This window comes from Haliotis asinina, chromosome 3 (genome assembly GCF_037392515.1).
Source record: "Haliotis asinina isolate JCU_RB_2024 chromosome 3, JCU_Hal_asi_v2, whole genome shotgun sequence".
Taxonomy (NCBI): domain Eukaryota; kingdom Metazoa; phylum Mollusca; class Gastropoda; order Lepetellida; family Haliotidae; genus Haliotis; species Haliotis asinina.
Window position 1 is genome coordinate 35,494,554 of NC_090282.1, and position 67,740 is coordinate 35,562,293.

A 67,740-nucleotide genomic window follows, 5' to 3' on the forward strand; every position below is an offset into this window, starting at 1 on the left:
GAGCGGGATGCGGCAGGTAGAACGCAAGGAGAAAATTGAAGAAATTGGGCCAAAGGGAAAAGATGGGAACAACGTAAGAAGAGAATTGAAGGAAGGAGTGCAGAGGGACGAGACAGGTAGAACGTAAGGAGAGAAATAATGGAAGGCGGTCACAGGTATGGGTATACCGTGCATACTGTTATTTGCTTGGCAGCCTAAATGAATACGAAGCTCATTTACACCACGACCCGATTATTTGGTTTGCCAAAGTCATCTGTGATATCATATATAATCTTGTTGGATGTCAACATTGTCGTTTTTTTTTTCGTTGGCTAAATCTGCTGAATCACTTCAGTGCTGGAAATGAAAAAAACGTGGCAATGGATACCGATAGGTGGTTGTCCACTTTGTCCTGTGTGTAAAACTGATACTATTTGACGAAATCAGTACGGGTATTGAATCATGCAGACTAAATATTTTCTTCACAACTTTTTTTATGTAAATTATATGTTTTTAAAGTAACTTGACTAAGATGGGAACTTTGTTTATGCTCCCCTAAAATTGACAGCGTGATGCATCCTTCCACGTTGGGTGGGGTATCACTAAGGTTGTAGGTAAAGGATTTGGTCGACGGGTTGAAAAACAATAATAGTAACAACAGACTCCCAGTATTTTAATAGTCAGTAGTAGAAAATACACCATGTATACCGACTATTACAGAAGGACAGCAGATTTAATATTTGAAGATACACGTCATATGCAGCTTTTATGTTACTAGTAGTCATATTCACCAGAAACTTGATTCGCAGACACGCCTTCACATCGTGAATATTGCAAACAAATATGGGTGAATATTTTCCTTATCACACTACTCCATAATCAAACACGATAATTTGGACAAAACCTCTAAGCGGATGAACAAACAATCTCTCAGCCATTTGATGACGCTGCAGTACACGTACTTCCTTGTGCGCAGTGAAAGAAGGACAATGTTAGTCATGACGATATGATGTGATTTAGTATACATGTATATGCCTCTAAACCGGACGCTACCACCCAGTAGAGAGCCAACGTCCAATCAGTCATGGTGACACTTTTACTTTGGTTACTACCATTCATCTTGCCGGGTCGTCAAAGGTAAAAATTTTCAACCAGTTTCTTTCATATAAAGATACTCATGAAAGGTGAAAGGTTTGCTGCTAAGTGAGGAGATGTTGTAACTATGGTGTCGGTGGGTGTGACTATGTGACTTGTCAAGTCGCACAATGTAACGATTGACTATCAGATAATAAGTTTTGACATTGTAACGATTGTCTTACAAATAATGTCACGCAAGGTAAGGATTGTCTGACAGATAATAAGGTCACTCACCGCCAGATCACAGATTACAATTATTGTCTGAGTTTTAACAAGGTCACACATTGTAACTTTTTTCTGACATACTATCAGGTCACACATTGTAACCATTTTTCTGACAGATAAAACTGTCATCCATTGATCTTACACTGCATCTGGCTTACATTGTATTGACTGCCTGGCAGTTAATCAGGTCACACATTGCAACGACTGTCTAACAGGTAAAAACTTAAAGGTCAAACATTGCAACGACTGTCTGATAAATAATAGGGACTGTAAAACACCGTAACTATTGCCTATATTTGTCAGGTCTCACGAACTATGTGCACGGTTAAGCTTACAATAAGATGACAGTTTCGCCTATATACCTTACTTGTGTCAGCGCGACCAAGTACTCGTTACTCATTCCCTCTTGACTCGTGTCTGTGTATCCGTTTTCCCATCTTAGGCGAGTGAAATTTATGATTGACAGTGTTTGTTTAGTGGTATTTTCGTTGTACGGTTGGTTCAGTGTCCTACAGGTGCAACGGATAATCCCGTCTGGACACAACGGTATAACTGTATCATTGTAGAATATGTGCGAGCCATTTACCTGACATGCTCGGGAATGTGCTTGAGATATGGGTGGGATGTGGTAAGATGTGGTGAGAAAATGTGAATTTTTCTTGCATTCTGCTTCAAGTTTTACAGATTTCGTCTCAATTAACGATCCCTTGCACTTCAAACACACTCCAGGCCTCACCCCGCTTTCTCAATATATACATGAGACAGGACAACTGAAATGAATAAATTAGACTATGGCGAACGAGATCACATGGATGATGTTTTCACCAACATTCCATCAAAAACACAAATAGTCTTTACGTATTGTACGTATGACAGCAAGTTATCCCGGCCTTTTGTGTGACGATCAAAAACTGCTTTAACCACTCGGGCGCCCTGCTGACCCTTCACCTTCACTGACACTACGTATCTGACTCTAAATAATCCGACATGATTATCGTTTTTTTAATGGTATGTTTTACAATATTTTTGCATCTTGTTTTCCAGGACACTTTGGCGATATACCGTACCATATACATTCTGATTTCTGTCTGCCCTCAATGACCAGCTGCGATGGACAATGGATGATCGGATACTGGAGCTCCTGAAACAACGGTTGAAGTTGTGTCAATGTGAAACTAATTCCTGGTGTCCCCGAGTCCTCATATTGCTCAAATAAGACTTCAGTAAGGACTCATTGCGTCAGTGGTCTCAATAGAAATTGTGAGCAGGATGAACACTTCCACACTTTCGCCGACTGACAATGAAACTGATCCCCCGAGAAACATGAACAGAACCCTGGAGGACGTCAATGACGCTATGGCCATGACGTTGCTCCCAGTCATGCTGTACATAGGAGTGTTAATGATTGTTGGTTTCGTCGGCAACGTCATGGTAGTCTACGTCTTCATCTTCAAATTCAGACGTGGAACGCAAAATTTCCTAATAACCTGTTTAGCCGTGTTTGATCTAATCAGCTGTTTGATGGCAATGCCTACAGAGATTGTGGATGTCCGCTATTTCTACATGTTTGACTCTGAATTTGCATGTAAATTATTAACCTTCGTGACAACCTTCTGTGCAATGTGTTCAGTATTTACATTACTTGGCATCGCAATTGACCGATACATCAAAGTATGCCGCCCGTTAACAAACCAGGTAAAGGTGAAGCATGTAAGGATCTGGATTGTCATTGTTGTGTTTGTTGCACTTGGATTTTCATGGCCTTCTTTGATCATCTATGGAATAAGATCTGCAGATACAGATGAGCCACATATTACAGGCAGGGACTGTTCAACAGCTGACCAGATGATTGGCACACAGTATCCGCTGATATATAACATTGTGTTGGCAGCTGGTCTTCTCATCGCAACAACTGTGCTCTTGGTGCTATATGTGTTCATACTTAAAGCCATAAAGATTCACAGAAGCCATATGAAAGCACGTGCTTCTTTTGCATCTGATACGGTTGTTTCAACGATAGAAATGTCAAACAAAGGTATTTCGGAACCACACTATAGAACTGATGTTAAGAACAGCTTCAAGAATAGCGAGAGACGGAATAAGACGACTGTAATTGCATTCTTGGTGACGATTGTATTTGTGTTGAGCTTCCTTCCGCATCTTGCTCTCATGTGTACCCGAGCCATCATTAAAGACTTCGACCATGACTTAAGAGGATCGTCCCTTGTTGCATTCAACATATTCATTCGTTCCTACTTTGTCAATTCTGTGGCTAATCCTATAATATACGGCGTTCTGAACTATAAGTTCAGAGAAGAGTCTGTGTGGCTGTTTAGAACTGTTCTGTGCTGTAGACGACGGCGTGTTCAAATTACCCAAGAGCCTTCATTTACATCGTTTTCTTGATGGATATGTGCTTTACCTCCGTATGGATTCTAAAATGAGTATTGCGATGTTTTCATATTGGGGAGCGCTATCTAGCATCTCTAACTGAATAGACAGTTCAAATGTGAATGGATTAAAAAATTATTCATTTTCCTGTTGTACCGTTTTCTCGCAATTGTCATAAAAAATTCAAAGTACCGGTGTTCGTAGCTTGTTTCCATATTGTACATTCAGTCAGTATAGCAATGCGTTTGCGTAGAAAAATATATCATAGAGAATTCTGATTTGCATTTATGGCTGGTTATAAATACGGAATGTTACATACACATAAACATACAAACATGCCATATTACATGGCAGCCTAATGTTGAACAACTTGTAGAATGAGCGAGATACCAGAGAAAACCTGCGTACCCTGTTTAGAAAATATCATTTAAGGAATTGAGAGAGTAGCGCAATTAATGTTAAATTGTGATCCTACTGAGTTTATAGAGTTGAGGAAATATACCAATGTCGGTTCAAATTAATAACAAGTAATTTAGCCTAGAAGCCCCAACAGCCCAATGAAGACAATCACGTTATGTGTCTATGACAGTTTGTTTCAGTTTGTACCTTACAAAAGAAACACACGGGAACATGCATTCAACTAACGGTTAACTTATGTCCTGGCTTTCATACAGCTCCAACCTTTGTTATTTACGTTTAACATCAATTGAAGTACAACCGAGCATGTTGTTTCTACGAAAGTCTGAAAGAGGGTTACATTAACCTATAGGAATCTTCAAATATTAAAGGGGCGGTGGGGTAGCCTAGTGGTTAAAGCCTTCGCTCGTCACGCCGGAAACCCGGGTTCGATTCCCCACATGGGTACAATGTGTGAAGCCCATTTTCTGGTGTCCCCCGCCGTGACATTGCTGGAATATTGGTAAAAGCGTCGTAAAACTAAACTCACTCACTCACTCACTCACTCAAAGGCCTCCGTAAACCTTTCAACAAGCTTTATGGTGGATCTGTGGAAGACGTTTTCAATTTTGCGCATTAGTGACGAAATTATGTCTGAATAAAATGTGTTATTATTACATGCTGACCACTTGACGTGCCTTTATGTGTGTTTGTGACTTGTTCTCCCAGTTGGACAGGACTCCTGAACACCTGGTGTCATCATAATTTGATACTGATTCATGAACGCGTGCTCATCACACTGGTGGAAAAGATTCTGCTATAAACAGAAACTCCTTTTGGCAGGGACTTTGTCATACTAGGAAAATGTCTTGTTTCTAAGTTAAAATATTTTTCCGGAAATACTTCTTATCAAATTTTTGACGTAGATGGAAAATATAAAACGTTTAGCATTCCCATCCCCACCCCAATCCCCCACACCCCAAAAGGTCATATCTTTAACATGCTCAAAATAAGGAAAAACATGTTTGTTTTTTCATTTGACTATAGTGAATTCCTAGATTCAGCTTCCTTGTTAACAAAGTATAGTATGGATAGTAACTACGTATACTCCTTGTTGGCAGGAAGGTCTAAGACATTGTACTGCTTTATCACGTGTTAGGAGTGAGTGACGTTTCACACGAGGCAATTTAAAGTCACGTCGACAGTAACTGAGGCCTATGTGACGAACACATGCGGCTCAACCATGTAGAGAATCTCCACATATGATATACCATGACAGTATGAACGTCTTTTAAAGACCGCAGTCAGATATATTTCAGCTGCTTGGTATAGTCATACCCGTACTTTATATGTATCCTCGAACTGTGCTGGAATTATAGATTTACACAGGGCACAGAATGGGCACGACTCCAAGACTCACAAGAACCAATACTGGTGCTACGATACTACCATGAAATTCGAAGCTATTTCATCAATGACTTTGACGTTTACTGTGCTATTAATACTCCTTTTTTCCAGGAAGATGGATATTCGCGGTGCCTGACCTACTGATCAAGACCAAGTCGCCTCAGGCATACAAATGTAGTGACATCGAGGTAGTGGCTGTGGAGAGTTGACATTAAATTGAAAGCCATCACACTGTCGGTCTGTCTGTAGGACATGGGTTCAAGAAATGGCATCTGATAATGTTCCTATGCAACTTAATCAATCATTAGTCTTAGAATGGAGACTCCGTTTTCCTTACCGGTCTCCTAATCCCACACCTGTACTGAATATTGGGGAATTGGGTGTTGAGCAATTGTGTCCCCGTCTAGAGGGTTGGACGGTTGGGTAGAAAAGTGGTTAAAGCGTTCGCTCGCCAAGCGATTCCCAACCTGGGTGCTGTGCGTGAAACCCGTTTCTGGTGCTCTCGATCGCTATATTGCTGGAATATTGCCAAATGCGACGCAAAAGCTAACCCGTTCACAACAGACTTGGTTGAATGACACAACACAACCGCTGTATGAAAGCAGTGAGCATGAATGTGGAGTTGACAAGCTGTGCACTTACAGAACCTAGGATTTCAAACGATGAGAACATGTATTATTACCCTTAAGATAACTTGGAAGAATTTTCCTGGGTTATAGCCCTTGCATATGGAACGGTACTCTAGGTTTCGAAGGTTGTCCATCGATCTATTCCAGCGTCCTACATCTTCCTACTTTTTAAACCGACAAGACTTATGTCCCTCCGAATGTCGACCGATAACGTTCGTCTGCCATCACAGCAAAACGATTTGCGTCCAATTCCGCGGCAGAAATAGAAGACAATAACTCTGTTAACTCTGGGATTTGCTACAATTTGGCACCCAGAAGTCTCAAGGGTAAGATATTAGTTTCACGACCATTTGCCAGGTGAGCAGCTAGTGGGATAACATACCGAGTAGTCATGTTGGTTCCACTCCACTTTATTAGAATCACACGCTCTCAGAGCGGGCACCGTATATAAGCAACCGAAGAGACAGTGACTTGTGACAGCGGTGACTGTAATAATAATAATGTAAGATGTTTATGTTTTGAAAAGCACTAGCATCCAGTAATTAAAACTGACCACACTTTTATGAATTTAGTGATGCCATCTTAATCACCATGACTTATGCTTATGTGTGTAAGGATGTTTTCAAGTAGGTGGCATTTGGTGCGAAACTGGGGTTGATGTGTTTTGCTTACTGTGCTTGGGAAATGAGCATGAATTGGCCTGAAATTGTGTTTTATTGTATTTTAAACGCATGGCTGTTCCCAGGTGTACACTGAATAGCTGTTGAGAACGTGGATGATTTTTTGTTTTTTAGAAAAATATAAGGTTACTATAGAAGTCTATGGGAAAACATTTGGTGTCGTGTTACCTGTAACTAATAATCAGCCACGCCAAAGGGAGACGACTCTTCATTAACGCCAGCAGACTCCTTAAATTAGGCTGCATAAGAAAATTAAATGTTTCTTGGGTACATCTTTTTCAAAAGCGACGAGGACGGTAGGGCTTTTAAAGAACTGTTTGATAGAAAAAGGATTGACGAGGGAGTTACACATTTTTGTTCTCTCAGAAATAGAACAATGAAAGTTTAGCACGTGTTAATGAGTTGTAGATTCAGTCACACTCATTCTTATAGTGGACAAATGGATGATTGGGACGCGGCAAAGTCAAAAAGTATTTTTTAAAAAATGGCAATAAAAGATTGTAAAATAACAAAAATAACTGTAAAAGTGACGCACGGGTGCCCGAGAAACATTTGACCTATATTTTCAGCCTTACGCAAACAAATCACACTGACATTGATGGCTTCATAGAGCTACACGAGTACAACAAAACACAAATGCAAATAAAGAATTTTACAATTTAATAGACAAGTCGAAAATACGGAAGTACAAACATAATGATAAAGCAGAGTGTTTCACAAATACTTGAAACTGTTTCCTTTTCTGAACTTGATGATCACTACTTTAATAATGACAGCGTAACATTTATTCAATCAAAGAGAGTAATATTTCCTGTTTTAATCCTATTTATCACTTAGAAAATGATAATATAATCAAATTATGCTGACCAAATGACGACCAAGTCCAGAGCTGGAAACCGATTCTTACCCCTGTCAAGCTGAAACTATATACATGCAAGTTTTACAAGTTTTTCATGGAAAAAATATACAGGTTATTGAAAGTCTATATCATCCATTTCATTGTCCTCTCTACGGGTTAAATCTACATCGGTTCTAGACGTCATCTTGTCTCTCTCACTCAGCAACATTGATGTGTCCTTCAATGATCATTAAGCAACATTCCCCGGCCATGATCCCGTGTTTATACCCATACTGGAAATAACAGGAACTGACCCGAACTCCTAGCACTACCGAGTTCACCAGCATCCCATGTCATGGATTGTCCGGAGTCGGGTACAGTCTGAGTAGTCCAGATCTTCATGGAACCTGATGAAAGAGTGACGACATACTCCGAAACGTTGTGTTCCTCATAATAATGAAGCTGACGTCCACAAAAAATCTCGTCATGAGTAATCCAGTTAATTGTCTTGTGTACAACTCAGTCCGTCATTGTGTCATTTTCCGACCCCAAATTACACAACTGATCTGAAGAGCTCTGTACAGATGTAGCGACAATGTCTAACTTAATGCCATGCTAGATTTCTTGATGTCCTCGAGTTTAGCAGGCAGGGCCAGTATATCGAGAACACATGGTCACCTGCACTTTCAGAAATTGTTCCAAGGCATTAATTTCGTTTAATGACAATGGGTCCGATGCTGTGTATCGCCACGTGGCTTATCACCTGGTCCTGGATTAGACGCCACACCTGCACAAAACGATAACATCAAAATCAAGTTGGTGTTTTCTTGCTGTTGGAGATCAGTGAAGATCCGGGGTAGAATAGGTCTTCAGCATCATATGCTTCCCACAAACGGCCGGGATCAGGTGATGTGGCTCGCTGACTTGGTTACACATGTCACCGGTTTCCAATTGAGTAGATGCTCATGCTGTTTATCACTGGACTTTCTGGTCCAGACTCGATTGTTTTCAGACCGAGTCCATATAGTTGGAATATTGTTTAGTGCGGCGTAAAACTAAAGTCACTCACGCCGTGGTGCTGGGGGTGCTAATGGTACACAGTATGTTCCAGGTCCACCACTGAACACTGTGGAAAACATCCCACCTTCATACGAAACTGATCCAGACATATTTTCACTGTGCTACAATGTAGTTATAAGTTCATCGTGCTAGAGATTATTCAGGCTGATACATTACACACGAAGCTATTTCAGCAGCTATTTCCACAATACTGCCATCAATGCTGCAACATTTGACTTTCATAAACTTTGATCCTTTTTACAAGAAACTATAGACATTTACACATGGCACTCAACAATGTATATGGTATCTGAGTACATTTTGACCCATGTTTTACATTTTATTCCGCATTGTCAGGAAACGAAAAAGACAAAATGGAAAACAAACAGTTTCTTATACTTCCTGCCCCATTCAGCAAATGGCAAACATTTATGATTTCAGGATACAAAACTGATATAATATCTATGGCGAAACATATTAATAACAAACCTGGACTTGAGAGAAGAAACAATGTTAGAATGCTGGTCTCCTTTTCATCAATATGAAAAGCTTGTACGTGCAATCACCTCAATAAAAAGGAGCTTATTTTGATTTTAATTTGAAGTTATTTTTTCACACGCAAGTCTCATTTCATACCTGAAGGCAGTGTTGCAGAAACCGTAGACTAGAGGGTTCAAAGCGCATTGAATGTAAAACGATTGCAAAACAATGTAATACAACCATGTAACCGATTCTTGGAATGTCGTCATTGTACTTGGAGCGAATAAAGCAATGAACATCAAACAGATAATGGGAAGATAGGCAACAAAAGAGGCCAGACTCACACAGACCATTGTTAAAGTCACTTTTAGAAGGGTTCCTGGATGATCATGGGTATTCCTTGTTGGGGACTGATTCATGGTTGTTTTGGAATGATCGATCGAACCTGAGACTACGCTTGTCGTAGTCATATTATCATCGTCATCTATCCGCGTATCAGTTATGGAAGCATGTTCCGCCGACGCATTGGCGATATTAGCATTTTGACTGTGGGAAAGAGTTTTATTTGTCATCACATCAATATGGTCATATATCTTCCGCCAAATGAGGCAATAGAGCACAACGAGAGTTAGGAACACACCTATATCCAGTACAATCCAACCAGTAAGGCTTATTTTAGAAATAGTGCCAATATGATACACATGAAGATTGGCCAGAGCACACTGGGTAGCGTTGATAATGGTATTGTTCTTACCATTGACTGGGAATATATGTGCTCCAAAAATAATAGTAGCGGGGGATGATAAAACCAGAGCTAGCAAGCAACTGACAACTATAACGACTCTAGCCTTTCGTACAGTCATGCGATTTTCGAAGGGCTGGCATATCTTCTTGTATCTTTCCACGGCAATGGCAAGAAGCATGAACATTGATGTCATGAAACTGAAGTCGTGGAGCATATGAAACGCTTTACATAATTCAAGAAACTCCCCAGAGCTGTACAAGTACCTCATGTTGACAATGGCTATTGGAAGATCAAAAACACAAATGAACAAATCAAAAAACGACGTAGTCAAAATGAAACATCTCAGAGGACTGGGCTTGAATCGTTTCAAGTATACAAAACAAACTGTACAGTTTCCAATGAAACCTGTAACCATTATCAAGGATAGAAATACAATTGTAGGCAGCGCACTGTTCAAATGTGTGTCATTGTAGAGGTAAAGGAGATCTGTATCTGTCTCAGCCATGTCGTTGAGGATGATGTTCCTTTATTTGGACCTGTAAGAGATAGATATACACATGGACAAAGGTATCGTCGCACGTCATAGTTCTCAAATTATCAGTATGTTGTTACTAAAGATACCAACAATGCATACAAAGACAAGTAAACCATTCCTAAACGCCCGACCCGCGAAGGTCCTAGAGTAGAATAGGCCTTCAGCAACACATGCTTGCCATAAAAGGCCACTATAGTCGTCGAAAGAGTCGACTAACGAGATCGGGTGGTCAGGCCCGCTGACTTCTTTGACACATATCATCGGTTCCCAGTTGCGCAAATCGATGCTCACGCTGCTGATCAGTGGACTTTCTCGGTTATTTCCAGACAGCCTCCATATAGCTGGACCGTTGCCGAAAGCGGTGTAAAACTTAACTCACTCAGTCACTCACTCATAAACGCACACTATTTTAGTAGTTAAAATAGTGACTCATTATCAGTTGGCCTTGGTTTCGTCGCTTTAGTGAAAGAATGTTTAGTGAGAGAATAGACATTCACCAACTGTAAATGATATCTCTTACTCTCCTTCTCACTGATGTCGGGCATTGCGTTCATTGCTGAGGCACTGCTTTTCATTTGTGATGGGTTATCTTTCTGGCGTTTACTGGGTCTCATAATGTCCGAAATAAGGTGGAGAAAACACCCTTCATTGGATGATATCTTAAATACTGCTACTGAGCACGTCTGGTGCCCTCAACAACCGATGCCAGTCCTAGGAACCGATCAGTTAGTGGATGAGTTTTACACGGCCTTCAGCAATATTCCATCAGTATCACGGCGGGGATACCAGAAATGAGCTTCATATATTTTGTACCCATGAAGGCACTCGAACCCGGATCTACACAAAACATAAAAACGAAACATACTCACAGGGCACACACTGTGGTTGTTTGTTGGTATGGAGATTGAAAGACCCCCCATAAGAATGACATTTGTTATTTGCTTCATATCTATAAAAAAGTAATCTGATGATACTCATCTGTTTCCTTGCAAGGAGGAAACAGCAAATAACACCACGAACCATTTAATTCTTCCTGCTACATACTCCCCATATAGCAACAAAGCATACATACGCGGGTTGGCTGAAAAGTTCTAAGCCTCACTGTGAAAAAAAGTTACAAAGTCCACGTTTGTAATTTATTTTTTTACATAGTCCTCTTCCAAGTTCACACACTTTTGCCAGCGATGCTGCAAGGCCCGAATCCCGGTCAGGAAGAAATCTTCTTCAGCTACCCTAAAAAATCAGTCACAGCGGACGTCAGTCATAGCGGACGTCATCATTACTTGCAAAATGGCGACCGGCGAGTTCCTTTTTCATTTTGGGGAACAGGTGGAAGTCAGAAGGAGCCAAATCAGGTGAATAAGGAGGATGGTCATTGAGTTCAAAGCCACAATCGCGGATTGTTGACATGGCCACCACCGATTTGTGAACAGGCGCATTGTGTTGGTGGACGAGGACACCTTTAGCGATCATCCCTCGCCGTTTGGCTTTGATTGCTTCTCGCAACTGGTTCAGTAGATCAGCATAGTATCTGCCGTTGATAGTTTGACCTTTTTCAAGATAATCAATGAGCAGAATACCCCTGGAATCCCAAAAGACTGATGCCATCACCTTTCCAGCTGAAGGAACAGACTTGGCTTTCTTCGGAGCTGGTGAATCAGGATGCTTCCACTGTTTTGACTGTAGTTTTGTTTCTGGTTGAAAGTGATGTATCCAGGTTACAAATAGTGCCACAAAATCATCGGGATCTGCTTCAAAACGACGCAAATTGTCAAGGGACGTCTGGAACCTGACACGTTTCTGTTCTGCTGTCAAGAGCTTTGGCACCCATCTTGCAGAAACTTTCGTCATTCCTAATTCGTTGGTGATAATATGCTCACCCCTCTCATGAGAGATGCCCCCTACACTAGCAATATGTCGAGTAGTCAATCGTCGATCATCCGTCAACATATCGAGCACTCGCGTGATGTTTTCTGGAGTGGTTGCTGTTGAAGGCCTTCCTGAGCGTGGGTCTTCATCAAGGCTTTGTCTGCCACGCTTAAATTCTGCAGCCCATTTCTTTACTGTGGAAAATGAAGGAGCATCATCCCCTAGAGTGGAGACCATGTCAGCATGTATCTGTGTTGGGGACATCCCTTTCTTTTGCAAGTACTTGATGACTGCCCTGTATTCAGTTTTGTCCATTTCTGATGATTTCAGAGGGTAGGTTTACCAAAAGAGCTGTAGTTGAGATAAAACTATTAGTACGTTTGTAGTTCTTGTGTCTATGATTCACTAAATGATTGTCCTCATTGGTGGCAAACACCTGTCTCTACCTGGTGGGGAAAAACCACTCAGGCTGAGAACTTTCAGCCAACCCTCGTATATAAATAAATAAATATATAGTGATCTGAATTTTGAAACAGTATCACACGTGTATGTATATATTTTCAAATATATTAATGTATAAATTACCAATGACTGGAGACGTTAATCACCTCGAGCAATTAATGGAACAAGTAAGTATTTCATCAAGCAGAGAGTATGAGGAGTGCCATCGCCTGTTTCATATGCGTTCCTTTTCTAGTATATCAAACAAACAATATATCCTGATCCAATATGGCTCATAAATAGATGCAGTTTTTATGACTTCTTTCTCTGTCATGTAAATAGAAACTATAGTCTGTTTACTCACAAAGCGTTAAATCAAATTATTTTGCTGTTTTTGTGTAACACGTGGCCTTCCTTCCTCATCTGCAAGGGGGAAAAAACAAACATATATCCTGATCCAATATGGCTCATAAATAGATGCAGTTTCTATTAGATGATTTCGAAAGAATGAAGCTTAGTGTGGTGGCGGTATTCCGGGTGTTACTGCACGGACAGGAACATGTATTGTACACGGGAGGATAACGTCTCCTGCTTTGTTTCATGCCAAACTGTTGGTGTACCAGCTCAAATAGGAAAAGTTTGTTTTGCTCCACAAGGAGGGTTAGAAGCAAATTCTGTTCCTCCGTCCAGATAGGTTATCTTGCTTCTTTTGTCGGAGGTTCCATTTTGCCGTCTGTTTAATAGATTTTCCTATCTTTTCGACTGAAGAGTTCGTCTCCGTTGCTAAAATAAGAGTTGGGGCCTTCCGAAACGTCATTCGCGCACCACTAGAGCGGTACATACGATCCCATCATGCTTTATGATTTCTTCTTAGAAAATTCTAAGTTGTAAGAACATTCATAGCTAAGATGTTTTTCTTGCATTGAGTTAAGAGAGAAACTAAGAGTTTTTCCTAAACTTAAGAATTCTCTAAGAACTCAAGTGAAAAACTAAGAAAGTTCTCAGAAACTTTATGAATACCACCCCAGGTATTAATTCACGGGTAGAAACGTGTATTGTACACTTGAAGATGATGTTTCCTGCTTTGTTGCTAACTGCACACAAGAGTGACATATATTCAAGAACATGATATATATCTTGAGGACATGCTTGTATATGTGTGTCAAACATACGTAACCTGGGCCCTAAATAATAAGTCTATAATCATGAAGTAAATGTCATTCTGAAGTAATCGAATATGAAAATGGTATTCGTGTGAAGTTTGTGTTCATATCTATTGTCTAAACGAGCCAAATCCACTCGCGACATGTTTTTCATGTGAAATGAAAATCTTTTCCATTTAGACCCATAAAGAAAAATTCCCTGCTTCGATACTAACAAGTAAAGATGGTTGGAATCTCGGACCTAGATTTTCGAATCTCTTAGCGCTAAGATTGTCGTAAGAAAATGTTAATGAACGGCACACGAGTATCTTAACGCCAAGAGTGCTGCTTAAAATCTAGGCCCTGATTTGAAAAGTAAGACAATGGCAAGAAAAGTCAGTGTGTCTGTATAGACTCATGAAGATCGGGGTAATAACTGGTCATCAGCAACGCATGCTTGTTATAAGACACATACGTCAACGCAGATCGATGTTCATGCTGTTGATCATTCGATTGTCTGGTCCAGACACGATTAAATACATACAACCGCCATATAGCTGGAATATTGCTGATTTTGGCGTTAAACAACAACCAAACAGACTTCGGTCAATAGTTACATTTTCAGGAATACCAAAACATACTAATGTGTATTTCGTATGTCATATGAATAGACAGTATACGTCATTTTACTTACAGAGTGGTCGCTGTATTCTTTCAAATCACAATATGCCTGGTGTGTGGTGTGATGTTACGTGCTGTCTCCCTTCCTTAATTGCAAGGAAATAAACCACGAACACACACAGTCGGAGTCAAAATGGCTCGTAAATAGTTAACATGTCACAATTTATTTCTGGAAACTCAAAATCCATAACACTCTGCACTGTCACCAGTTTCTGAGAAAAGATTTGACAAAATTGAACATACGGCCGTCATGGGTTTATGATAAAGATGATAAAATGAGAAGAAAATCCGAAAAGTTAATATTTATACCACTTCACCTATGGGCGAGAATAACTCGTGTTTGGGAGGTTATGAAGTAATGAACAAGTATGCTCAAAAGTATCATGGCACTGGGTCCATATGAATGCTATTCAATCATTTATATCATTTTATTTTACACTAGATCGATGCTCATGCTGTTGATCATTGCATTACCTTGGTCGCGACTTGATTATTGAAAGACCGCTGCCATATAGCTTGAATTTTGCTGATTGCGGAGTTGAACAACCAACTAACCAACCAGTGTGACTTAATAGCTACCGTTCAGTTAGTTACAGCAGGCACGTAACTCAAGTATCAGCGCTACAGTTCTTTGGAATAAGTGACCAGTAGTTGAAGTCGTTTTGAGCAATAATTCATATAGCACGGAGGGTGCAATAATATATATGGTACATATTTGCTGTATGCATGCAATACGACTCATGTCGATTTAGAAACGCACGATTTCGGTACACACGTCATGTATATAATGCAATAAGCTTCCTTTTACGAACCACCACTTGGTGTATTTCATTCATGTTGTACACTGTATGTGAATAAGCAGCCGTCCTGCAACATATGGGACATATAACATGGTTCAGGGAATGTATGATAGTCTACTTAATATGGTATAAATACATACATTTGTTTATTGTTTCGTTTATTTATTTACTCAGGACAATGATTCAGTCTTCATGTACGAGCTGAAAGATATAAGCGTTTTTACAGAAAATATGATTGAGCATACATGAAAGTACATGTGTACATTCAGTCTGAGCACTAGAAGAAGTCCTGTGCGTGATGTTTTGTTGATGTGGTGTTCTCGGATTACACATACGCAAAGTTCATTTGATAGGAAGTATGTAAAACGAATACGATTATATAGTGGAAATATGCATTTTGCTGCCAATGCTATTTGCAAGATCGTACTGTTCAGTTAATACCCTATCTTTAAGGTAATTTTTGTCGTTCTGATGTAAAATCAGTTGCGACATTTCTTGAACGTTGGTTTTCGTCACATACACGTGGCAGTTTCTCTGCACATAAAATTAACATATCGCTTGCAGCTTCAGCAAAATCAGTGTAAGCACTTTATTGTCACTGCCCCGTCGATTAGTCATCTTAGTAGATTGTCTGGGGCCATAAATGCTAACTTTTACACAAAAATCAGTTTCAACGAATAATCGAAATGCTGACGTTGACGTTTGACTAATCATTTACCTGTAACGCAGAAGTTTATTTTCAGTTTTCAAACTACTGAAAATTATTACAAACAGTTCGATCCAGATAGATTCGTCATGCAGAAACAGTGCAAATTATTGCTATTAGTAACAATGACAGAATGAGCCGATCGATTGACAGTTTGAGTTCAATGCAGTGGATCAATACAAGGATATATGTACACCAGTGAAATAATATGTTGTAAAGTCAGTCTGACAGTTTATAGCAGGAAACATTTACACTATAAAGCTCGTATCTGACTATTGTCGGATGGTGTTTAGTAGTCCCCATGCTTCCTGGTATGGTGATCTATCTTCAGTTGTTGGCGATCTATAGCCCGTGTTTTATATCGTATTGTCCTGTTTAATTAAAATGTTTAGTTTTTCATGCTAGTTTTATGTTCATATCTGTGATATTCTAGTATTATTATTGTCGACAGGTTTTACTCTTCAAGATGTTTTTATTTTTTGTTGTTAAATGAATTGTTTTCGTCACGTTATGGCTGAGATATTGCCGATGTGACGTTAAATATTAACTCACTCACTCACTCCCTCTTAGACCCCCAATCTTCAGCAACCCATGCTTGCTATAAAAGGCAACTATGCTTGTCGTAAGAGGCGACTAACGGGGTCGGGTGGTCAGACTCGCTGACTTGGCTGACACATGTCATTGGTTCCCATTTGCGCAGACCAATGTTCATGCCGTTGGTTATTGGACTGTCTGGTCCAGACTCGATGAAATACAGACCGCTACCACATAGCTCAAATAATGCTGAGTTTCTCACTCACTCTCTCACTCACTCACTCACTCACTCACTCACTCACTCACAAATGGCGTTTATGCTTTCTACACAAGTGTGGTTTACTGTGTACTTATCTTGACTTTCATACATTTAGATGACTGACCTTCTACTTGGTGTGAACGATTTCTCGCATTAAAATTTAATAATTTATATGCATTCTGTCCAGAATTAAAATACTTTTGTGCCTAAAATGCGTAGTACATATGGCCAGAGATCTGTACTCTGTTTAAGGCAGAGTAATCGCGGAATATGTTTGTGCTTTGATCCAAATGCCTGAATTCCTGAACCATTTTCACTGTAAATCACATCTGTGTTTTCCTATCGTGTTTATCGAAAAAGAAAGACTTGATGTGGCTCTTGGTAAGGTGCACTTTATCAACCATATGACCTTTACAGATGATAATAAAGACGGACAGTGGTAGATCCAATTGAAATGGACTTTAAGGGTGACAGGTAAAGACAACTGATCGTAACTAGGTATGGGTCTCCACTACTACCACTGTCACTGGAGCGTCTCGGTAGATTATAGTCATTGGCTTCATTATACAAAACAAAGATAATAGATGTGCCTTCATTATATAACTTACAATCTTGTGATGTTACCAACGTTAAGATCATGATAGAACATGCATGTTAGATGTATTTCGAGTGTAATGTCATGCTAACACATCATGTTGATACCATAGTCAGAAAGCATTTAGTCATTTTTCCTGGAGGAAGTAGTTAAGGACACTCTTGTATGTTGTGTGTTGGTCTGAAATATTCATACAATATATGAATTGTGTTGGATTTAACGTGGATAAGGAAAGATTGAAACGTTTGCTGGCAGATAGGTTTATAGTACTTAACATTGCCTACGCAAAGGAGCTATTTAGTGTTGACAAACTGATTTTGACTTTCATGGATATAGATTACTGATCCATTATCGGGAAAGTAAGTACTTTATTACATATTCATTCCAGAGGTCCGTCTTGAATAATGTATATTGCATTGATTTGTATAATTATACCATACTGTCCTGACATTCATGGATGTAGATTACAAATCCTTTATCGGAAAAGTAAGTACTTTATTACATATTCATTCCAGAGGTCCGTCTTGAATAATGTATATTGCATTGATTTGTATAATTATACCATACTGTCCTGACATTCATGGATGTAGATTACAAATCCTTTATCGGGAAAGTAAGTACTTTATTACATATTCATTCCAGAGGTCCGTCTTGAATAATGTATATTGCATTGATTTGTATAATTATACCATACTGTCCTGACATTCATGGATGTAGATTACAAATCCTTTATCGGAAAAGTAAGTACTTTATTACATATTCATTCCAGAGGTCCGTCTTGAATAATGTATATTGCATTGATTTGTATAATTATACCATACTGTCCTGACATTCATGGGTGTAGATTACAAATCCTTTATCGGAAAAGTAAGTACTTTATTACATATTCATTCCAGAGGTCCGTCTTGAATAATGTATATTGCATTGATTTGTATAATTATACCATACTGTCCTGACATTCATGGATGTAGATTACAAATCCTTTATCGGAAAAGTAAGTACTTTATTACATATTCATTCCAGAGGTCCGTCTTGAATAATGTATATTGCATTGATTTGTATAATTATACCATACTGTCCTGACATTCATGGATGTAGATTACAAATCCTTTATCGGAAAAGTAAGTACTTTATTACATATTCATTCCAGAGGTCCGTCTTGAATAATGTATATTGCATTGATTTGTATAATTATACCATACTGTCCTGACATTCATGGATGTAGATTACAAATCCTTTATCGGGAAAGTAAGTACTTTATTACATATTCATTCCAGAGGTCCGTCTTGAACAATGTATATTGCATTGATTTGTATAATTATACCATGCTGTCCTGACATTCATGGATGTAGATTACAAATCCTTTATCGGGAAAGTAAGTACTTTATTACATATTCATTCCAGAGGTCCGTCTTGAATAATGTATATTGCATTGATTTGTATAATTATACCATACTGTCCTGACATTCATGGATGTAGATTACAAATCCTTTATCGGAAAAGTAAGTACTTTATTACATATTCATTCCAGAGGTCCGTCTTGAACAATGTATATTGCATTGATTTGTATAATTATACCATGCTGTCCTGACATTCATGGATGTAGATTACAAATCCTTTATCGGGAAAGTAAGTACTTTATTACATATTCATTCCAGAGGTCCGTCTTGAATAATGTATATTGCATTGATTTGTATAATTATACCATACTGTCCTGACATTCATGGGTGTAGATTACAAATCCTTTATCGGAAAAGTAAGTACTTTATTACATATTCATTCCAGAGGTCCGTCTTGAACAATGTATATTGCATTGATTTGTATAATTATACCATGCTGTCCTGACATTCATGGATGTAGATTACAAATCCTTTATCGGGAAAGTAAGTACTTTATTACATATTCATTCCAGAGGTCCGTCTTGAATAATGTATATTGCATTGATTTGTATAATTATACCATACTGTCCTGACATTCATGGATGTAGATTACAAATCCTTTATCGGAAAAGTAAGTACTTTATTACATATTCATTCCAGAGGTCCGTCTTGAACAATGTATATTGCATTGATTTGTATAATTATACCATGCTGTCCTGACATTCATGGATGTAGATTACAAATCCTTTATCGGGAAAGTAAGTACTTTATTACATATTCATTCCAGAGGTCCGTCTTGAACAATGTATATTGCATTGATTTGTATAATTATACCATACTGTCCTGACATTCATGGATGTAGATTACAAATCCTTTATCGGAAAAGTAAGTACTTTATTACATATTCATTCCAGAGGTCCGTCTTGAATAATGTATATTGCATTGATTTGTATAATTATACCATACTGTCCTGACATTCATGGATGTAGATTACAAATCCTTTATCGGAAAAGTAAGTACTTTATTACATATTCATTCCAGAGGTCCGTCTTGAATAATGTATATTGCATTGATTTGTATAATTATACCATACTGTCCTGACATTCATGGATGTAGATTACAAATCCTTTATCGGAAAAGTAAGTTCTTTATGATATATTCATTCCAGAGGTCCGTCATGAATAATGTATGTTGCATTGATTTGTATAATTAGGTAATGCTGTCCTGACTTTCTTGCATGTAGATTACTGATCGATGGAGACAAAGTTTACATACAACATTGACAATGCTAGAGAATAATCACTTTCGGCTTTGTAACGCTAAGTAGTCTTACGAGAAGCACCCTCGTAAACCATATCAGTCTTCCAACAGAAAATGATTCATTCAATTTTCGATTGATGTACCGTGTATGATATAGCTTCACATTTCAGTGATATAAACTGACGAGCAAAAGAAAGTACACAGTTGCAGTTGTTGCTGCAATCCCCAATTTCAGTGCAAACAAGTAGAAGTATGGAACAACACTGTATAGAACGCAACCATTATGTTTGATTTGCCAAAATGTAGGAAGAATGTTCGCAAAACTGTGATTACTTTCCCATGCACGAGCACTTTTATGTAAAGAATATATACAACCTGCCTGTCGTGAAGACTGTGGAATCACTAGACAAAAGTCTCACGAGAAAATACCAAGATTTATGTGGGACGAGAACGGGCCACAGGAATGTTATAAATTGATGCGTCCAAGAGCCATATTGAAAGTACATTGGATTGACGAAGACAGAACACGCCAAGAGCATTGCTAACTGTGTGTTTTTCACCTACCCAACCGCATGCTGACGGTGACGTCATCAGCAGGCACATCATTGGGTCATGACGTGAGCCGATTCACAGTGACAAGACGACTTCGTGCAGCTGGCATATGGGCCTACCGACCGCTTCGTGGAATGGCCTTCATCTTCAAGCATCGTAAGAAACGTCTTCAGTGGTCATCACTACATCGCTGTTTATTGTTACAATGGCACTTTCCTAAAACTCGTGTACTGCAGTGTGCTTCAAAATACAAAAACTTTGTTATTTTATCTTATTGGAAGAAACGTAACCTGGGTACTTTCTTTTGTTCGTCAGTTTATATGTGGCACTTCAGAGAATACTAAATGCGTATTATTTCAGGTGCAGGTTGCAACCATACAAAATGTCTAGCAGCTTGCCAGTTGTCTCTACGGACGTGGCCCCATTTGGTGTTGACGAGGCAACAGCGGAAGTTACGTCATCGTTAAACATCAGCGCTGAGGAGAAGAGGCGTTATCTGTCTTATCTTGACGACGTGACGTTTCGCCTGATGATACCTGCCGTGGTGTATCTGGCCATGCTGATGGTTCTGGGTATTTTCGGAAACATTCTGGTGTTGATCGTGTACCTTAAGAAATTCAAACCAAGTCCGACCCGTGTATTTGTGGTGTGTCTGGCTGTGTTTGACCTCATGACCTGCTTCATATCACTTCCAGGAGAGATCCTGGACATGAGGCACATCTATACGTTCGACTACCCAATCGTATGCAAGATGTTGAGATTCAACAATTCGTTCTCCGTGGTGTCATCGGGATTCACGCTTATCGCTGTTGCAATAGACAGATACAGGAAGATATGTCGTCCACTGAACAAACAGATCACCATCAGAGTGGCTCGCATCATGGTTGGGATTGCTGTGTCTGTATCACTAGTCCTCACCATCCCTACAGTCATAGTCTATGGTAGAAAAACGGTCAAAACGGACAATAAGGAAATAAACGGCTTCGAGTGTTCCATTGATGACAGATGGCTTGATACTCTGTTTCCGTTGATGTATATCGGAGTCTTATTCCTCATCTTCTTTTGTTCTCTGGGTATTCTGGTATTTATGTACGTCTTCATCGGCAGGACAGTTTTTAATCACCGGAGGTTCAAATTTCGGCCATCAAGGGATACGAAACATCACACTTCACATTACACCACCGAGACGTCACTTGAAGATGGTACAGAGACGAAATGTTACTCCGGTAATGAGAAGCCGTCAGATAATGGGAAGGGCATGAGATCATCATCCATCGGCTTTGACGATATTTCCAATTCAAATCGTGGTTTCGACGGTTCGTCCGAGACAAGTTGTTCATATCCGAATGATACAACAGTGAAGCCCAAGGCACGTAGTAGAGACAAAATCTTCAATAGAATGACTTCTACACGAAATAAGGCTTCAAAACCACAACACAAAACAGGCCCCAGAGCGTTAAAAACAACATTTATGTTGTTCATCATCACAGTTGTATTCGTTATCAGCTTCTTACCTCATCTGATGCTGATGATAACGCGATTTGTTAAATCCGACTTTGAGGACTCTTTACAAGGCGCCGGGATCATAATTTATAATATATTCCTACGCTCGTACTATATAAACAGTGCAGTTAACTGCATTGTGTACAGTTTCTGCAATGAAAGATTCAGAAACGAAGGGAAGAATTTGGTGGTTTCTTGTTTTCGATAAGACAGATCTATTAGATACAAGATGAAACCATAGAACAAAGACAGAATTTCAACGCTTTCATTAAATTAAATGCTATTAGCTGGAATGTGTGATTCCTTCCATGTGTTATTGTCGATCAAATTGGGATTATAAACAGTAATAAAAGTTTGCTCAGGACGAGTAGATGTGCTGCTGTACACCGGCTACCAAGAGAAATATGACTAATTATGACGTTATCATAATAATATATTGCATGGCAAGTATGTCGCATGTCACGCTGTTACACACAGGCTTTATTGAATACTGCAACCAACCTTTCTGACAGAGACAGAGGCAGATATTGATAGATACTGCATTAACTCGAAACGATGATTTGACTGACAGGCTTTCCTTTCACACATGTTGGTGAGAAACATCGGTTTTATTTATTTTATACACAGATGGTTGTACTACTAATTGTTAACAATGTTTAACTGTAAAGTTTGCAGATGACGCCGCATTCGCTGGATTTATAAGGCACTCGGAGGATGACTATCACTCTGAAATCACAAAATTTCTTGATAGGTGTAAATCAACTTCCTTAAATTAATTGTTAGGAAAACAATAGAGAAAAGTATTGGTTTCCAGAAAAAAAGTGAAAGTGAGCTGCTGCCAGTTACCACTGATAACGAAACCATAGATTGTATTGTTTAATATAAGTATCTTCTCATACAGACAGATTCTAAGTTCACTTGGAACGGCTATAAGCGGCTATAATTTTATTTTATATCGTTATTTTAAGATTAAGTGTAACATGTCATGATTCTGAAGGCCTTTCATTCAAAATACTTTTAGTTTTCAATGTACATTGCTGGTATGGGTGACTGTCTGTTTCAGACCGATTGATTCCCAAATCATTAACACAGCTAGTAAATTTCTGGACTTAAAATACAAGATATCGACGCTGGTGAAATTACAGGGAGCAAATTGAAAAACGTAGGTAAACTTTCAAAAGATGGATCAAGTCATGTCCTATTTCCTGAATTCAGGTTTTTCCTTCTGGCTGACTACTGCAGACGCCGATATCCACAACAAATTGGGCTTGAAATTCTTTCACCCCAGCAAGCATCAGTCTTCTAAACTAATTAGTTTGATGTTTTTTTAGCCATTGTATTTTACTTTTATAATTGATTCAAACTCTTATATTAACATAGTTTTAGTGCTAATGTTCTCAACAAACAAACAAACAAACAAATAAATAAATAAATAAATAAATAATGTCACCACTATATATCCCTGAATCTTAAACATATTAGTAGTATTTAAAGGGGCACTAATACGGAGCAATTTCCGTTGAGTGGTGTAAACTTTCGTTATTGTTTTTCTCCCGTGAGTACCCGGATGATATCCCAGCAGTCCGTAAACGCAATTGATAGTTTAATTATAGACAGATCAACTTAGGTGAAGTCATTTTTACTTCATTACAAATGTATTATGAAAATAAATGAAACACTTTCAACATTAATCATCTGCCAGTGGTAGAAATGGTACAAGAACTATTAGGACGGAAAAATAACGAGGCCAATGTACGTCTCTCTATTTTGTCTCATAACCCTGATTAGTTTATTGTCATATTTGTATGATTCTGAAAAATAATAAAAGAACACACGATCTGCTTGTACTCATAGTAAATTTCTAACATAACAGCAACATTTATACATTGCATAGATTGCCAATGTGGGTCCTATTTCACACACATACGCGATCTAGTGTGTGTTTCCTGTCATACAGATTCTGCTGAATGCTACAACAAATAAATTAAAACAAAATGCAAATAATGAATGTAAAACAGACTAATTTTATAGCAACAATGTCAGGCTACTACCTTGTTCAGGAATGTATCCATCAATATCCACGTAAAAGAAATCGTATTCCATTCATCTGCAGCTGGTAAATAATCCTGCTCTGTGTCGCGTGTCTTACAACTGTCTCATTTGCGAAAAAGTAACACATCGTTTCACGTCTTTCGTTGGTGAAAACCAGATAAACCTCTCATTGGTCTCCCAAGATAGCACACCTGGCAACTAACTGTAAGATGTCCACTATTCTAAGTAATTTAGTTAACCAATAATGAGCAATCAATCTATCAACGCAAGGGTGGTTAATTCTTTGAAGGGAGGATGTTGTTTTTGCACTCACACTTTACGACAGGGTGTAGTCATCTACACACACTGCCCTTTTACAAATCCGCTAGAAGATAAAAGTAATTAATCAATCAGTGTGTTATCGGTTAATCCTTTGATCGGTGTTTGTTTTTGTAGCTCAGCTGATAAACCCTCTTGCATCACTTCCATGCACATATTACATAACATACAATACATTTGCCATTACGGACCTTAATTTATAATGTTGAGTATTTACTCCAGACAGGAGAAATGCCAAATGGGAACCTTTGTTGAGTAACCGAAGTGGTGTTACTACTAATTATACCTGTTATAAATTCATTAATTGACCATCCAGAGAAGTAGGTGAAATAAGGGGTTTTTTTACGTAAGAAAATTTTCAGATTTCTCTACCAAAGGCAAAGTCATCGTTTTTTGTTTACGAATTCAAATAAATCAACTGTGTGTTTTTATTATCATAAATAATAAACCATTGTAGCTACCATAGCTACCAAACTTTACGTGCGATATTTGCTATCATAGCTGAACCAACACTCAAAACTACCTAAATATAAAGCTTTGCAATCTTCCGTACTGAAACAAATGGCTTGCTACGTGCCTATAGACATCATATTTTCATGTAACATGATTAAATATCGAGGTTAAAAACACAGAAGTAGGATCAAATTCGATCAGTACCTATACCATCCAAGCATCCGAAAAGAACTACACTGCTGGGATATTTGGTTATGATCAGACAAGGAATACCATGGATATTTTTAAACAAATGGCATATGATGGGTATCCGGCCTCCTGACTGTTTCCTGAAGAAATTCTGCTAATATGGACAGGAGCCCAGTTCCTTTGTCCATCACGGTCGAAGGAGCGGGCGCTGATCAATTTGCGGTTTGGTTTCGTAATTAGACCGTTGGTGAGAAACATTATTCGCTCCGCATCAGTGCCCCTTTAATCATCATTTATCTTTACCTCATATATTGAGCCTGTTGCATTATTTATATCTTATGTTATTATTTTATTTATATCTTATGTTATTATCATCATCTTAACTTAAGTGAGATAAGTGGTATGAAATGCGTGAGACAGCATCCCAGGTGCGTGATAGGCTACTCCATGGATCAGGTTATTACAGACTGCTTTTCATGAAACGTGCACATTTGTCGTGCTTTGAATAATGAAATGAAGTAGTATAAACAATGGGGGTACGAGACCGGCCCATATAAACCATGGAATAAAAAAACTATCCTTCCTCCATAACGCGACTACTTTTCATCTCCCAAGTACCAAACAGTCTTACTAGTGAGATGAAAACTGTAGGGTTAAGGAACTAGTTTATATTATACAGGAAATCAATTTTTGATTATATCAATTTAAAACACTGACTTCAGCAAAACAGTTTAACATGTATCTTCTATTATGTCATTGGTTTTCATAATAAATGTTTGCTGGGCTTGTTGTATCCCTTGTGTTATACAGTGTTCCCAGAAATTATTGAGAAAATCTTTGTTTTTTTTCTAATGATGCTAAGATTGGAAAAAGGGCTTTCACTATGCACTAAGCATACTAAATAAGGGAAGACAACTCTTGAAGGCTTAGAAGGCAGCTCATTACGTCAAGAGTTATCTCCCTTGTCTGAGCAGACGGCTTCCTGTGTTGACATGGCAGAATTTACAGCAAGAGAGAAATGAAAGCTCGTTCTAGATGATTTTGAAAGGGGTGAGGCTGATGCTAAAGTGTTAGCTTGTAGACATGGTATTCCTCTGTCTACAGTATACAGAACTTTGAAGATTATCCAAACAGGAACCGGGATAGAGCACAAAGCAGGGGCAGGTCGGCCTAGGAAATTCAGTGTTGTGGATCGCCGAAGACTTGGGCAGATTGTGAGTAGGGGCAAATTGAAAAGTGTTGAGAACATCAGAAATGAAATGATTAGCAGAGAAAGTCCTCAGGTATGCAATGGAACAGTTAGGCAGGAATTACAGAGACTTAATTGGGTGAAAAAACGTGGAATTCCCTCGCCGTTGGTGTCGTAAACTGGTGTCGGGCTCCTGAAAATCAAGATTGGGACAACGTTTTCTTTTCGGATGAAAGTTCTGTTTGGCTTTTCCCTAATTGTGTGAAAATGTGGACCAAAGATACTGTCAAACCTATCAACCAGCGACCAAAACATAGCCTGAAGTTTCACATGTGGGGTGGCATATCGGCTCGCGGAGTGACGCCATTGTGCGTTTTCACGGGAAACTTGACAAAAGAAAGATACGCTGACATACTAAATGGTCACCTTCTTTCGATAGCACAAACATTGTATGAAGATGATTGGATTTTCCAGCATGATAATGACCCAAAACACACTGCGCGCTACACAAAACAGTGGTTGTCGGGCGAAAATGTTCAAGTTTTAGACTGGCCCAGTTACAGCCCAGACCTAAACCCAACTGAGAATGTGTGGGGAGTCATGAAGGGCAGAATAAACCAAAAGGGACTGAGAAATATTGAAGATATGAAGGCCGAGGTGGTCCAATATTGGGATACCCTGTCACACGATTACCTACAAACTTTGATGGGTAGTGTGCCTAGGCGTATTCAGGCATGCATTGCTGAGCGAGGAGGTCTAACAAAGTACTAAAACAAGTCTGAGACTGTAAAAGGATGATGTTTTAACATGTTTATGTAAGTAAAACGCCAGAAGTTAATAAACGTAATGAGTTACATGACGCAACATGATTCTCAATAATTTCTGGGAATACTATATATATTTTTCTTGTCCTCGAACTTTCTTTTATTAATGTTTAATTGAATCTCTTCTTTCATTTTGTTGCATTTTGTTAGTTCACTTGGGATCAAACGAAACTCTTTTTCTGAGATTTTATTGTCACTGAGTGCGGTGGAAATACGATCTATCATGTTTAACTTTGCTTCAGCAAGAATTCTAATTTCATTGTGTTTCTTTGCTTTATGATTCAATTTGCGGGTTATAAATTTAAACACTGACCAAGCTATTCCTGCCCCTTTAGTTGCTAATTCAAGTCCAGTTGTCAACAACCCAACTCCTACTGCTCCTAATCCCATGCTAGTTGCCATTCGGGTGGTATTAGCACCATCTATGCTCTATTGTATTTTTTACGTAGTGATGCCCGAATATCACGCTCTTGTTCTAGCTGATGTTTTATTTCACATATCTGTTGAAACCCCTCCACACCCCCTTTACATTTCCTTCTCCATCTATAGCTGGATATAGCCCCATTGTCTGTGTCTATAATATATTTTATAAATTATTTTTTAATTATCTATCTTTTAATTTTTGATTGATATATTTAAGGTTTATAAGGTTTAGATTATTGTACAGATAAATGGGTGAGACATTAATAGGTATGTTTTCATCTACAATACGAATCCCATAAGGGCTTATTGACGGTTCATAGCCTTGTTTTATTACGATTCGACAAAGTTTATTCTCGTGCCTTTTCAACCAAATTATTCTAAGGCCATCTTAAAGTATTCTTGAACTGGACATCTCTGTGAGATATATGTCTATAATTAGTGTGGTGTGTGGTTTCATACCATAATTTGAATCTAAAAAAATCACGTCAGTAATGGTATATTCTGAGAATGACTAAACTGGCATTCAAGTTGACTCGAGCTAACATATTACCACTGTGACCTGGTATTCATAATACTTGTATAGTATTATCTTTTAAGGGATTAAAGGATGTGAGAAGGATCCCAGAGTTAGTAATTTTGGAAATGAAATGATTTTGATTAAAAAAAGATGTAAGGGTTGGTTAGGTTTATCTTAATTAGCCATTCAAGCTCTGTAAAATCTGCTAGTGGCATTCATTCGTATGTATATATGTCGTCTTTAAAGTATAGGAGGTGTCTTCATCAGCAGGTAAATTGAATTGCTTTGTGTCTCCCAGATCACTGAGTGTTACATTGGAATGATTTCTTACCATTGTTTATATAACTGTAAGAAAATAGTTTCCAACTGTTTTTCTGTTAATGTCTCAGGCATGAAATTCAGACCCATAAATTTTTTGTGCTCGGATAAAAAAATCTTGATTAAAGATAGAGTGTCTTCCAAGGTAACTGTGACACCTTGCAGACTTGTGCGTGGTTCACCCCCCACCTGCACGTAAACAGAGCAAACATGATCCTGTGGTTTATTTTATCCCAATTGAGTATGATTCCCTTAATGATCTCAGTCTCATTAAACGTTGGTTGACCTAGATAGACTTGGACGACGAGCGTGGAATTCTCTGGGAGACTTTCCAGGATAGCAGACACACCCTTGAATTCAGTCACCAACTGCAATACTGCGCTTTGCTCCCGGAGTTAACATGATAGCATGTGGGCATGTGTATTTAATTAGAGATAAAAAGGAAAACAATGGAGGAAGATTAATTCATGCTATTACATTTAAGTTGCAAACCGAAGCCGAGCTGTCATGCACATATTCGTCATAGCTGCACAAGTTAGAATTCACTTCACTGAGTCAATTCGAGGAAGAAAGTCGAGGAGGAAGTTAAAACATTTGCAAGGTGTTATATGAACATTGATTCCCGACTCCAAACCTTGATGGACAATGTTGTAAACATCATGAAGGACATTGCCTACACAGACCACGTGTCTGAACTTCTTAAACTGTCTTAAACTGTTCACGGGTAATGAAGTGTAATAGATACTACAATTGTTGATATGATAAATCCTAATGCTGTAAGAATTCTGGCAAAAGTGATACCTTGCTTGTGCAACAAATATTCAGATCCTGTTGGCCAATGTGGTGTCCTCATTAAGTATTCTATCAATTGTTTCTCGTATTCGGCTGATCTGGGAACGAAGCTCTTCACGGTCTGATGAAGCGGATTCCAAACGGGTCTGCCATTCATCTTCTAAACTGTGCTCTGTGATATGACTTTTATTATCATCATCTTCTGTTTCTTTTAGCTTAGTTTGTTCATTAGCGATGCGTTCATCTAGTTCATTATTTTTGCCCATATTATTAACAAGCTCACCAAGGCATATTTTTCAAGGCTTCATCAAGGCCGTGGAGTTCCCTTATCAGAAATTTAAATCCTGGTAATGACTTGTCCCAATAACTACTGAACAGTTTTTTTGATGCTGTCAGATGCTTCTGTAGCATAATGTGTTATGTCACCACTACTACTGATCTGATCTGGTAGCTTGCAGATCTTGAGCGACCTTCGGAGGAATCTTAGGTTTTCCAACATCATAATCCTGCATGTTTAGTTTATCGCGAATAAAACCGTGATAATACCATGGTACCATGACGACTGGATAGAGTTGTCCAGGCAAGTGCTTTTTTAGTGTGCCTGTTAATGATGTCAACCTCCGGGTTATCCTTAAGATGTAGAATGCCCTTATCATCTATGGTAAACTTCAAATAGTCTCGACCCTGAGGTTTGACGTAGTTTTTATCTATCACTTTTTAAGCCATCGTAATAATCATCTACTGTTGTTTTCAAAAGTTGGTTACTCAATGATAAACTAGTAAACAAAGTATCTTCATCGTAATCAACATCAAGAGAGGCGGTAGCTCCAAAATCAACCATCTGGATATCATCCAGATTTTTGAAATTATATTATATTAATATAAATATATAATAGTGTCATATGGTAGAAAACTAAATCCTTTTTGAAGATTAAGAGAACCACTAGGTGTCAAAGCCCTTTGTCAGTCGGTTACTATTACAAACAATCTCAGTCAAATAGACCAGAACCAAGTTCAGTTGGTTACATTCCCAAACTTGGGTGAGAATGACGTCATAGTACCAGGTACGGTACGATTGGTGTTTAACATCACTTTGACCTCAGACAACGACAAACGTGAGCTCGTGAATAATGTGGTCTGTGCTATAGTCAAGAAGACCACCATAAAATTAGCAGTAACAAGATGCTTAGCATAGATGACAGCAATGTGTATTACTGTTACACAGACCTATGGAAAAGTGAGGGAGAACACGGCGTGTACCAGGGAATTAGCAAATCGAATAGGTTACGTTGATGCCAAACTAGGCATAAATTAGTGATTGAAAAAGCAATTGCTAATGCATATGGGAATAGGTTTTGTATCCCACTAGACTTTGAGTTGCTAACTGGGCATGCACACTTTTACCAAGCCGCATTTGGTGACAGGCTGGAATACGAAGTCACATTCAATGATTACAGCAAAGTCGTGCGTATGTCAAACAGTGAGGAGTGCCGTCAGGGGATTGACAAGTTCGAAATGGTGACTAGTCTGGATCTTGCTCATCAGACTCGAAATCAGTACTCTGGAGAAATGAAGGGCATGTGGGCAGATGGGTTTTCATACTGGGTTTGTTGGAGGGGTACTATAAATACGTATTTGACAAAATCATTATCTTATGTCCTACTATAGACATGAATAAGACTTACAAGGATAGATCTTGGGTGATGATGGACCAAGACGTGCACAAAGTTGACCCGAGTAAACATCTACAGGAGTATTTAAATTTTTTTCACAACCAATTTAAAGGAAAGACAAATTTGCTCATCCTAGATGACTGCGGCGCTAATAGAGAGATAACAAAAAGAGAGACATGCTGTCGTTTTTAGCATTTTCAGGTTGACACACAAATTACAGGATCTGGTTGCTGACACAAAAATTCAACTCAGTGTTGATAGATTTGAGGGAGCAGACGCGATGGGTGGCATTATTTCACTGCAAGGACAGGGATTCGTTCGAGGAGTGTTTGAGCGAGAACGATGTGATGAGTAAACAAGACAGGGAATGGGTGAAGAAACAGCTCGCTGAAACTAAGCATGCCAAGCTCATCTTGAAAACTGACCAACCAATGGATTACCAAGTAATAGTTTAGTAAATTATAACAATAGTTTAGTAAATTTTAGTAATGTTTTTATAAATTTTAGCAGTGTTTTAGTATTTTTTTTGTAAATTATAGTCTAAATGTCGGTTTTGAAGTTCTAGTCGTGTGTAACCTAACCTTTATATTTATGTATTTAGTGTGTGTTGGATATCATTTTTTAAAAATTAAAGCTAGATTACTATATTATAAAATGGAGTGTGATGAATTACTAGAATAGATGTTAGTTTCAGATGAACAAAAGAACAACAAACAGTGAGACAGACTGGTAACACTCGTTGTGGGTACAATATCTGGGAGATATCATAACAGCTGATAACATTCAGAAATTGTCAGATGAGGATATAAATAATTATACGGTAGGTATGAGACACAACTTGGGGCTGAGATGACAAAAGTTATAGCTTCTACTATTACCCAGATTTACACTGGCATAGCATCGCACTTTTTACCAATCCCACTGGAACGTCGACTCTATTTGTGGGAGGGCTTAGAGAAGGACCCGTTTATCGATAATGCTGTACCAGTTGTGCTTTATATCATAAATATGGTATGTATCTAGCCCCAGTCACAAAATCATCACAGCAAAGCATTGTAAATTTGATAAAAGAATTAATAATAATAATATAAGATGGATGCTGCCCGGGAAGAGATAACAAAGATTTCAGAAGAGGAAACACCGAAACAGGAGTCAGTGATGCATTTCACCAAGGAGAACCAAAAAAGAGTTGATGCTGGCAGAGAAAATGCCTTAACCAGGCACAATAAAAATAATTACACATTGTGGGTGACCATAGGTGGCATAGCAACCACTGCTGTTGTTTCATTACATATGTTATTTAAACCAAAACAACCCCAACTACAGCCACCGCCAACACCACCAGAGGAGATCGACCATCATATTATGTTATAATTACATATTTACATTATATATTTTCAGTAATATATATTATGTCTAAAAAACATCCATTAACAATGCATACCAATAGCAATAGGATATGCTCGGTTGACTAAAATTATTATAAAACAACCGACTATAAAACTCAACTTCAACCTGCAAGATATTTTTATACTTACTATGAACATTGGTATGGCGATGGCCACCAAGGACGTTCTGGTAAAGCAAGGTATTATACATGAAACTATTTTAAAGTAATATATATAATATGGCCACGATAGCAATGATGGTTGGTGGGGCTCTTGTGAATGCCTTAGCATTTTCTGTGAGTAATTTTCTATTTTCTCACTTAAGAGAGTCAAAGTGACTGAGGTAGAAGCGGAACAAAAACGACACAATATAACTCTAGAAAAACTGCAGGCCGCACAGGCTGAATATGCTAAGAGACATATGAAGAGACTAGATTTTATCAATAATCAACTCCAACGTGAAAATCATTTTGTTAGAACTTTCAAGGACGTCGACGAAGCTATGAACGTTGACAGGTAAACAACTAGAACCATTAGGAAATGCACCAATGATTTCTCAGTATTACAGAAAGATCGTGAGTTGGTCTTCGTGGCACTGGGTTTAGCAGTGAGAGTATTAATTGTTAAACAGTTAGACTAATTACATAAAAAATTATATGAAAAATGAGGTCAGCACCATGTACTTGTAAATGGGTACTTATGGGGAAAACTGACATTTGTGGTAACGGAAGCAACATTGATGGTTATTGTTGCTTTCACTGTAAAGCTTAAACTAAACGTGTTCAGTGTGTAGTATAGGAGTTAAAGGTCATTACCGATTATGTAAAACCCATGGAGTGGATAAAATACAATTTAAACTTATTTATGAGAAGAAAAAAGACTACATCTGCGAAGTTAAACGTTTGTTAAGGATAAAGGTATAAATATATATTTTTTATCCCTGTGGTATGATTTGTAATTTCTCACGAACGAATCCTCTATGGCCCATTTTCCAAGAAGTATAAATTAGGTTCCCCGTCTTTCATATCCACTCAATCGATATTGTACCTTTTCATAGAAGATATAGGATCTGTTGCACGTATATGGGTGTCTCCCTCGTATTCACCTGGTTGATGTAAATATCTAACAAGTCGTGATCTGGAATTTTATTGCTTTTTTGTGAGGGGGTGATGCTGCCTCTGACACAACAGATTTCATATGAATTGCCTCGCCTGGTCTCTTATCAAGTAGTCTTGTTACTTCGTCATTCATGAAGTCAACCACCCGAAGAAGTCGTACTATGCACTCAGTGTTTCTGTTATTAGGATCCTCTAAATCGCGTGAATATTGGTGTGAAAACAACCATTTGGCTATGGAGAGATTGAATCTCTCGACTATAGCTTGACTTCATGTTCTCCAGCCGCATCCTGCCTTACCTTGGTATTGTGTTTGGCTAGCAGTTGTGACATGGCACCCATGAATTCCCGGCCTGGATCAACTTGCAGCTCCGAGGGCCATGTCAGCGGACTGTTAATTTTTTCAGTAGCATCTAGCCCTTGCCAATATCCCCCTGGACTGTAGTAAATTTTCTCCATTATATATATGTAACTTAAATACTTTTATGAACGAAAGCATAGGTATTATCACCGTCTGAAGCTATCCATCATTTTGTATCCATTCGTGATAGAGACGTTGTATTTATAGTCAACCCATATATCGTATGCCCATCGCTATAAAGTGTGTTCATCTGGTGTTTGAACGTTTTCTTCTCGAATCGGGCCTGTTTGTAGAGGGTATGTTTAATATGTCGTTTCACCACATTCTTTTTCACACATTTAGCCCTTCTTATTTCAGCGTCATCGGCTTTTTTGATAGAATATATCTTAGGTCTCAACTCAACGTATTCCTTGATTGGTGTGCCAGCACATTCATCCTTCATCATATCTAACACCTTTTTCTTGACTTGGCTATGCATGGGGTGGTCTTTTGGGTAATCGCTGGTATCATACAGGTGTATATTCTTTTTCATATCCTCAGTTTGAATATCCATCAGCAGTGAATCCGTATCAGACCTGTTGCCGTACTGTTTCTTGAGTTCGTTGTAGGTGTTTGGATAGGTCTAGAATACTCATACGGACATAATTAAGTTTAATGTGACTCTTTTTCATATGTATTGCTGCCAAATCATCATCGAATATAGTACTCCTATTGTACGTCGGACTTGCTATCAGTTTCCTGAGCTTGTCTCACTCACTCAACCGGACTAGCTTCACGTTAATGCGTTTTCATAAATTCTCCATCATTTTACCAACTACAGAGTCATTCATTAGTTTGTACAGGTTTCTCAAAGTCGTTAGTGATCAGCTTTCACAGGTCCATGTTCATCCTGATGTATGGCTCTATCCAGGATCTTTGATCGAACTTCAGTATTCTATATACTTTAGTACTTTACTTATTTAATTTAGTTTTGTTCATCAAATTCAGTACCAATGTTTGAACGTTTGACAGCGGTCCATTCAGCAAGTTATGTTGGCACTCAGACATCCAGTCTTGGTTAACCCTCTACCATTTGGGGGCCAGGGAGTAGCTGTTGTGTGATGTGTGCAATTCCTCCAGGAAGTCCACTTCAAGCATATAACCCTTGTTCAAAATCTGTAGGGATACTCAGGTAAACCTGCTGGTTAGGCACCCATTTGAATCCCACTGTGGGTAGATATTGGCTCATGGGCCATCAAGGTAGATGGTTTGTAGTTTTTTTAGGGTTGTAGCCTTTCACATACTTGTTCTTAGCTTTGGCATAACATTTTGATGCCATAGAAATACCACCGCATAACCCTTTCTCTGTGAACAGATGCATATTGTAATGTGTGAATAATTCTAATTCCACACTGGTTTTCTTCAGTAGGACATCTCACCAGAGCCCAGGGCTTGAAAAATACCATGCTGGGTCCAACACGTATTGCTTCGAAGACGTTTGTCTGAATATTTCGAAAACATCAGCCAGCAATAACACGTCCGTTTTCAAATATAAATTGTGGTAATCACCTACAGCCAGTTTTTCCTATACATTTTTTGCCTGTTGTGTGACAGACACACCAGACAGCTTGCTATAGAAGCGGTCAATATGAGGTAATTGTGTCTCATTAAACTTAGACCAGTCATCCATATATTCACATGGTAGATACCCTTACGTAACAGCAAAGCTCTAGTTTTCTCTTCTGTGTAACAAGTAGTTATAGATAAGTGTTTTGGGTTATGAGCCTTTACCAAAATGTCGAGAGATGACAACAGAAACTGAACATTATGAATCTCAACCTGAAAAGGATATATATCTGTCCATATTGTTTGGGATACAGGATATGTTACCTTTTACCTTTGAAATAGCTTGCATAATCAAGTGTGAATCATATCTGTGAAGATTGTGAAACACCACTGGGATATGAATAAGTTTAGGATTTATTCTTAGTTTCCTCTGCACCTCTGTATTTACCAGTAATGTGACAGTGATCTCTAACTGAATCAGAGGTTGTGGGTTTTTTTATCTTCTCATCATACGCATTGGTGTTTTATTGTACAATTTTTTCTTAATCTTTTTCTCTTCATTTTGTAAACATATCAGAAATTTTTCAGCCTCATCTGGGCCTCTACAAATAACAGGTGTCACAACGAACGACCATGTACCCAAACCCACTCACTCCATGCTCTTGTACTTTTTGTGTGAAACATTTATCCGTGGATTGAGCTACTGTATCGATTGGTTTAATGATAGCTTCGAAGTTGGCATAGATAATGTATGGTATTGGCATTTGATTTTTGTGGTTGATAAATTTCAAGATATTATTTTTATCTCCTACACCTAGGCAATCATCCCTGTGCGAACTGAGCAGATCAGACCTTGAAAATCCGTGAAGACACCTTTCACAAAAGTGTTTCTTTTCCCTGTGTTTTGATTGATTGTACAACGGTCGGCTCAAGTTCTTTATCTATGTGTAGTGATATTTTTCACCTTGTTGTACCATAAATATATTGATAATTTTACGACCATCCTTATACAATAAAGGGCTTATCCTCTGTACTATTATGTTATCTTCATGTCAAAATACATTTATGGCTATGTCTGGATTCTGTTTATATATTTTTTGGATCTGAGAGATTGGGGTAGGTTCATCTATAGCTTCCTAATTGATCCCATCATCTTCTGGATAAATGGGAAGTCTATCAGAATGTTTTTCGATGGGAAATTTAGTGGATTTTATCGCTACCCTCATACAATTGTTACCACGATTTTTAACATTACCCTCATACAAGAATAACCTCGTATTCCACGTTCACGAGACCAGATAACAATTCCAGATTCAGATGAAAGTCCATGGGAGTCTTCATATTTAAATCTATTTCATATCTTTCTCAAGCATTCAAAAAAGAAGTTGCAAAACATTTAGAGATGAAATTTTACATTTTCCACACAATCAAAAAGATAAGGAAATACCACGGAATGGATTCAAAGTTTATACTACCCAAATTTTGTCACAAATTCAAACAACTGTTAAAAATGTGAAAAATGGTACCCCTTTAGATAATCCTATTCTCCGAATTAAAATACATGAATTACCATATTCTTCTCAATTTGTTGATTGGGTGAAATTATAGGATAAAAGTAAACCAATAATGATAAATGGAAAAATATCTGGTTGTCATCCATTAATGGAGAATGGGAGAGAACCTGATCAGAATAATATTCATTGACCACGTTAGAGACTGAAAATATTCAGGGGTTGTTGATGTAAGTTCTTTATGTCTTAGTCGTATTGGTATTTCACTTGGTGTTAAATTACAAACTGCGATCATAGAAAAAGGTAAAGGTGAGTTGATAAATGATGAAAAAGTAGAGGATAAAGAACTGTTTTGATATGATTACAAATTGATTCCCTATCTTACATAAACTATTTCTGTAACCCAGCAGTCTTCATCTCACTACAAAAACTGTTGGGTACGTTTTATGAGGGAGATGAAAAGTAGTCGTATTATGGAGTTTATAAATTAATATGACTGAAGGAAGGATAATTTTTTATTTCATGGGTTATAATGGGGTGGTCCGTACCAGCACTGTTTATACTACTAAAGAACCTAAAAGGTGTCCTTGCAATTTTAAAACTATGTCTTTCTGTGTAAGAAACAGCTTTTGCACTCGTACCTGTCATATTCCATGTATCTTTCAACTCGTTTCGAACGTATCTAACTCCCTTTTGTCAGTTAAACTGTTGTAAAATACAATATGCAGGGAGACTCTAACAGGGGGAGTGGTCACTGCTCGTAAAGCCCCTTAATATACGCCTCAGTCCATCACATGACCAGTGTAGCCAGATATGGTGCAAACTTAGTTTATAAAATTGGTTTATTTTCAACAGCTGATTATATTTGCTGACTGTTGTAACAACTGAAAACCTACATGTAGAAGATATGTTACCTATTCTGTCAATTCATTCTAGCCAAATAATTGTCGTTAGTGTCAGTTTTAGTACAGTAGATTTGTAGTAAAGTTTTAAGTCGGCATGTTATCGCTCACTGGCTTCAATTCTCGGTACACAACGAAGAAAGACTCAATTCTATCATTAAAACTTCTTTCACACATTCGTTTAATTTAATTTTCAGAAAGGAACTATACTTCTAGTTGAAACGTGTTGATCTGATCTGATCCGCCATTGATGCTTGAGTGTTATATGTTTAAAACTGACAAAACGGGAAAAGTGTGTACAAAGCTTTATGATAGTTTAAAACTTTCTGTTTTTGAGGGTTATGTGAAAGTGTTAGTTAACATTCTTTCAATATCCATGCCATTCCCCATATGCAGAAAGGGGTATCTGAATTAATTACTAATGTTTAAGAAATGTCTCAAAGTAGATTCTTAAAAATGTGTTCCAGCCATAGTTGTGCATTCTTTAACATGTTTGGGGAGGTATGGCCGTGGTGTGTCTTTCATTCCCATATGTATGTCTTTCTTTTGTTCTTTTTCTTTATTTCTTACATCCAATCACATATAATTCTTGCTATAATTCATTGATTCTTTGTGAAATTCTGATTGATAAAATATATTGTCTGAAGTACTGTTAAACGCAGTCGAGATTGTGCTGGGAACGAACCAAACCACTGTGGTACAAATGGTACTAAGACAGTGAGAGACTGACCTGTCCCAGTTGTACATTATCTCTGATCTATGGTATGTAACCGTTACTCACGTAGCAATCTCTGAATGTCAGAGATAACCATAAAGATTTCATTTACCTATAATTATAGATATAGGATACAGGACACACATTTTCAAATTAAAGAAAACATCTTATGTTGGACTTCAATGAAACTCTTGTTGTCACATGTGACCATTTGAATAAATCGCGAAACGTTTTCTTTTGTTTCATTGACCCATGTTGACCCATTTGATATCAAAGGACACAATGATGGTATCCGTAGATTACAAATACTTAGGCTACAGCAGAAACTAAATGGTGGCCGGGTGTATGGACAAAAAGTCTCCAGTTAATTTGGCAGATTATCCATGGAACAATTTGGTGTATGTTCTAGATAACTGGTATTGAGGTTAAGTGCATACATACTTACTTGCATTAATTACTAAAGACTGAAACAGATGTACGTTTACATACAATAATATTATTGTAGGTTTACACATCTTTTTGCTTTCATTACTCTTTTTTGTAGACTGCATCTTTCTATTAACATGATATCGATACTTATGTTTTAAGTCGGCAAGTGATTTTGCTCATTGAAAGGCGTGTTTGAAAGACCATGTGTTAAAACGTGTAGACTCCAGTTAGGGGCTAATAAAGAGCCTATACTGATCCATGTGCGAGTCGTACAAGTCGACTTAAATCCCTATGTGTTCTTATGCAGCGTAGGGTCTGACCCGGCCAACACACTCGTCATTCACCATAAGCTTTGGGGTATAAGATTCAACTACATGTACAGGTGTGACTGACAAAGTACACAGCCACATGGGCCAGGTAAATGCAGATATGATGACTAAATACACAAAGCATGATCTACTTACATGTATGAACGCTTCTTTACACAAATACATATACATGAAAGACTTCCTGGTTGATACAAAACGTGCCACTCAACACTGGAAATTAGCAATAAAAGCATTGCGCGCTAAGGATCAAACTTTAAAAAGGAAAGAGCAGTCAGTGAGTACCATTCTAGGACAGGTAAGTACCATTCTAGGACTCGACGTCTTGCATCTATTATATATGACTCAAACCTAAAAATATGTTTATTTATATGGGTATATTTAGTTATATCACTCTATAAATTCTTAATTGCATTCCGCAATTAATTTCAAAAGTATAATTGATATTTCCTGCCCAATGCCCACTGTCTAAGCATGACCTTGTATGCAGTGATGCAGTGTAAGTTACACAGGTCTATTACAGTTTGTCATGGTGAATCTGGGGGATTAAAATAGACGGTCATAGATTACGGAGGGGTTTTGTTCGGGGAAGAGAATTGTCTTACTTAAATCAAGGGATGATACCTATGATGTTACCTTTGATTGAAGATGGAAGTTCTGTATCAAGAACAGTGCCCCTCCGTTACACTAAACAACAAAGTTTTTAAGAAATTGTTTTTCAGCTTTCAATCACTATATAATCATTACTGTAGATGCCGTTCAAGTTATGGATACCGACTCAACGATGAAACAAGACGACAACAGCACCAGGTATCTCCAACAGTATGACGACATGTACGTTCTGAAATATTATCCGGCCATCGCGTTTGTAGCTGTGTGCATGTTGGTTGGTGTGGTCGGTAACTTGCTAGTCTGCTATGTGTATCTGTGCAAGTTTAAACCAAGCACAACAAGGTGTTTCATTGTAACACTAGCAGTCCTGGACATTCTGAACTGCTCTCTGAGCATGTCTCTTAAGATCGTACACATGAGATATCATGCGACGTTTGGGTTGTCTAACCTCTGTAGGCTGTCCACAATCACTGTCACGCTCTTCTCGTTGGCATCTGCAGGAATTCTTGTACCAGTCGCAGTTGACAGATATTTAAAAATATGCAAACCATTCGTCAGACAGATGACAATTTTCCATGCGAAGGTAAGCTGTTGGGCGGCGTGTACAGGTGCGTTGGTTCTAACAATACCCCCTGCCATCATCCATGGCCCTACCCATCACCCCTTACCTGAAGTAAACGCCACATTTTGCTACCTGACAGACGGAGAAGGGGGAACACTTCCTCATGTAATATACTCTACAGTTCAGACGCTTTTGTTTGTATGGACAGCAGGGACACTTTTTATCATGTACACATGCATATGGTGTAGGCTGTACAAACAGAAGAGAGCCCTTCTTCAAAGGACAATAGCATGTACTTTGAACAGTTCAAAGGATAACAGCACAGGCAGATATCCAAGGTCGACTGATGGAACCGTTGCTATTTCATCTAACGTCAACGGCACGACTATGAATGAGACTTCATCGATATCCCAACCAGACAAACACAGCTATGATCCAGAAAAAGATCCCTGTAGGCTGAACGGTGAACGTGCACAACGTGTCCCTACTAGCTCATCTGGCAGTGGTGTACCAATTGGTTGTGTGAATGGAACTATGACTTCATACCAACAAAATGCAGTAAAGAAGATGACACTGATGTTATTCCTCATTAGTCTTATATTCTTCCTCAGCTTCCTTCCTTATTTAATCATTACGGTGTATCTTTCAATTAATATGAGCTTTGCTGAAAGAGTGACTGTTATTCCAAGCACATGTGTTATAATCTTTGAGAGATCCTACTTTATCCAGAGTGCATTCAATCCCTTTATATACAGCTTCTGTAGCGTGAACTTCCGCCGGAAATTGAAAAAAATTTGTAGATAAAAACAATGCAGAGGAAACGAAATTAGTGTGTCGCTAAATATATACTTGGTGCCCATTGAGAGGAAAGAAGATAGTGTGCCAATAAACACCGGGTGCCCTGTAAGGGAAATGAAGAAAGTGTGCCAATAAACACTATGTGTCCTGCAAGGCAAATAGGTGTGTCGATAAACACCGAGTGTCCTGTGAGGAAATGAAGAAAGTGTGTCGATAAACACTATGCATCCTACAAAGGAAATAAAATAAGTGTGCGATAAACACCGCTTGTCAAGTGGGGCAGCATGATGTAGACACCAGGTGTCCAGTGAAAAAATGAAGAAAGTGCGTAGATAGTGAGGGAAGGACTGTTAAAGCTGTGATGTTTATTGTATGAGAGAGAGTTGGGCAAATGTCGTTGTGTCGAAACCGAAGGCACCTGTGTAAATATTTCCAGTTAGTCGAAGTTCCACACTACCGCAAAGCGATGAATAAACACTGACCAAGCTATTTATGTATAGACAACCATTAATTCGACATATCAGAGTAGTCTCGATGGTGTTTGACTGTAACTTTTATTCTGACTAATAGTCTAAGGTTAGGACCTGAACACTTTATTAGAGTCGATTTGACATCTCTGAATTGTTCATTCAGGATATTTCTTGGAAGCATTCTTGTTTTCATAAAAAATATAGAGAGATCCATGCTCTAATCTGGCCCCCACCGGGAGTCTGCTTCTAAATGATTTTACATGCCATTATATATATAACGAGATGCTAAGTTTTCTATGTGGTCAGATCATGCCAGTTGCTATTTATGTGCGTTAGTATTACTAATCCCTAAATACTAAATGCATCAGATTGATTACATGTATTTACGACCTTATGCGGAGTACAAAACTAAATCGTGATAAGAATGTCACTACCTCTCACCAGGAAAGATGGACGGCCCCGTGGTCCCTCATCAGTTTCATGGTTTTTTTGATTATCCGTGAAGAGAGAATTCACGTCATGGTCACTGTTACATCGTCTCCATTGCTGTGTTTACATGAGCGACAAATTTTCGCATTTGATGCCTTGTAGTACAGTCTGTACGAATACTTTAACATAATAGTATTGTCATACCTTCAGATTACGGTAACATCATACGTCGGTTTGTGCTGACAATAAACTGAACAAAAGTTGCTCCTGCTTAGAGCAACGTTTGACGTTATAACGGAAAGGTGACGTTACTCTGCGGAAACGTGCACCCCAAGTTAGCCAAAGGCCTCGGTCGTTTGAAGGAGTTTTCGTTACGATGTTTGTGCAATTTGTTTTGATAATTTTGTAACTATATGGAATATAATTATGATGGGAGTGATTAATATTGAATACACAACTGACCGCTGATAATTACAAACCTGCTAACCTTCATTGGATCTTGTCTTAAATACTGCTACTGAGCACGTCTGGTGACCCCAGCAACCGATGCTGGTCCTAAGACGGTGACTCTAGTTTTACTAGCACCATTCCAACGATATCAAGAAGGGGAACACCAGAAATGGACTTAACCATGTGGAGAATCGAACACATGTCACAAGAGAACTCAGTGTCCCTTAAGTCAGATCTAACGAGTGATCAGACTCGGGGACATGGCATGCTAACGAACTATGAACTAGACTTCACACGGAGATAGTGATTTATTGACACATGAACTGTCATCGTATCGCGTGGTGATAATCATTGGATTGTCTGGCCAAGACTCGATTTGTTTACACCAACATCATACCGTTGCATTCAAATACATGCTCTTCATATAGTCACCTTAGTTTAATGGACTCTGACTTGAGCAGAAATTTCTTATGGATGTGGTAGGGTTATGTAATGGAGGTGCAGCAACAGGATTTATCAGGAGAGTTAAAAATGGATAAAAATGAAAGGATTAAACGATAGAACACTTATTGATTAATGTTTGAGACATGACCGAGCATGCTCTTTTAACAATGGTTGCAATGAGCGTCGAAACACCCCTTGCTCAGAAATTGTTTGATCAAGGCTGCTACACTCCAGGCCTCAGTAAAATTAGTCACCTTAGTTTAATGGACTCTGACTTGAGCAGAAATTTCTTATGGATGTGGTAGGGTTATGTAATGGAAGTGCAGCAACAGGATTTATCAGAAGAGTTAAAAAAGGATAAAAATGAAAGGATTAAACGATAGAACACTTATTGATTAATGTTTGAGACATGACCGAGCATGCTCTTTTAACAATGTTTGCAATGAGCGTCGAAACACCCCTTGCTCAGAAATTGTTTGATCAAGGCTGCTACACTCCAGGCCTCAGTAAAAGTGTCAACACGTTTTATTGTAGACGCGTCGAGGCATCAGTGCATCAGTGACAAAATGTAATGTCAGATGCAATTCCTTATCATGACTATACATTCTTTAGTTATTTTTGGTGCACAATTGACAGGACGTTGTATATGTCATGGCGGGTACCGTCTATAGGACAGGATACACTCAACTTTTCGCGAACACCTGGTACCATTACTATTTCATAGTGGTTCATAAACACATGCTCTGTCATCGTATCGCATGTTGACAGTCGCTGAATTGGGTGGTTGAAACCTGATTTGTGTACTAACAACATCTTGCCGTTGTATTCAAATATATGCTCTGCATATAGTCACACTTGTTTAATCGACTCTGCTTTTAGCAGAGATTTCTTAGAGATGTGGAAAGATTTGTGAAATACGCACAAGGAAATGCAGTATGATGAATTATCAGTTTAAAAAGACAAACAAGTGTTGAAGGATAAAACGACTGCATGATTAGTGATTAATTAATTTTATCTTGCACGGCGGATTTGTGAAAGGAGTTGTTTTGTATTTAGATTTATTAACGTAGATTAAATATACCAGGATTCTGTGGTAGAAGTGCCTGTAAAAAATGTCTGTCTGTTAGTTTAGTCTGTTTTGATTTTGAGTTTTGTATTTTGCCTTTATTCTTTTGTTTTAGCATTAAACAGAATCATTTATTTTCGCCGTGAAGTGTCATGAGATAGACGAAATACCTTAGGTCGCACTTAGGGTGTCTGTACAGTATGATGCACACTGAGAATTTACTAAATGCCTACTAGTAGATATTACTGTCCTGGTATAAAGTCACTGCAAAAGATACTGTGTTTTAAGTTCAAGTGAAAATATTGATGGCAGAATGGCCTCGTTTCCTGTTTACTGGGTTCAGTCTTTTTGCGCAATTTTTTGCGATAATTGTTAGACTGATTAATTTAATTGGATAGATAAATATTAATCAGTATGATTTTATACGTCTAAGCACTTGTATATTGTAACACTGCGTTCGTTCTAACCCTTGCAAACACGTCGTAAAGTGTGCTCTGTCGTACAGCGAGATCTGACAAACGGGAACCTGGAAATCGTGGAAATCTCAAAACGACGCTCTGCCGCTTGAAATATTTGGCGGTCTGGAACGGAAGTGATATTATGTCAGTCTCATAGTGCGATACAGAACTAAACTGAATAAGCGCAAAGAAACCCCTCAAAACAAGCAACATGTGTAACCAGTTAACCAGATGCATTGTTAATCATTTTACGACCTCATCAAACAGGGACAGTCTGTGATTTCTTAGTTTAGGTATGCTGCCGAAACCTTGACATAAAATATATAAATACGGTGTAATTAAAGTGTAACATTAAACTTCATTTGTAAAATACCAGTTTCTAATGAGACAAAGAACTGGAATTCAGTGTAACCAGAGCTGTTTGTGGTGGCTTTTTTCACGTTCACATGAGAAAATTCGAATGGTCTAAATTGTCTGAATAGGTTTCGGAATGCAGGTCCGGATTGGAATTTATCGTAAAGAAACTCGTAACTTGTCGTAAGATGCGACAAACGGGATCGTGTGGTCAGGGCCCCGATCCACAAATCTATTCGTAAGCTTATGGTAACGTTTAGCGTTACGACAGGTCGTAACCTAAGGAAGGCTTCGTGGATCTATACCCAGGCTCGCACTTGGTTTGCACATGAAACGGGTTCTCATTTGTGCAGATTAAAGCTCATTCAGTTGTTCACTAAACTGTCAGAACGCCGCCATATAGCTGGAATATTACACTCATTCAAGTTTCAAAATGTTTACAAATATTATTAATAAATTAATTAGGATCATAGGATCATAGGATCATAGGATCATAATTAGGACAAAACATAATGACGTACGGACACAAAATTATTTTACTGTCCTATTATGTTTTTACCACTGACATATGAAGTCAACTTAAATTGTTTTTTTATGCGTTATTATCTAATAAAGATAATTAATGTTTATTAATGAGCAAAACGGTTTTCATCTTTGTTGATCATTGTATCCTACTCTACCGACTGCGCTTGCGGGCGACACAGCGCAAACCAGTCACAAATTGAGGGAAATCATCCCATTACTCGTGGGAAAGAAACCAATAACAAAGAAACAACCTGCCCGTGGAAATTACTCTGGACCAGTGTTCACCATACTCTACTCTGTTCATATCGGTAGTATGGGCTATCTGTAAGAAACACAAGTGTAATAACTGCCAATTGAACTCACTCGTGAGTGTTCCTGAAAACGTTGTTGTACCATGAAGAATTATTGAAAACATAAATGCGGCAATGTTTATTTCTATAAACTTTGACGACCGATGTAACGTCGATGGTCTGTTCATGGTATTTCAACATCTCTCGGCTGACGATGATCACAAGGACATTCGTGTGGATAACATTCTTTAAGTCGATATCCTATGGTGTAGCCGGTTATGGTGCTTGTCCATTGTATCCTTAAATAAACATAGGAGGTAATATTGCACAAGAGAACACAAACACGCACGCACACACATACAGAAACACATATGCACACACACATTCATACAGATAGGCACTGTTACAATTCACTATCACTATCACAAGCGTAGAGCGCGACCTTAATCACATGCCATTGATGATGACAAGATTAATTTTACAACCTTTGTAAATATTCAGCAATCATTAAGACGCTCACTTGACTACCATAACAGACAGACGAAAACAGAGCGTAAAGTCAAGATGAACAGTTACAACCCACAAAAAAGGTGTAAGGGAGTAAATGTTATAGCAATATAGTGCATGGGAATTCGGGCGTGATATGCTAACGCTTCAACAAGGTTACGTTGACACCGCACCGCATTTGCGAACACTCAGATAGCGTCGCTTCGCAAGCATAGTATATCAGTCGCTTGGCAACAATAACATACAAATGACAATCTCGGAAATAATGAAACATACGACTGAATGAAAACCTTAGCTTGACAATCAATACTGAAACTTCGCACTATGCAAATAAACAAAACAAGCTGTAAATCTGTATAGTCGTATGCTTCATTATTAACCAAAATGAAGTCTTGACTGTCACAAGTAACTGTTGAATAATCTATCATTGTCACAGAGACAAGACAACCGTGAAAAAGAGATTCCGCCAGTGCCTGTCACAGTGCCAGGATATATTTGTCTGTAACAGAACCTGATATCAGAAGATAACTGATATCATGTGGTGATATGGTCAGTCAAGGGAAATATCACTGCAAGCCAAATGAAGTACCTGTATCGAGTGCATCTGCCCCAGCCCCAGAGGCCGCATTTGGTCGTGTATCTCTGCTTGAAGGAGACACGTGGCCCATAGATTCTGTGTATATAAAGACATTTTACCTGTGTGTCAGAAAGGTTGATAGTAGAACAGAATGAGACATATGCATCATTTATATACTCAGAGGCAAAAATTAGTGTGATCAACAGATTCGTTTTACATTAATGAGAAAAGTTTAAATAGTATAATTAATATTCTTCGTAAAGACTTAATCCATAATCCAAACCGGTCTGTAGTTTATATTCTGCACGCTTTTCAAGAAGTCCGTGGTATAAAACGTGTCCGTTAGAAAGTGTGAGTTATGGTCACCCTTGTTGAGACGTCGACGTGTCCAAAAAGCATAAATAAGATCTAATCTTCTGACACGTCAAAGCTAACCGAAAAGGAAAGACGGCGAACCATTGGAATGCTTGAAACCGGAACATGCCAGCGCAACGTTGCAGAACAGTTTAACGCGCACAGGAACATATGCCGCTTGTAGAGACATTACCAACGAAATGGTCGTCCACCTCTAACAACGCTATGCAACTATCGTTGGATCAGAACCATCAATATGTGATTCCAACCAACCACACTGCCAGCCCGAGCAGTTCCTGGTGTGAAGAGGATACTGCCAAGGACCATTCGCTGGCGTCCGGCTGCACACGGGATACTTGCTATACGCCCTGCCAGATGACAAATTTTGACATTACGTCACTAAGGTCTAGGACTGCAGTGATGCGGACAACATCTGGAGTGGAGAGCATGTGAGTGGAGAAATGCCCTCTGCACTGACGTGTTCACATTAACGTCCTTCCCAGGCCCGCTGAATTCTCAGATCTGTCGCCTATCTAACACGTCTTGGACTGAATGCAGACGTTGGGGCATTGGCATATATGTGGAATGACATATATGGAATGCCATTCCGTACGACGTACTGCGAAGTCAAGTGTGAGTTATTGAGTGTGTGATCGCATTTGCATGTGGCCGCCAGAAAAGTTAAAATGTGCCATTTGCAAGCCTGTTGTTGGTATTCTTGCATTATTCGAAAAGTGACATCATATATAAGTTGTAATTCACAAATCTAACTTCAATCTAATCACACCATCACTTGCCTTTGATTATACTGACATCATTATGTGTACCTATAGCTACATTCACATTCATGTAATTCTGGCACGTGGTACATGAATGGTTGGATGGTTGAAGTAAACGTATATGCAACTCAACTAACGGGCAAAAAAACCCCACCACGTTACCCAGACACCTGTTATTAAAATTCCTTTTTCACAATGGTGTTTTGTCGTATCAGTGATTTGTACTTGCTCTCGTGTCTTTTGCCCCTTAGTTTATTTGTCACGAATGACTTGATATAGTTTATTTACATTAAAAACTTTAACACATTATATTTTCAACTTGTCATTTGACTCTATTTAATTCTTTTTATGACACTAACCCTAAGTTCATTCTTCTTGTAAATCGAACAACATCGATAAAATAAACAGGCGCTGTAAACTACGTAATAACGGAATGGAAGACGAAAACCACTTTATGTATCTTTCCCCAATCTATGATGAATTCAGAATTAACTATCTACCTACATCAAATTTTATATCCACACATTGACTTTAAGAAGCTTTTCATCTTACTACCCAAGTTCACATGGCCTTATATATACACCATGCTTTGATATTACGCCACACCTTGTTTTGTTAATTGAATCATGTTTCTGTTCAACCCATGCATATTCCTATACTGGCATGTACATGTAACTCTTCGTATATAGGCCTATGACCTGTTGTGCAATAAAACATTGATTGGCTGAAAACTAATACTTACGGCTGCTGGTAGCTCACCCTCTCGCGTCTGATGCAATTGCAGTAACAACCCCGCCCTGGAGCTGGCCCTGTATAACATAAAGTGTGTAATGCTGAAAAGCACAGTCTCGCAAATCTTTACACATGCTTATATATATACTTCCCATGAAAGGATTAGACCCACTGTATGTTCAATGATGGTTACATCAAAGATCGATCACTCCACTAACTTGAGGGAGCCAACTGCAAACCTTATGCTGATGAATTGATAGCCCTAGGATCAGGTATCTAGTTGCAGAAAAGAATGATACTTATGAAAATATCGTGCAAGTGACGAGTTGCGGGGTTTTCTTTTGTTAAGAAGTCTTCAGTTTTCACAGATTTGAATAATTTACTGACCTCATGACAATAATGTTCTGAACGTTACAAATTTGTTTGTTATACAGTACGTCGGTTCATGTGTAAACAGTACCTGTAAATAGTTTGGAATATTTTGCAAAATTCAATTTAGAATAGTTGCCTGAAATTAGTGACTATGATTACACTCGATTTTTTAAACTTTAAATGGGAAATATACACAGAGGCAAAAGCACTCGCTTTAGCTCCCTACTCATGCAATAAAAGACTTGCCTGATATCGGTAAATGCAACTTCGAAGCGAACTGTCTTCAAACAGAGAACACTTGCCATATATGTCAAGTATGTATTGGAATGTGAACGATTGTCCCGTGCATCGAAAACTGTAGCGCGGTGTGGTCGGTGTTTGAGGAACTGGATTCAACCACACGTTGCGTTATACGAAATTCGTAACCAGCGATCAAAGGGATACAACCCTGTGGGGTTCGTTTGAAATAATGCTCTGCCGGTACAGGGCGCGAAAGTCGATTTAATGCAATGTTGCATTAATTCATTCTACCTTATTGATTCAATATTGTAATCTACATACGTAGTTTATTCGGAATACATTACAGGATAGTTTCCCTGAGGGCTGCTTGTTTTATTAAAAGGCATTCATTGCTTATTTTGAGAGAGGTGTGGTGGTGGTGAGTGTTCCTTACACCATTAATATGTATAGCAATACGGGTACCTGAAGCGCAGTATACTGCAATACAATTCATTTACCAATACGCGGCCATAGTGTACCCCCCCACACACAAAAGCAGATATGTATATTTGGTAGGTTTTAAAAGTATTGCCAGGTGTCTATGACATGTCACATCAACCAGGATGTTTAACTAAACTCGGTATAACGCATCCCCTCCTCTAAACTAAACATGCAGCATATGTACATAAGTCGCGGTAAGTGGACAGATGCTTTATGGGAGCGTATCCTGCAATCTGATTGGATGACGCGAAGATCTTCTGAACTACTCTGTGCATGAAATCTTTAGCAACACAGTGTGAAAAGAATCATGTTTTCCCCTTTCAAAATGAAAATGCAATACCAAATAATATGAATAATAAAGGTCACATGCAGTCCAAAAATCAAGCATAATTGAAACACAGTTCTCATTTGTTCATGATACATAAAATACATTGCTGATTAAGAAAAAATAAACAAAATTATGAGCGTATAATCGCAAATCAAAAGCGTAATATTTTGTACATGTTCTTGGGTTCACCTCCCTCGAAAGAAAGCAAACGCGATACCGAACCCGGTCAGAGACGGTGGTCTTGCATTCAGGTGTTACGAAGCTTTCTCATTGGCCACAGGTTCATTTGCCGATAAGCTTAGCCGGTTCTTTGTTTGTGGCTTGTAAGCCCGATAGGGGTTAATTTCAAAGTGCATGTGGTCAATGATTGAATGTGGTCAATATGCATTGCATATTGTCATTAGCAGACGAGCAGGCAGACATGTAGATGTCAATAATCCAGACATTGAGTTTTCTCTGTGACAGAATCTGCTTATCACAATCAACATGCTTTTTTATGTAACGAGTAGATTATTTACTTGTTTGTGTACACAACCACGATTAGACTACTGCTCACAACCTCATACTCCTCAAGCTCCTCAAACCTATTCACTTCATATGCATGTGTTATGAGCGAAGCGCAACATAGCTGCTGAAACCACTTTTTACCCCAGCGCTGGGGAAAAATTAGTGAATCGTTTGAACTTTCGATTTGGGCTTTTTTCATCGCTTTTTTTCAACTTTATAGGTTGAACTGGCATTTTTGGTGGTTTGGTTCGGTATGTGCATACAGAAAGGTATCAGAATCAGCAAAGTTGTGTACTGCGTTGCATGTGACATTTAACCAAAATCGCTTGGCACATTTCTCTATATTTTTCTGACCACATGATAGCACACATGACGTCATGCTTGGAAATCGGGAAAAGACATCGTCAACCGTTTTCAATTTTACGTGCCTCAGAAAGTCAGCGAAGAAATACCAGATATTTAAATTGAAAACAGGCAGTCGAAAAAGTATAATGTTTCAGTTATCGCATTTGTATTCTGACCTCTCATATGAAATAAATTTTTATTTCACCTGCCACACACGACTTCATTAGAGAAATAACGGTATCGACTGATCGAGTCCTCCATCTTTGTCCTCCATCATCAAACGACATGGGCAAGCTGAACGTGACAAAGCCATTAGTATGGTAGGAATGAGGGCCTCACAACGTCACATTGCAAGTGTCTTCAGTTGCAGCCAAGCAACCACCCAGAACTTGAATCGTTACCAACTGGCAGGCCAGACAAAAGACTGTCCAAGAAAGCCTAGACCAAGGGTCACCACGTCAGCTGAAGACCGCAACATCCTGACAATGCACTGAGGATGTCAACGGCGGCGACGGCCTTGGGACACGACATCTACCACGACTCTGTATGGCTGGCATCAGAGCATACGTGGAATAGCATTGACCCGTCAACACTGGCAACGCAGGTTACAGTGGACTTGAACTGAACGTCGGTGGCAACCACGTGATTGTGAGAGAGTTATGTTTACAGACGAGAGTCTTTTCAACATTTTCCGAAATGATGGTCGAGTTTGACGTGAACTTGGTCAGTTCCGTAATGTGACTGTGATGTGTGATTGGGTAACATTTCATGCTGACCCCATGTCTCTTGTGCTTGATTCAATAACCAGGTCAGCATCGATTGGACATTGGCGATTCTGGTTCATGTTTGGTAAAAATTGGCTGAATTTTCTCAATGGTCTCACTGTCTTCTTTATGGCCCACGACGTCAGGTGATAGGTTTCTTTTGGATATGAGTTTACTTGCAGTGGCAATTACAGTCAAACATCGTTGAAGTTGAATTTACCTAGGTATATGCGTCAAGCATTCCTGTGTTCGATATAACCGAAGTTTCTACTTCGAGACAAGCCTACATTCGACCAATCGACACAACTGGATTTGACAGTATCTTATAATCAACCAAACAGCAACAACAATTAAACAATCAACATTTGGTCATACTTACCGGTTATTCGAGGGACGGATTCAATGAGGACAGCCATCGAGAGCAAGAGAAGAAACCACTTCATCCCGGCGATCATCATGACGAATGCGGTGTCTGGAAAAACACCTACAACATTCCCAGGTGAAACCCGGATGTTTGCTCTGAAGTTACAGAGTGCACTCGCGTTGGACCAGCTGACTGAATGCACGGTTGTAATATAATTCGATTGTGTGCGTGATGTTAATTAGCAAGGACCTCCATGGTACAATTTGATATTTTTCACAGTTCTCAGCCATTTAGTTAGCATTGCCTTATTGTTTCTGTTTAAAGAGAGCGAGTGAATGAGTCAGGGTTTCAGTCAGTATACCACGAGCAATATCATGATGGGGACACCAGAAATGGACTTCACTCATTGTATCCATGTAGGGAGTCGAACCCGGGTTTCCGGCGTTACGAGCCTACGATTTAACGACTAGGCTACCCCACCGTCCCTACTATGAAACATTTCTTTTTCGGTGTCACAGAATTTGATAGATACCACACGAAGCTATTATTTGCGAATCAAAGTCCATGCTGGTGGTATTGTACAGTTTCTATGTTTCCAAGTAGGTATCCACTGTGTTGGACTAGTTATTGTGATTGGGATCGGCATGGTTGCCAAACACAATACATACCATACAATGGATGAATAACACGTAGTTTTAGGCGTACAAATTGAATGAATCCTTAGAAAACCTAAACGATATAATATGTACGATATCTAATCTTTATGTAACAATATCAGTTCATTGGATGTTATATACAGTTGGCACATGTTTATTTCTCTTTCAATACGATCATATATTCGTTTGTCTCCTTTTTCAAAAAGATGAGCATCCTAACATTTTTTTTATCAGTCTGTCTGTTTGAATATCTGTCCGTCCTTCTGTCAGTTAATGTGAGTGTGTGCACGCATGCACGCACGCGAGCACACATGATGGATAGATGCACGTGTGTAAGGTGTGTTATCAAGCATAAACCTTTATGAATAACTTCTTGTTCAGTACATAGAGCGATGTTTTTGAACAGATTGTATTTGTCGTTGAAAGGCCCCCAAACCTATCAACCTGTTTTAAGAGCAAGATTTCTCAGAAAGTAATCAAGAAGTACACCCAAATGTGAACGAAATCTACTCTAATCTAAGTTCCCGACATTTTCCCATAGAGGAAATTAGACCTCCGCTTCTTTGTCACATTCTGTTACTCCGACTAATTGTGAATCAGCTATTGTTGAAAAATACTTCCGTGCGAAACTTCCCAACAAGCTGCCAATGAGGGCGTGCATCTCTTGAAGTAGACAGACTATTTAAGTGAGAAGTGAATCTGAACACAGCATATTGTTGCCATTGTATTGTAACAGGACATTGACTCCAGCCACACAAGATTTATCCACAGTCAGTTACCAGGGTGAGTACATGCTTCTCAGACAAGGTGTTACAAGGATGTGCTTGTTTACTGTTCTTAGGCTGGGTCTTTGCAAACATCCACTGATCGGTCAATGGTTGACACTTGTTGTATCCTCAACCAGAACTGTTACTGGTGCTCCAAGGTTCAGCTTGACTCCCAGCTGACCTAACCCGAGGTGACATACTAGCATGGCAAGAATATACGCTAGGATAAAGGCAGCTTCATCCGCAGCTCACGCACTCTCATTGCATTCGGGGCCATGGGTGCCTAATCAAATCGTCCGCCCGCCACGCTGAAGACCCTGGTTCGATTCCCCACATGGATACAATGTGTCAAGCTCAGTTCTGGTGTCCATCGCCGTGATATTGCTGGAATATTGCTAAATACTGCGTAAAAGCCATACTCATTGTATTCGAAGTGGTTCAGGTGTTAGGGAGTGAACTATTGCCAAGTCTGCTAAGAACCATTGTTTAGCTTGGTAAATACACACCGATTAAATCATGTAAAATGTACAAATGCCCATCTGACTAGGGAGTGAAGTCTATAAATACCAGCCTTTCATTCATTTACAGACTCATAATTTAAAACAAAAAGACAAACCCCGTCTACATCTTGATACGAGCACTGTCCCCGAATCTTTCCAACAGTATAATTCTGTCATGTACAGAAACAAACAGAAGTTCAAATGAAAAATAATAAGGTTTAAGTGATTCTAATATTTGAAATCAGAACTAACGCTGATACCTTGCGTCTGGTAACGTTTGGTGGTGTGAGGAATTCCTACACACCAGACATGACATTTTTCATTTGCATAAAGCTTGCGTGGCTGTTCTTCCTTTAGTTTGGAAACGGTTGGAAGCCAGTTGGACACGGAAGATGTTCAAAGTCACATTACGATTTGCAGACAAGGCGAGTGTCCTGGTGCACATACGCTTTCTGTCCTTTCCCCCCATCACACCCAGCCTTGATATTCTTAACGTGGCACTGGCTATACAGAGAGGTAATATGCTACAAACAAACACCCTAAAACTGGATAGTCATATGTAACCTTAATGGTGGTGAGGTCATTTATACTCTGAGATAAATGCAGCTTTGTGTGTGCTTATTGGGTTTGCTAAACAACATGTCAGAACATGCAGTGAAGCAACGTTATGAAAAAAAAACATTGTCAAAAACAGCGGAAAACAACGGTGCTGAAACACACCGGTACTATTTTTGATTCAAATGTACAAACTCAACAGCCTAGTGCACGTGGAGGACAGACTATGAACTTTTACGGCGTCCTCATACTTTTCGTTTGTAATATATATGAATATGATTCTTTTTAGGAATATTGACGTCATCACTCTACCAACTCATGTGACAGACTTTACCTTTGGAAGAGTTAGTGAGTGAGTGAGTTAGTTAGTTTTACGCCGCACTCAGCAATATTCTACTCATATGGTGGCGGTCTGTAAACAATCAAGCCTGGGAACTGGGGATCGATGACACGTGTCAACCAAGTCAGCGAGCCTGACCAATAGATCCCGTTAGTCGCCTCTTACGACAAGACGACAAGCATAGTCGCCTTTTATGGCAAGCATGGGTTGCTGAAGGCCTGTTCTACCCCGGACCTTCACTGGTTGGGCTAGGAAGTGAGTGAGTGAGTGAATGAGTTTGGTTTTAAGCCGCTTTTACGAATATTCCAACGACATCACCTCGGGGGACACCAGAAAATGGGCCTCACACATTGTACCCATGTGGGGAATCGAACCCGGGTCTTCGGCGTGAGGAGCGGGAGCTTTAACCATCGCCCCACAATGCTTATGAGAAAACAGCATTTTAAGGCGCCAGTGAATGACGAACACATAAAGGCAAATGCAATAACACATTAAACGCGTCTTCTGTAATATTTGCCCTGTATATGAACAAGTTTAAGCTGAATTAAATATTCTGTTGTGTTTAGGGAGGAGTTACTACCAGCAGAGCAGGTTTCTGTTAATGCCGTACTAAAAAAAAGTCTGATTGTTCCGACGTGTGACGGGTCGCGAGTTCTGGGTTTTGCTTCCTGATCATGTGATCAGGGGAAACTCCTTTCAGTTTTGTTTCTGGAGAAACCCACTTTAATGTCCAAGTATATAATGGTCACAGGTTTCCCTTACATTGTGTAGGCGTTATGAATGCCTAAAGCAGTCTGAACGTTACAATTACGTATTGTGAGGTCTGGTTGTCTGTATTTGTGACAACCTAAATATATCTTAATATGGGGGCGTGGCGTAATTAGCACGACAAGCTGATTAGTTATATCCACCGGTCTAAAACATTTGAGATCTGTAATTGTGGCAACCTAAATGAATCTTAAAAGCACGAACGTAGAGGCGTGGCGTAGCACTACAAGCTGACGGGGTAAATCTATCTGTAGGGGATAGATATACACACTTAACAATGTGATAGGTGAAGAAACACTTTGCATTGTCGAGGACGTTTGCGGAAAGCAACGATAATGAATCTTGAGTGACTGCATGAGAACGGATGCTCAGGGCTTAGGAAGCGGGATCACGCGTGTGGTGATCTCACTCAGGATACCCATTCATGGAACTGTTCTGCATAAAGTCCCCGCTATGATTTGACAGATATGGATTAGGGGCAAACAAACGTGATGTACGTGACGTTTTCGTTATTTTCAGCGAGACATTTGCATTAACGACGTATGAAAGTTGTAGATACCCACGAGACTTGCTAGGGCACATATACTCGCTTCACACTGTTTTACAATACAGTAAGTACACAATCGATATACTTTACGTTTGGTAAAGATTTTGATTTTGGCGAGATGTTGCTTTGCATTGACACCATGCACCCCGATCCTCCTATGTACATATATATATTACGATCAAGGGTTTTTAGCGCATTAACTGATGCTTGCATGTAGGTGTGTGCGTGCATGCATGTATGCGTGTGTGTGCACGAATGTATATGCATATAAATACGTTTTTTTTATATATTTATTACATTCATGCCCTAGCGTACAAGCTTTTCATGACTTTTAACCAGTTTGAGTTACGCAAAAGTAATACTATTCTTTTATTAACAGATTGCCCATCATGTCAGCAGACGCAAACACATCCAACCATGAAGCGATCTTAGAACAGCGAGATGACAGTTATGCAGTACAGGTTCTACCAGCCATCTTGATCCTCGCTGTCCTCATGTTAGTGGGCGTTGTTGGTAACTCACTCGTGTGTTACGTCTACCTCGTCAAACTCAAGCCCAATGTCGTCACTTACTTTATTTCCTCACTGGCCTTTCTGGATTTACTAAACTGTGTCATCAGCATTCCATACGAAATCGCGGTAATGAGATATAATTACACATTTGGCACGTCAGCCGCCTGCATGGTAGTGCCTGTGATGATCTACTTTATATCCATAACGTCAGCATTCGTCCTTGTGGCGGTAGCCGTCGACCGATTCCGGAAGATTTGCAAACCACTCAAGATGCAGGTAACTACATTTATGGCAAAGGTTGTTGTCTTTGGCTGCTGTGCTGGAGGTGGTGTAGTTTCAGTTCCTATCATCATCCTGTACGGACCAAGCACCATTACAACACATGACTTCATCAACGGTTCAAGATGCAGCGTTGCGGATGAATACAAAGGAACTATTTTTCAAATAGTCTACCACGGCATAGAGTTCCTCATCTTCGTCATGTGCACAGCGTCTTTAATTGTTCTGTATGCGTTCATATGGCGACAGCTTGCACGTCAAAGACGGTTCAAGAATCATATGTCTTCACCAAGAAAAAGTAACGCCTCTGCGCCAACAAAAGATATTGAGAGTACAACAAGCGAAACGTCGTCAACATGCGAGACTGGGTGTGGTGTATTATCAATGCCCAAAGAACAATTAATTGATCAAAATATTGGTGTTTCTGTTTTGTCGTGTTCTCCCACTGACGAGTCATCGAAAGACGATGAAGATACAGAACAGTGCAGAAAAGGGACGAGTCCACATCGCATGTCAACATCGATCTACAGACGTAATACGATAACCTCGCCGCAGAGCATAAGAGCGCGTAAGACGACAATGATGTTGTTTATGATCACGTTGGTGTTTGTGTTGAGTTTTCTACCGCACCTTGCAATAATGGCGGCTGCTGCTAACAACAAAGATCTCTACAGTAGTCTGCAGGGGGCACAGATAGCAGCGTATAACTTGTTTGAGAGATCCTATCTGTTTAACAGTGCCTTCAACCCAATAATCTACAGCTTTTTCAGCGACAAGTTTCGGAGAGAGCTGAAGATCATATTTGGGAGACGTTGAAATATCGGAACGATGGCCCGCCTCTGGTAGCCAGGTCGATTTGAAAGAGGAACATGATTTGATCAGTTAAAGGAGTGGACCTTGAGGATCTCATTAAATCGATTAGTCTGACCAGGACTCATATTCACCAATATAATTTGTTAACAATAATATACATTTATTATTGTCAACATATGGAACTGAACTGGTAGTTTGGATAATGTTTTTTTTTAAGTGATAGCTGCAGGCGGTGCTGCTTCGTCAGGCTGCCCTTAGATACTACTGATCTGCTATTGAAAAACAAAAATTATGTAAAGGTTTATAGAATCAAACTGTCTGTTTTCAACGTAAAAAATACATACAAATGGTAAATGGACGGCCAATGACAAATGTGTAAAATAGATCCACTTATCACTGAAAAAGAGTAGCTTGTAACTGAACAAATATTATTCTATCATTGTAGACCCTTGTCTAATGCCGATGTAAATTAAATTCACAGAAAGGGGCCGTCGCCATATCGCTGGAATATTGCAGAGTGCGGCGTTAAACAACAAACCAATCACATAAAGTCAAGAAAGACGATTTTATTCGTTGTTTAACATTTTGATAAATCCCTGTCTCAAACAAAACTTCTCTATTTCAACTTTCAGCACAGCTAATATCGGGGTAGTGGGGTAGTGGGGTATTGGGGGTGGGGGTTGTTTGTTTTAACGAAAAATATTCGACATAAAAATGCCATAAGAACATACGAGTAATACTGAACTACTCGTCTTTCCATCAGTCAATACCGGCATGTATTTATAGCAGGAACACCGGCATGTCAAAAACGAAATGTATGGTTTCACTTTCCGTCTGAAAACAAAAAGAATAATTATTTTAAGGCTTCCAGTTCTCTCAACAACATATTTACGAAACCTTCTTTTTAATTTATGACTCAGGTTCTTATCTTTTAAACGGATTTCCTTTTGTGGTTTATCTGTTGTTTATTTTGTGGTGCTTGTGATGTTTTTGTGTCCGTCATTGTGTTTCACGTGACCCATTTTACGATGTAACCTGGGGCGGTGCACAGCCTAATGGTTAGAGCGTTCGCTTGTCACGCTAAAGACACGGGTTCGATTCCCTACATAGGTACGCTGTGTGAAGCCCATTTCTGGAGTCCACCGTCGCGATACTGCTGGAATATTGCTAAAAGCGGCGTAAAACTAAACTCACTCACAACAGCGTAACCATTAAACATGTTGGGGGATAATGAATGGTTAGCGAGGGTTTTAGGACATTCGCTCAATTAATTCTAGGACCAATTTTATCGTGGGTCACTGTCACTCTCACACACGTTACACCCGTGACCTTCCGGGTTAGAACTGGTCTTCAGTAACCCATGCTTAAGGTAAGATTCGACTAACGGGATCGGTTGGCCAGACTCGTTAGCTTGGTTGACACATGTCACCGTATCCCATATGCGTAGATCGATGTTCAAGGTGTTGAACACTTGTTTGTCTAGTCTAATTTTTAGTTTTTACACACTGCGGGCAGATATGTGGAATACTGCTGAGTGTGGTGTAAAATAAACTCACTCACTCACGCTTTTAGTGAACTAAATACAGGCCCCCCTAACTAAATGAAGGAATTACAGCAAATTGGAAGGAATTGCATCTCAAATGTAAACAAACGCAGCCCACTCGCGAAACAATTGCAGCCATATCGGCAATTTAGCGGTAATAACTGAAACACATTGGCCATATCGGAAGCAATGTCGGTAATACTTGAAACACACTCGGCCGTCTTCGGAGATTTTTTGGCTTACATCCGTGATTTGTAGGTCCCGAACGGAAACTCGCGCAGCAAAACATGGCGTCGTTCGAAGAAGCACCCGTCTCGGTGAGTTTTGTTTTTAGTTCCTACTATTGCATTTTCATATTTATCCATCTTTGTCCACCCTTGTTGAATGCGTTTAGGTATGAGGTGTTGTTGGAGCTATAGCTTATTATTCTGGGAAAAGACTGTCACTGCAGAAGAGTGTCACAAGTCATGACCCTGGAGGTTCAGAGGTAAACAACCTCCAGGGGCATGACTTGTGACACTCCGAGTGTGTTTCAAGTATTACCGACATTGCTTCCGATATGGCCGATGTGTTTCAGTTATTACCGCTAAATTGCCGATGTAATTCCTTCAGTTCTTTAGGGGGACCTGAAATGTATTGTGTATTGTATTGAAATGTATTGTGTATAGTTTGTTTAACTTTCTAGTGTCCCCCGCCGTGGTAATGCTGGATTATTGCTAAAAGTGACGTAAACCCCAGCTCACTCACTCCTATGCAATGCTAATGTCGACTCGCACTGAACACTATCTGCATGTTTTGATAACAGAATACACAAGACCCAAAATGTGAAATATGAATGATCTCCCAATCGAAGACTGAGGGAACACAGGCGAGTCAATACCGGTTAAACGAAGAACAAACTGTATAGCGTTACATCTAGCTATGTATACAAAAACCCACTTGGCCTGGCAGACGCCGATAACGATAACGCCGTTTATAAACCCATCCGAGTGAACTTAATTAACAGTCGGTATAATTATTAAAGAAGTGTTTTATTTGTCTTGTGTTTGGATTGCTATGTTACAAAAATATATGGGCACACGATCCGTTTCTTTTGACTATGAGTATATCAAATGTTTTTACATTTCAGCGTGGACACTTCACATAAAGTGTCTTTTTCCGTTGTACAGGAAATGACAAATGTCATCTCATGGTCATACGACACTATCGTCGACATATATTTGCTGAAAGCGACACAGTACCACTTATATGGTACAGTAAATATGTTGTGAAATATAATATTTTTGTTTCATTACTGTACAAACTACTATGCTCATAAGGAAGTGCAAGTGGCGTTGTACTTTCAAATCATTTATTATTATCAGACATTGATTGACTCTAATACACCATCTTACTTTTCCAATCTTATATTGATTGGAAAGTTCCCGTACTTTCTCTGCAGAGTATGTTTAATTTGTGGCATGTGACATTTCAAACATGCGTGATACATTCATAATATTCCTATACAGAAATCTGAATTAGTGAAGAAAACATTGTTTAATTTGTGATTAAATAAACAATCTGTTTCACATGTTTTTTTTGTTTTCTAACGCCTGACTCGGTAACCTTGAGCTTCAATCAGTGGAATGCGATCACATGCAGTCAACCATCTCACTGTACTTGATCATGTGATCCTAGTTATCATTTTGTTATGACCTTGTGTCATTATTGTATCCATCAGATTCAAGAAAATATGGATATTTAGCTGATCACTGTTGTGTTTTCTTGAGAATGCACCTTATTATGAAATCTATTGGTTTTATCCAATTAATAGTCGTACATAGGATGCTTTTCTAATGAACTTTTGTTGATGTTTCAGGAAAATAGCATGATACGAAACTATGTCCGCCGTGAAGTATCACGCTCTGTCCCTACCTCTTCCTCGGGAAATGTACTTGATATGGAATACGAATCTCGTTAAAATTCATAACCACGACTTGCATCAGTTGAATAAAGTCCCGCCACGTTTCCAAGAACCATCGGCACAAACGCTAGAAAATATCTTGCCCAGAATGTTAATACCATAAAGCAGCCGCACAACCGTGAGGTTATGTTAGCTGGTTGTTGCTTAACGCTGCAATCAGCAATATTCCAGCTATATGGCCGCGGTCTGTAAATAATAGGGTCTGGATCAGAAAACCCCGACTGATCAACAGCATGAGTATCGATCTACGTAATATGGACACGATGAAATGTTTCAACTACGTCAGCGAGCCTGACCACCCTGACCACATTGACCACCCGATCCCGTTAGTCGCCACAAGCATGAGTTGCTGTATACTACTCTAACCTAGATGGCCACGGGTAAGTAAGCAACGTGTAGACATTCGACTTCTGTTAACTGAAAGAAGTGAAGGAAAATAGGAAAACACATAAATAGTAAATAAGGCGTAAGTGGCGACCAGTCATTAGATTACAGAGTGATAATCAATGTTATACCAAAAATGGAGAGTGGAACGAGGGTCAATTACGGTGAACAAGGTAGAACTATACTCAACCAGGTTGAAAGTACGAAGTTAGAATGGAGTTTACCGGGCGCGCTACCCGGGGACTGCTGTTCGCTTGCTAATGAGCGCGCTGCTTTATCCTAAGCCCTTGGGCACCCCCTTTCTAGATCCTTAGGGTTAGCGAGTAAAGGTTAGGGTTGGCTTACCTTTGGTGCGAGTATATCCATCCGAAAAACATCGGGAAAAGTGCGGCCGGTAAAGTACGGTAACAGATAGGGTCTTGACGTTCAAGCAAACCATAGATACATTTTGAGACATGTTGAAAATCTATAGGTTAAACCACGGCCAAATGATGGGGTTTGAAGAAGCTCAAAGTAAGGCCATAGTTTTAGTGATCTACGTTAGCCTATAATACACTTAAATACGTCCAGCTACGTTAAACTAAGGTCAAATACGGGTCTACGACTGTCTACTTCGTTCTAGCCCCCACCCGCTTACGGTCAACTATGTGGGTGTCCATTGTGGTCCGGGCATTCCATATTTAGTTTCTATTTCCCGTTTGTACGAACTTCTGATATCTCTGACTGTAGTTAACAAACGTTTGCGATGGTTGGAGATAGGGTAATAACATTCATTGATATTATAATTGTTCAATATTTGCAATTCAAATTTTTGAAAGAAGTAAATCATATATACTTAAGTTTATGATACAGTCGAAAAGGGCGACCATGCTTGTCGTAAGAGGTGACTGACGGGATCGGGTGGTTAGCCTCGCTGACTTGGTTGACACATGTCATCGGTTCCCAATTGAGCAGATCGATGGTCATGTTGTTGATCACTGGATTGTCTGGTCCAGACTCGATTATGTACAGACCACAGCCATACAGCTGGAATATTGCTGATTGTGGCGTAAAACTAAACTCACTCGCTCACTTATGATACAGTCCAAATTGTTAGACGAACTATCACACGATTATGATTCAGGGCATGGTTTTGCAGCTGATGTTCGTATATACTGACGGGCAAAAGAAACTTTCTGTTGCAAAATGTATCGTAATTTCAACATATAAAATCAGTATCAAATGCAAATTGTTCCATCGTTCTTGCCTCAGACATGAGTTTGATTACCACAAACAACAGCGCCCAAACGCAACTCTTTAGCACTTTGGACGAAAAACAACAAAACGCACGTGTTGTGCATGTAAGGGCACAAGGCATGTGCATGTACAGCATAAAACCATCCCTCAGTGCCGATCAGATCGCACTTCAACAGAAAAACACTTAACAGTGCCAAGGTTAACGCCAGTACTGTCGTTACCGTCAGGAACCTTCGTCGGCGTTATCAACAGACTGGTCAGACCTCAGACAGACTCAGGACAGGAATGATGATTTTATCATTCGGCGTGAGGGGAAACAGGCTGTCCAACCAGCAGTGTCAATTCTGAAATTATGTCAATATGTTTTGAAAACCTTTAATAGGGCCTTGGTTGTTGCAAACTGATGTGACCTATGTGACGAAACTCTTGCAAGGTCAAATCACTACGTTGACTCTGCGACACGGAACATCGACATTGAAAGAATGCATGCGGGAGATTACCAATCTTCAGCTGTCAGGCGTCTGAATGTTAGTCTGAGCAAGATATCACGGCTTTCACCTCGTTGCAACCAAACAGATACAACAAATGACCGTCCCCGTACATTGCAGCCCAAGATACTACAGCACAGAAGCCAGGGTGCCTGAAGCCAGGGTGCCTGGACTTCAGAGGATATCCGGTCAGTCTGAACAGGTTGAAAGAGATAGGTCTGAGAGCCAGGAAACCAGACGTCGAGGTCGTGATACGTCGTCACCATCGACGTATAGACATTAACTGGTGAAAAATTTCATGCATTAAAGCCTATTTGTGGGCGAGTTATACATGTTTGAAAATACAACATTTTCGCAACAGATTTCCCGTCTGTGCGTTTCTTTTTGGGGATATTATGATTTCAAACACCACAGTAATAGTAAAGTAGTCATCAAAACATCACACAATCTTCCTCGTCAATTTCTGAAACTAAAATGGTTTCCAAAGTTTTAGTTTGATTCAGTAGTTAATCGTGTTTCAATTTCCCTTTATATGGGGAAGTAAAAAATAATTAACATAGACACAGATTGAAAACTGAAAAATTAAAATAATTCTAGCGTGATGCATATTTGCTGTTCTCATCATAATATTCTCCAATTGTGAGAATAAGTATAAACCTTCTTTGACGTTCGTTGACGTCAATGTCAAGGATGTTGCGACCAACTTGTATTACGTACAAAGGGGAAACAACACGTGGTGTTATGGGATCGTTGGATTTATTTGAAAAAAAAACCCGATGTAAATATTTTCAAAATTATTGTGATTGTGACTTACAAGTCATGGCAATGGTGTGCATGTTGCCCAGACACTTCAGATATCGAACCCATTTGAGACGCTGATAGCGCCTACGTATCTAGTCGGTGGGTGTCAGGGTCTGTCCATCATTTCGGGGCATGCCATTAACCCGCCAGTATCTAGCTGAGAATTAACACCATATTTGAGACCCATTATCCGCATTTAAAACATTTTAAAAGAAATTGCTCTTGCGTCGGGAAAATAATCCCCAAATCCCGGATTTCTTTTTCACGTCAGTTTGTGTTTACCAGAGAAAGGGGACATGTTCTTTCTATTACAATTCTGAGACGTTCCCAAGAAGCCATGACGACCATTTGTCTGACAAAGTACAACTTACTCAATCCGATATGATATTATTCACTAGTCACTGCTCAACAAATGGAATGGAACAGTGCCTCCTACATGAATGGCAACGGATCACGTCTTACGTCATTCGTCGTCATATGGCGTGTACTAAAGCCAGTGGTGGTCACACTCATTATTCATTCAACATTTGATAACATTTTGCTGAAAAAAAAACCATCCCGCCTTGTTGATCTGCGGTAAAGTTCAGATATTTGGTGTGCAATAGAATACTATAATGGACAAAAATATTTAGGGAAATTTTAAATTTTGAAATTATGAATGATGATGTATTTATTCATTGATATCCCGATAAAATGTCAGTTATAAAAATACCAATATCCCAACTTATTTTGTCCAGTATATAATCAAATAAAACATATGTTTATTATATATGCTTTTAATTTGTTCAGCTTTGGTCAAAAGTTGTAAATATCCTCTTGCACACTGGCATAACGCGATCACATATGTTCTAAAAGAATCAAACAATTGATTTGGATAACATAAAACCATGTACTTGAAACTATACCAAATTATCAAAACGCCCAGTGATGGCGTCCTTATTATCATAAGGTCAACAATTTTAAAATTTAATGCGTAAATGGGGACAATTAGTTGTTAGATTATTTCTTTCTTGCCAAGGTGTAAACTGCCAATTTATTTTTGTTTCAAGAACGTAGAAATACCAGCAGTTAAAAGAGGAAACTGAAACAAGCACATCTTTGAAACATTTGAAAGACGTAGGCTTAGTCAGATCGGTGGATGAGGGATATCTAATAATTTCTGAACGTTTGCCATGCCGTAGATTTTGAATAGCAATTGTTTAAAGTAATAACTTCCTTACACACTAGCAGGTTAATGTTACGAAAATATATCCAGCGAGTCATGATTTGAAACTACGTTTAATAAAACAAGGTAGTATATCAAGGAAGCATATTATGGATCCGGAGAAGCATGCTGCATGTTTTTCCAGACCACTACTATATCTGACATGATGGGACGGCGTGGCGTGTCAGCTCTGATACTGATGATTGAGCTGCTAGGGCAAGCAGGTAGAGTTCCTTTGTTACTGATATCTGTTTAACAGTTTCCTTCCTTCCATCCTTCATCCAAATAGTTTTCATCACTAGTTTTACTATTCCGTCCAATGGAATTTAACAGAACTGATTACTTTCTGGTGTTTATGTTATGTACACCTGGACAAAAGTTAGCTTCACCTCATATTACTTTGAGTGATCACTTTTGAGATTGTGGGACAGTTTCATTGGTGTTTTAAACAAACTAACAAGCAAACGTTTTTTTATAGAAGATGACAAAAACAAACTATGACAAACTGAATTTTATTGATTTTAAGTGCGTACACTGAAAAAATAAAACTTCTGACTGGTACATTTCAACAGAAAAAATTACATGATAAAACTATGCTCAGTGGGTATAATTTAGGCAAGGTACAGGCCACATTAGGTGCTAGAAATGTTCATTGTCCATTTGCAAGTTATTCTGAGTTTGTGGACGTATCAGAAGTGATTGAGAGTTATCTGAAAGAACACTTTGAATAGCTACAACCAGAGCCTAGACGCAGTTATCGGCCATGAAGCATAGTTTTCTAACTCTTTTCGATAATGTTATTTCATTAAGTATTATGGGAGTGGGAAACTTTCGTTGACCACAGAACTGAAATTTAGTTCTGTTCCCATACTATCTTAAACACTTGGCATTAAATTAATTGTTTTAAATCAGTGAAAATGTTGCTGATGTATTATTCTAACGTCTTTAAGTGGGAAATATGTCTTCACCAGAAGTCTTTGTATACTCTTCGGATATTTAACATATTGACAACTCTGTGAAACATTTGAATTACGTTGACTCTGCGATGTTGATCTATCTATCTAACTAATTGTTTGGCTGTATATCAGTACAAATTTAGTCCTGCTTGCATATGTATAAAACTACAATGGCGGCCATCGTGACGGCCATTTTGAATTCTGAGCAATATGTAAACAATCCTAGTAACATGTCATCACTCTAGAAGTAAAGAAGAAACAAAAACAACGTGTTATTGTTACAAAAATAATGTTATCTTTCAATAGATAAATCTCCACCACACATTTCCTTGAAAATCGCTAAAATACCCCTGTCTCAAAGAATAAGCTGTAAAACATTATATTACCACGAAATCACCATACAAAATAACTTGTTTTGCCCCCAATGCATCTCTGTAGGAGAGACACGTGTCAAAAAAAATGAAATCAATCAACTTTGGATGTAAATGGAAACATTTGGCACTCATTTTGATGTAAATTTTGGTGCAGAAAAGGCAACACTCGATGAAACAAGAATGCGGTCAAAATGGCGGTCATTTGGATTTTCTTTTTAAAAAGAAATACGTCAAATAATTTCTACATCCTTTAGAAATGCACAGAAGTCAAAATGAAGGTGATGCGATTCATAGTAATAAAACTATCCATGATTTACTCTGAGGTGGTGTCGGGCTCCCACCACATATAGTAGCCTGTAAAACATCTGGTACCACAATCTGAGAGTATTACAAGCCTTTTCATGAGCCAAAGACATCATACTAACTGAATAAAAACATCCGCAAAAGCACCCTGCACTCATCTCTAGAGTGGATCCGTCTCCAGTGTACCAAAATGGTTTGGTGTGACACGACACCACGTCAGTCGTTCATGCACGTGCCAACGAGCTGGTTCATCCAGACCTTTGTATTGGTGTTCTGGCATTGAAACCTGCCGCTTTGAGGCGCCGTGTACCAGTCCTCGCAGACCCTTGCTTTTATGGGTGTACCACTGGTCTCTTAGTTGTGTTGAATTGGCGAAGGGGGTTTCTTCTAACGATCCTCAAAAGTCGACTGCCCTCACTTACAGATGTTATTTTCGGTCTCCGCTAGATCTTGGTCGATCCCTCACATCATTCTTTGTCGAGGTTTGTCAATTAAACGGCTTGTTATCGAGTGTTGACGGCTTGTTCTTCTACCAATAGCTCTCAAAGATATTCCTCTATCTGTAAGCCCAATAATCTGCCATCGTTTGGCAGCAGACGTTTAGCCATGACAAAGATTCAGTTACTTTTGATCTAAGAACATCGAGTACACCGCGCTCGACGTTCCCGACTTAAAGTGGACT

At 39.0% G+C, this 67,740-nt stretch overlaps 6 protein-coding genes across 8 annotated transcripts in view; 5 read left to right on the forward strand and 1 right to left on the reverse strand.

Annotated features, from left to right (window-relative positions):
- The first annotated feature begins 2,509 nt into the window (after nt 1-2,509).
- On the forward strand, nt 2,510-3,925 carry LOC137277885 (orexin receptor type 2-like). The gene has a single exon (XM_067809872.1). It carries the CDS (start codon nt 2,611-2,613, stop codon nt 3,745-3,747), a length of 1,137 nt encoding a protein of 378 aa, XP_067665973.1. The 5' UTR covers nt 2,510-2,610; the 3' UTR covers nt 3,748-3,925.
- A 5,409-nt stretch (nt 3,926-9,334) lies between these two features.
- Nucleotides 9,335-10,471, reverse strand: LOC137278842 (pyrokinin-1 receptor-like). The gene has a single exon (XM_067811350.1). It carries the CDS (start codon nt 10,469-10,471, stop codon nt 9,335-9,337), a length of 1,137 nt encoding a protein of 378 aa, XP_067667451.1.
- A 10,630-nt stretch (nt 10,472-21,101) lies between these two features.
- Nucleotides 21,102-22,430, forward strand: LOC137276770 (orexin/Hypocretin receptor type 1-like). The gene has a single exon (XM_067808411.1). It carries the CDS (start codon nt 21,102-21,104, stop codon nt 22,428-22,430), a length of 1,329 nt encoding a protein of 442 aa, XP_067664512.1.
- Nucleotides 22,431-40,046: 17,616 nt separating this feature from the next.
- Nucleotides 40,047-41,240, forward strand: LOC137276773 (C5a anaphylatoxin chemotactic receptor 1-like). Its single transcript, XM_067808415.1, has one exon. It carries the CDS (start codon nt 40,047-40,049, stop codon nt 41,238-41,240), a length of 1,194 nt encoding a protein of 397 aa, XP_067664516.1.
- A 12,225-nt stretch (nt 41,241-53,465) lies between these two features.
- On the forward strand, nt 53,466-57,821 carry LOC137276771 (orexin/Hypocretin receptor type 1-like). 3 transcript variants are annotated; one of them, XM_067808412.1, is made up of 2 exons: nt 53,466-53,508; nt 56,582-57,821. In XM_067808412.1, the coding sequence occupies exon 2, from the start codon at nt 56,592-56,594 to the stop codon at nt 57,807-57,809; it is 1,218 nt and encodes a 405-aa protein (XP_067664513.1). In that variant the 5' UTR covers nt 53,466-53,508; nt 56,582-56,591; the 3' UTR covers nt 57,810-57,821. The 3 variants fall into 3 exon arrangements, with proteins under 3 accessions (XP_067664513.1, XP_067664514.1, XP_067664515.1); XM_067808413.1 differs by lacking the exon at nt 53,466-53,508 and adding an exon at nt 56,100-56,148; XM_067808414.1 differs by lacking the exon at nt 53,466-53,508 and adding an exon at nt 56,244-56,266.
- A 7,762-nt stretch (nt 57,822-65,583) lies between these two features.
- Nucleotides 65,584-67,740, forward strand: part of LOC137276774 (contactin-5-like) — a 13,134-nt gene continuing 10,977 nt past the window's right edge. The window contains exon 1 of the mRNA XM_067808416.1: nt 65,584-65,649. Within this exon, the coding sequence (XP_067664517.1) occupies nt 65,589-65,649 (61 nt within the window). The 5' untranslated portion in view covers nt 65,584-65,588. The remainder of the gene's footprint in view (nt 65,650-67,740) is intronic.

Excerpts from the sequence above, each read along its gene's own strand:
- LOC137276771 (XM_067808412.1), top strand. The coding sequence starts at position 56,592 with ATGTCAGCAGACGCAAACACATCCAACCATGAAGCGATCTTAGAACAG.
- LOC137278842 (XM_067811350.1), bottom strand. The coding sequence starts at position 10,471 with ATGGCTGAGACAGATACAGATCTCCTTTACCTCTACAATGACACACAT.
- LOC137277885 (XM_067809872.1), top strand. The coding sequence starts at position 2,611 with ATGAACACTTCCACACTTTCGCCGACTGACAATGAAACTGATCCCCCG.
- LOC137276773 (XM_067808415.1), top strand. The coding sequence starts at position 40,047 with ATGAAACAAGACGACAACAGCACCAGGTATCTCCAACAGTATGACGAC.
- LOC137276770 (XM_067808411.1), top strand. The coding sequence starts at position 21,102 with ATGTCTAGCAGCTTGCCAGTTGTCTCTACGGACGTGGCCCCATTTGGT.